This window comes from Entelurus aequoreus, linkage group LG02 (genome assembly GCF_033978785.1).
Source record: "Entelurus aequoreus isolate RoL-2023_Sb linkage group LG02, RoL_Eaeq_v1.1, whole genome shotgun sequence".
Taxonomy (NCBI): domain Eukaryota; kingdom Metazoa; phylum Chordata; class Actinopteri; order Syngnathiformes; family Syngnathidae; genus Entelurus; species Entelurus aequoreus.
The window spans coordinates 13,839,756-13,906,598 of record NC_084732.1 but is presented as its reverse complement, the minus strand read 5'-3'; the positions used below and the strand labels follow the sequence as shown (position 1 = coordinate 13,906,598).

The following is a 66,843-nucleotide window of genomic DNA, read 5'->3' as shown; positions in this document are numbered from 1 at the left end:
ACTGGCTGACTCGCAGCACCTCGGAATACCCTGCAGCACCAAGCCACCACAGTAGACGCAGGAACCAGACCCAGCAGGCCCCAACCAAGACGGCCACCCGGAAGGGATGGACGGCGGGACCCAGGAGCTCCAGACACGCAGTCCGGATGCAGTAGCCTGAGGCGCCGACCCCCACCCGACAGGCAGGCCCAGAACGTACCCCCAGAAATATACATACATATATATATACATACACATAAACATACACATGTACACATACACACACACACACATGCATACACATACACATATATATACATACATACATACATACATACATACACACACACACATACACATACATATACACAGTTTGTCAGCCCCGACAACCACCACGCGCGCGCGCTGCCACCAGTCACAACATCAGCCACCCCCCTGCACCAGACCCAGCAGCCACGGGCGCCCACACCACAAACAAACGGCAGCAGAAACAGCAGCCACAACACCCACAGACAGCCAGCACCACCCAATCAAATCAAAGCGATCAAAAAATAAACCGCGACCGGCAACCACACGCCAACAGGATCACAGATACCAGCCAGCGCCAGCCCGCCAGCAAGCCCAAACGCCAACACGCAAACAAGAGACACCAACACCCCCCCCCCCGCCAAAAGACCCCACCACCCCAACCCAAACCCGCACAAACACACCACCGCCCAAACAACCGAGACACAGTATCCAGACCAGACACATATACACATATGTATATATATACATAAATATACATATATATACATACATACATATACATACGTATATATATGTATATACACATATGTATATATATACATATACAGTATATATACGTATATATATATATATATATATATGTATATATATATATATATATATATATATATATATATATACGTATATATATATATATATATATATATATATATATATATATATATATATATATATATATATATATATATATATATATATATATATATATATATATATATATATATATATGTTAGGGGTGTGGGAAAAAATCGATTCGAATTTGAATCGCGATTCTCACGTTGTGCGATTCAGAATCGATTCTCATTTTAAAAAAATCGATTTTATTTTAATTTTATTTATTTAAAAAAAAAAATTAATTAATCAATCCAACAAAACAATACACTGCAATACCATAACAATGCAATCCAATTCCAAAACCAAACCCGACCCAGCAACACTCAGAACTGCAATAAACAGAGCAATTGAGAGGAGACACAAACACGACACAGAACAAACTAAAAGTAGTGAAACCAAAATGATTATCAACAACAGTATCAATATTAGTTACAATTTCAACATAGCAGTGATTAAAAATCCCTCATTGACATTATCATTAGACATTTATAAAAAATAAATAAAAAAAAGAACAATAGTGTCACAGTGGCTTACACTTGCATCGCATCTCATAAGCTTGACAACACACTGAGTCCAATATTTTCACAAAGATAAAATAAGTCATATTTTTGGTTCATTTAATAGTTAAAACAAATTGACATTATTGCAATCAGTTGATAAAACATTGTCCTTTACATTTATAAAAGCTTTTTACAAAAATCTACTACTCTGCTTGCATGTCAGCAGACTGGGGTAGATCCTGATGAAATCCTATATATTGAATGAATAGAGAATCCTTTTGAATCAGGAAAAAATCGTTTTAGAATTGAGAATCGTGTTGAATTGAAAAAAAAATAAATCGATTTTGAATCGAATCGTGACCCCCAAGAATCGATATTGAATCGAATCGTGGGACACCTTCCCCCCAAAAAACAGAACTACTGTTTTCCCATTTACCATAAAATGTTAAAAACGCAATATTTTACGGTAAAATTTTGTGAATGTAAAGTTTTAACTGTAAAATCGACAGTCTACGCAAAACAATTTCTATCATTAATAATGAAATTCAGAGGAAAATTCATACATTATTCGCTGTTACCAGCGGCCCTCTGATGGCAGCCATGTGGCCCTCAATGAAAACCAGTTTGACATCTGCTTTAGAGGGTGGGGACCTACAATAGTTTTCATAACACAAGTAGTCCACAATGTCTCAAAACATTTAGAAAATGTGCGATTCATGAGATTTGTTAATGGGAGTGGTTATCAAAGTTTTTGCTGTATGGGTTTTCAGGTACAGTGGAACCTCGAAATAGGAGCTCCTCTATTTGTGAATTTTTCGGCTTATGGACTTTAAGATGGCGGCAACTATGCCTCTGTGTACAATCGCTTGATTCAGTTATTCATTTTGTGCTTTGCTCGAACTCAAGAGATTGACAAACCTGGCTTCATACCACAGCGAGTTTTTGATTGTGATGAAAACAGACTTTTCTGGAAAAATATGCCAAAGCGGACTTATTTGACAGAGACTACCTCTCGTTCAGCGCTGCCTCTCCCTTTAGCACCCTTCCTTCTTCCCCTCTGTCTGCTCCTTTCTGTTCTCTTGTAGAAAATGGATGGATTTTTATTTTTCTACATGTTTATTTTTGTAGCAATATTGTTTATAGTTTGTGATTTCTGATAATTTGTGTGAGCACCAAAGGGACTTCTGTGTGTTCGCGAGTGTCGGCAAAGCAGCGCATACGGCACAGTTCAGCTTGTCGTGGTTGTTCCGACTTGTTAATAAAAAGATAGTTGATTCATCACCTCCTTGTTATGTTTGTTTGATATACAGTACTCTATGTCAGTGTTTTTCAACCTTTTTTGAGCCAAGGCACATTTTTTTAATTAAAAAAAATATGGAGACACACCACCAGCAGAAAAGGATAAAAAATGAAACTCCACCAGGTTGTCGTGCCCTATTTTGAGTTTGTTGTTGTTTTCCAGTGTGTAGTGCTTTAGTTCCTATCTTCCGCTGTTATTTTGGTTACCCTTCCTGTTTTGTTGGTGTTTCCCTGTTGCAGCTTCATGCCTTCCTTTGAGTGCTATTCCCCGCACCTGCTTTGTGTTCGCAATTAAGACTGTTTCAGTTGTGCGGACACTATCCTTCTTTTTGGGGACATTGTTGTTTGTCATGTCATGTACGGATGTACTTTGTGGACGCCGTCTCTATTCCGCACGCTGTAAGTCTTTGCTGTCGTCCAGCATTCTGTTTTTGTTCACTTTGCAGCTAGTTCAGTGTTACTTTCGTTTTGCATAGCCATCCCTATGCTTCAGTGCCTTTTCCTAGCGGGACATGCCTTTTGTTCATTTTTGGTTTAAGCGTTACACACCTTTTACCTGCACACTGTTTCCCGCTGTGCTCTGCATATTGGGATCACGACAAACCATCCTCGTCTCACCCGACGCGTTCCGACTTCTACAAAGCAATTAACTACCTGCTGCCACCTACTGATATGGAGTGTTACATGGTTACCCTGCCAAGCTCTACACAGCACAGACACTCGACAACGGCACATTATTTGCAGATTATAATTATTGATTTGCAAAAAATACTTTTTGGACCAGTTAGGTGAATTTGCATAATTTCCCACAGCACACCAGACAATATCTCGCCGCACTAAGCACTGTGGTTGAAAAACACTGCTCTATATCACTTCATATTGGGCTCAAAGTGTACAAACTTTTACTAAAATATGGACTTTTGTCGAGGCTGGAACCCATTATTTATATTTACATTGTTTCTTATGGAGAACTTTTCCACTTACGAACATTGTTCAAGAACAAATGATGTGCTGTTTTTTTCCCCATTTACAGTAAAATGCTGTAAAACCATGGTAAATTTCACAATTTTACAGTAAAATATATTTTCATTTTTGCAGCGTACAATTACATGGATAACTTGCTTGGAAATCATAAGTCAAGCAGATAAAATATTTTTATTTCTATTTTAACAAAAACAGTTTGAAAGTATGAGCAATATTTGTTGTATTATTAGATATTTAAGTTTAAAAGTATGCGATTGAGCATGAGTATTTTTTTCCCGGTCAAAATGATAAGAACGAATACATAAAGTTTTTTTATGAACACATTTTTTTCCAGGCAAATTAAATGAGGCCTTGAGTTTGACACCTGTGGCCAAAAAGAACAAGTCATCAAGTACAAACCCCATTTCCATATTAATTGGGAAATTGTGTTAGATGTAAATATAAACGGAATACAATGATTTGCAAATCCTTTTCAACCCATATTCAATTGAATATGCTACAAAGACAACATATTTGATGTTCAAACTGATAAACATTTAATTTTTTGCAAATAATCATTAACTTTAGAATTTGATGCCAGCAACACGTGACAAAGAAGTTGGGAAAGGTGGCAATAAATACTGATAAAGTTGAGGAATGCTCATCAAACACTTATTTGGAACATCCCACAGGTGAACAGGCAAATTGGGAACAGGTGGGTGCCATGATTGGGTATAAAAGAAGTTTCCATGAAATGCTCAGTCATTCACAAACAAGGATGGGGCGAGGGTCACCACTTTGTCAACAAATGCGTGAGCAAATTGTTGAACAGTTTAAGAAAAACCTTTCTCAACCAGCTATTGCAAGGAAATTAGGGATTTCACCATCTACGCTCCGTAATATCATCAAAGGGTTCAGAGAATCTGGAGAAATGACTGCACGTAAGCAGCTGAGGCCGTGACCTTCGATCCTTCAGGCGGTACTGCATCAACAAGCGACATCAGTGTGTAAAGGATATCACCACATGGGCTCAGGAACACTTCAGAAACCCACTGTCAGTAACTACAGTTGGTCGCTACATCTGTAAGTGCAAGTTAAAACTCTCCTATGCAAGGCGAAAACCGTTTATCAACAACACCCAGAAACGCCGTCGGCTTCGCTGGGCCTGAGCTCATCTAAGATGGACTGATACAAAGTGGAAAAGTGTTCTGTGGTCTGACGATTCCACATTTCAAATTGTTTTTGGAAACTGTGGACGTCGTGTCCTCCGGACAAAAGAGGAAAAGAACCATCCGGATTGTTCTAGGCGCAAAGTTGAAAAGCCAGCATCTGTGATGGCATGGGGGTGTATTAGTGCCCAAGACATGGGTAACTTACACATCTGTGAAGGCGCCATTAATACTGAAAGGTACATACAGCTTTTCGAGCAACATATGTTGCCATCCAAGCAACGTTACCATGGACGCCCCTGCTTATTTCAGCAAGACAATGCCAAGCCACGTGTTACATCAACGTGGCTTCATAGTAAAAGAGTGCGGGTACTAGACTGGCCTGCCTGTAGTCCAGACCGGTCTCCCATTGAAAATGTGTGGCGCATTATGAAGCCTAAAATACCACAACGGAGACCCCCGGACTGTTGAACAACTTAAGCTGTACATCAAGCAAGAATGGGAAAGAATTCCACCTGAGAAGCTTCAAAAATGTGTCTCCTCAGTTCCCAAACGTTTACTGAGTGTTGTTTAAAGGAAAGGCCATGTAACACAGTGGTGACCATGCCCTTTCCCAACTACTTTGGCACGTGTTTCAGCCATGAAATTCTAAGTTAATTATTTGCAAAAAAAAAACTAAAGTTTATGAGTTTGAACATCAAATATCTTGTCTTTGTAGTGCATTCAATTGAATATGGGTTGAAAAGGATTTGCAAATCATTGTATTCCGTTTATATTTACATCTAACACAATTCCCAACTCATATGGAAACGGTGTTTGTATATTAAAGATTAAGATTAAAGTACCAATGATTGTCACACACACACTAGATGTGGTGAAATTTGTCCTCTGCATTTGACCCATCCCCTTGGGGAGCAGTGGGCAGCAGCGGCGCCGCGCCCGGGAATCATTTTGGTGACTTAACCCCCAACTCCAACCCTTTGTTGCTGAGTGCCAAGCAGGGAGGTTATGGGTCCCATTTTTATAGTCTTTGGTATGACTCGGCTGGGATGAAAGTATGAAATGAATATTGCAATGTTCTCTCTGATAAGATGCTGGCCCACAATCCTGCTCATTATGTGTGATCACATGACATGAGATTTCGTAACTCTAAAAGACCCCGACGCCATCAAGCACATAAACCAACAGAATGAACAGTCAGGTTCAATCAAGATGACAAAATGAGCCCCGCTTTGACCTGGGGACACGCCTTGCCCAAAGGCACTGCATCACACTTGTTTTCCCCCACAACACTGCTCACTCGTAATCCAAACAAATAACCCGCGAGCAGGGTGTGTACGCCATGATGGATGGAGCCCAGGTAGAAGTGCGACAACACTTCACACACTTCTATTGACTTGAGTGTTGTCCCAAAATCATGACAGAGTACTTTTTCCACAGTGGTGAAGAACAAAGACTCTTCAAAGACTAAGTGTGGGGCGGACGTCTGCCTCCACTTTATGGTTAGGGACGGACAGAACCTCGAGGTTTGAACAGAATGTGTGTCCGGAACGCAGGCAACGTCCAATTTGATGTGAAACACCATCTTGAACTCTAACTTATAATAAACAATTCACCCCTATACAATATCCTACCCTAATACCCTGCTGTGCAATATTACCCTTCGAGTGCAATACATCCGACACTGATTGTTATTTATTACTCCGGTACTCGTGTCTTGCTCTGTGTATTGTACAGTATTTTGTATATTGTACAGGTTTGCTTATTATTTTTATTGAATAGTAGTCTGTTTATTTCAATTCTTTTTTTCCTTCTTTATTACCTATTGTGTAATTTATTTTTATCCCATATTTGTTCCCTCTACCGCACCTTAAATTGGAGTCCTTAATCTCGTTATATGCAAATATGACAATAAAGTCCATTCTATTCTACATATCGGAAATAGGGTCAAAAGTCTGTTCCAGGGTCAAACTGTGGCCATTAAACCCCTGCATCTAAAGTGCAGGCAATATTTTAAGTCGGATTAATGTTAAAAAATAGAGTACTCACCAGTGATGATTATTGAAGAGGTAGACTTTCTAAGTGGGTCACCTCACACCAAGTAAAGAGAATGTTAAATACTATCACAACAGTAACAGATAGAAAGTAGCAAACATGTACTCACCATGGACTGATGGACATGCAGACTGTTACATGATCCTGGGAGGAGTTTCTTAACAATATTAATCAAAGATTACTTCAGCTTCTACTAGCCACTTTAGCCAGTACTGCAACATGTACTACTTCCCTACAACCACTTCAATTTCTTGCCCTTTTTTACCCTCACTATATATATACACACACACACACACACACACATACATATATAAAATATATATATATACACATACCGATGTATATTATATACACACATATAGATATAACATTCATATATATGCATACATATAACATATACAGACATATTACATTATATACATATGTACAACATACAAACATATGCATGTTTACAGGTATATGTATACATATAAACACACAACATACTGTATATATATATATATATATCCATCCATTTTGCTACCGCTTGTCCTTTATCGGGGTTGCGGGGGGCTGGAGCCTATCCCAGCTGCACTCGGGCAGAAGGCAGGGTACAGCATGGACAAGTCGCTATCATATACACGCGTAAATATATATATATATATATACACTGTATGTACATATACTGTATATACATACATATTATATATATACACACCGGTACTATACATATATATATATATATATATATATATATATATATATATATATATATATATATATATACACATACATACACTACCGTTCAAAAGTTTGGGGTCACACAAACAATTTTGTGGAATAGCCTTCATTTCTAAGAACAAGAATAGACTGTCGAGTTTCAGATGAAAGTTTTCTTTTTCTGGCCATTTTGAGCGTTTAATTGACCCCACAAATGTGATGCTCCAGAAACTCAATCTTCTCAAAGGAAGGTCAGTTTTGTAGCTTCTGTAACAAGCTAAACTGTTTTCAGATGTGTGAACATGATCGCACAAGGGTTTTCTAATCATCAATTAGCCTTCTGAGCCAATGAGCATACACATTGTACCATTAGAACACTGGAGTGATAGTTGCTGGAAATGGGCCTCTATACACCTATGTAGATATTGCACCAAAAACCAGACATTTGCAGCTAGAATAGTCATTTACCACATTAGCAATGTATAGAGTGTACTTCTTTAAAGTGAAGACTAGTTTAAAGTTATCTTCATTGAAAAGTACAGTGCTTTTCCTTCAAAAATAAGGACATTTCAATGTGACCCCAAACTTTTGAACGGTAGTGTATATATATATATATATACACTGTATGTACATATACAGTATATACATACATATTATATATATATACTGTATATATATATATAAAAACACACACGTGTATATATGTACTGTATATACACAGATATACGCATGCACTGCGGCAGAACACGTTTTTCTTTTAACACATTTGAATAATGCTGAATATGCGGAACTTATGTACAAGTCAGTGATGCTAACACGTAGCTACTTAGCACAGTGGGGTTGTTCTTAATTCTGAAGAGATGTCACACAGCAGCAGTACAAAGTAAGAAGAACTTTAATGTCATTTCACAAAATAAAAAGTCACATTTAACACAAATAAACATGAACAGAAAGACTTTTACGAGCCGTTAACATGGGGCTCTTCTTCCATGTCTTCCATCTCCACAGAGGCCCCGCCCACCTGAGCGTCCATCGGGGGTGCGTCACCTTCCGCCTCCTCTTCCTCCTCCTCCATGCCAGCAGCACCTGCGCCCAGGTAAAAGTGCCCATCGAGTTCACGCTCAGAATTACTCAAGCAGATCTAATCTATTATGCCTATTTGGCATGTCGTTGTGGACAAGGACTAACCTGGTCGGAGGTCCCGACCTGGGATCTGACCCGCCTGCAGCATTCCTTTCAAGCGCTCCACCTCGGCCAGCGAGGACGCGTTAGCAATGGCGTTCTGAAGAGGACAAACAAAAGACGGGTCAAGAGGGCTGACCAGTTTGGGACTGTGTGTGCGTTCCAATAGACAAGTGGGTTAGAGCTAACCTACCTAGTGGACAAGTGGCCACATTACACTTCAGCAAACGGTCATGCAGTAGACCAAAATTGATACCAAGTAGTAGCAATAAAAGAAAGAAAAGTCTGTATGCTGCATTCCTGATTGCCGGGAGGTCAGAAATAAATATTCTCATTTAAAATAGCTGACGTAGCAAAACAGTCCATCGCCATATCGCGTTTCAAATATTGTGGCTCCAACACAAAACATTTATTTCAAGCATATTTTACTATTTTTTTGGTCCTTATTGGATCTTTGGGCACTGCACGATTCGATTCTTGGGGGTAACAATTCAATTCAGAATTGTTTCTTGTTTAAAAATCCATACTTTTTGATAACATTGGGTGCCAGTTCTATAATTAACTATATTCATCCATAAAATATATAAACAGCTGTGATAAATGTAAAAATGTCTATATTTCTTAAAAGAAAACTGGGTTTGTTTAATAAATCTCTACCTAACGATTTAATAAAGACAAATACACATAAGACAATATAATTTGTCTAAGTGGCTGGACAGGACAGATTAAAAATAAATATGTTTTTTTTGGTTTTTTTAAATCGATTTTTTTATTGATAATCGTTACAATTAATCACGATGCATTCGAAAATGTTTTTTTTGACACCCCTAATTTATAAGCATTAAAAAAATAGTACAGCCGTATTGGTCACTAGAGGTGACCAAACCAATCCGAGCGCACTGTTCAGCATCAGGGCCACTGATTGGCTCAGGCTCAGACAGCATTACTATATTGAATTAAAAGCGTGTAAAGGTGACTAAAGAGTAGGGCTGGCTGCTTATGGCAAAAATAATCATATCACAATTATTACCATTATTCATTCATTCGAAAAAACGAGTCACTATTGTACCAGCAAAACTTTTCTTTCTTTCTTTCTTTAGTTTATTTCGAACATGAACACACCTACATCTTGATACGTCACACAATTTCATATCATTTCATTTTACATAATGCCCGAAAAGGAGTAGGAAGAAGCAAAGCTTATTTAATCCTACCCCTTTCCCACTTCAAAGCGTTTACAATTATATAAAATCATTTACTGACCTTTTTATATAATAAAATAATATCTATGAATTAGTATACACAGTTTTATAATATGTAATTAATTAATTCAGCCATTATTAACATACTGAGATGAAGAATATCTTATTTTTAATAAGGTTAGAAGTATTTCTCATAATTCTTCTTCTTTGTACTTTGTAAGCACTATTATTTTGAACAACCTCTTAAACTGGATCATATCAGTACAATTTTTAACTTCTTTACTTAATCCATTCCATAATTTGATTCCACATACTGATATGCTAAAAGTTTTAAGTGTTGTACGTGCATATAAATGTTTTAAATTATTTTTTCCTCTAAGGTTATATTTCTCCTCTTTAGTTAAGAAGAAATGTTGTACATTCTTTGGTAGCAGGTTATATATTGCTTTGTACATCATTTTAGCTGTTTGCAATTTTACCAAATCACCAAACTTTAATATTTTTGACTTAATAAATAAAGGGTTTGTATGTTCTCTATATCCAACATTATGTATTTTTCTAACTGATCTTTTTTGTAACACGGTTAGCGAATGTAGCGCACATTTGTAGTTATTTCCCTATATTTCTGCACAATAACTCAGATATGGTAACACTAGCGAGCAGTAGAGAATATGAAGTGATTTTTGGCCCAGGACGTGTTTTGTTTTATTCATTATTGAAATGTTTTTTGCCACCTTATGTTGTATGTTTTGTATATGAGATTTCCAGTTCATTTGATCATCTATTAACACTCCCAAAAATCTGGTTTCTTTTACCCTTTCGATGTCTACTCCGTCTATTTGTATTCGTGTACGATGCTTTCTACTATTACCAAATAGCATTATTTTAGTTTTACTGAGATTCAAAGATAGTCTGTTTTTGTCAAACCATCTTTTTAATTTGTTCATTTCTTCTGTTATTATTTGTATTATCTTCTGTGTGTTCTCTCCTGAACAAAACGCAATTGTATCGTCTGCAAATAAAACTAACTTTAAGTCCTTTGTAACTTTACAAATGTCGTTTATATAAAGATTAAACAATCTTGGTCCCAATATTGATCCCTGCGGTACACCACAGGATATATCTAGCCGTGTTGACATATTTTCACCCATCTTCACATATTGCTTCCTTTTGGTTAGATAGCTTCTTACCCAGTTCAAGACCAAACCTCTGATGCCATATCGTTCTAATTTTTGTATTAAAATATCATGATTAATTGTGTCAAATGCTTTTGTTAAGTCCATGAATACTGCGACCGCACATTGTTTACCATCTATTGCATTGGTAATTTCCTCTGTTATTTTGATTAATGCTATTGATGTTGAGATATTTGCTCGAAATCCATATTGGTTCTCCACGAGCGTCCCACTTTTGTTAATAAATAAATCTAATAGACTATTGAATAATTTTTCCATGATTTTGGAGAATTGTGGAAGTAATGAAATTGGTCTGTAGTTAGTAAACTGGTGTACGTCTCCATTCTTATAAATTGGTAAGACTTTTGCTATTTTCATTTTGTAAGGGAATTTGCCGGTTAGAAATGATACGTTGCTGATATACGTCAGAGGTTCTGAAATGTCTTCTATAACCTTTTTTATCGTTACCATATCTATTCCATGACAGTCGGTTGAGGTCTTAGATTTACAATTTTTTACAATTTTGATTATTTCTTCTTTTGTTACGCTTTTAAGAAACATGGAATTGGGATTTCTGTCTATGAGCTCACTCAAGTCCTCAACTGACCCATCATCTGCATTTGGAATTCTTTGGTCCAGATTTTTTCCGATATTAACAAAATAATCATTGAAACGTTCAGCTATTTGGTTTATATTGTCATTTTTTGTATTTCCATCTAGAAAGTACTGGGGGTAATCTTTCTTGGCACCATTTTTAATGATGCTATTTAGGATGCCCCATGTTGCTCTCATGTTGTTTTTGTTCTTGTTTAATAATTGACTGTAGTATTCCTTCTTACATGTTCGTAGTATACCAATTAGCTTGTTTTTATATTTCTTATACTTATTTTAACATTTCAAAGTATATTTCTTATACTTATTTTAACATTTAAAACTCAGCTTTAAATGTAATTTAAAAGAACCGGATATAAATTAGTACGGAATAAACAAGTTAAGAAAAAACAAGAGTAAAAATAAATTGAAATGACAATAACATGAAAAAAATAAAATTAGTTTTTCCATCTTCACTTATTTTACCAACATAGATTGTATGCTTTTTGTGTCATGAATACAATTTTATAAAAAGTTTGTCAATTAAATACAAAAATCCTCAGTCATTGGTGCAATGCATCTTTTGACAATTTTAACCAGTATTTTAAGTTGAAACATAATCATTTTGTAAGCCTTTTAAGTACATGATGCATGTGTAAGGAACTTTCTTGAAACCTTTATTTTGTTAGCGCTCCTCTTCTCAATGACAGCATTTCATTCACATTTATGGCAATTTATGTGATATATACTATGGATTCTGCGACTCAGTCTGCTGTTAACTTAACAATTAAATCATGTTTTTTTTTGTCGAGTTGAGCGATTACTGATTAGGGACACTAGCGCTGTGTCAAAAAGTAGCAACCACAAAGAGCCAAAACTTCTGGTATACGTGGTCTCTTTTCACTCATAAGCTCACTCAGCCGTTAAAACCGTGACAAGGTCAGAAAATGTGCATGCACGTCGCGCAGACCATTAATTGTTTTTCCCGATTAAAATATTTTTATGATTGTGAGGCAAAAATCGAAATAGAAAATGTGATTAAATGTCCAGCCCTACTAAAGGCTGTTATTTAATGTCTGAAGGGATCCCGTAATGTTGAAAGATTTATTTAACAAGGTCATTAACGTGTTTTAGCTATTATAATGATTTCCTCTTCACGGATAATCATTAGTCGTGGTCACGTCCAGACCTAATTAACAGCGAAAATTAGACAACTGTAATAGCGGACGTACCGATACTATGTATATCGAGTACAAAAACTATAAATGACTGTCCAACCTTTTTGCACTGCATACTGATAAGATACAGGATGCAGGGTGTCACTTTGATATCTACACACTAAATCCTAGTGTATCGCTGTTAATTGTTTGAGTCTGTCTGTGGGAAATAAAGGACTAGGCTATAACATAATATGTATCGCTATACATTGTAATCTATGTCAAATTATATTTTCGATAACTTTTTTTTGTCGAAAGAAAGCGGAAGTTGCTAAGCAAGGGTGGTTGCATGATCAAAGGCACTCCAGCCGAGCTACGCAGGAAGTGATCAGCGAGAGTGGAAACACCGACAGCCAATTGAGTGACAGTATAAATCAGAGGTGCTCATTACGTCGATCGCGAGCTACCGGTCGATCACGGAGGGTGTGTCAATCGATCGCCAGCCAGGCATTAAAAAAATTGTCCTAAAAATGAGCGATCATAAATCTTCACTATGACGTCACTTTCGTCACTTGATTGACATTCACGGCACCTGAGAGTCCTCTGAGATGACGCTGGCTGCTGCAGGCTCACTATTAAGAAAAAATTACCGACAGGATGAAGGCGAGAAACACTTTTTATTTCAACAGACTCTGGCGCCGTACCTGTCGTCAAAACTCCAAAGACAGACTGCACAGTTCCTGCCTTCACAATAAAAGCTCTGCTTCATCCTGCCTGTGCTAAGAGTCTCAGAAAGCTGGCGTGCACAAGCTAGCAAGCTACGGAGTTTGCCGCAAATGTATTTCTTGTAAAGTGTGCACTGTATACAAAGGAGTACGGAAGCTGGGCAAATAAGATGCCAAAAACCAACCACTTTCATGTGGTATTGGACAGAAAGGAGGACTTTTTTTCTCCTCCATTTGAAAATGCGGATGTTATCAGCACCACTGTCTGATTCCTATCAAAGCAAGTCGTCAGAATCAGGTAATACACCAACTTATATTCTTGTCTTCATGAAAGAAAGGAATCTATATGTGTTAAACATGCTTGCATTATCTTTAAACATCTTTAACTTGTTAACAATATTAACTATGTGTGTTAAACATGCTTGTATTATCTTTAAACACCTTTGACTTGTTAACAATATTAACTATGTGTTAAACATGCTTGCATTATCTTTAATCACCTTTAACTTGTTAACAATATTAACTATATGTGTTAAACATGCTTGTATTATCTTTAAACACCTTTAACTTGTTAACAATATTAACTATATGTGTTAAACATGCTTGCAGTATCTTTAATCACCTTTAACTTGTTAACAATATTAACTATATGTGTTAAACATTCTTGTATTATCATTAAACACCTTTAATTTATTAAAAATATTAACTATATGTCTTAAACATGCTTGCATTATCATTAAACACCATTAACTTGTTAACAAAAACATATATTTCATAAATAAGTAAATATAAATTATATATATGAATGAGGTAGATCCCCGCGACTTGATCAATTGAAAAGTAGCTCGCCTGCAGAAAAAGTGTGAGCACCCCTGGTATAAATGATCAAGTTTGGTCGTGCCATCTTGTTGTCTCGCGGTTGATTCTTTGCATGGAGTTAGAACTGCAGAGAGCCAAGAAATTGTGGATAAAACAGAACAAGTCACCTCTACTGTATGGCAGTTTAAAAAAAATGTTTTTATTTTTTTAAACAGACCATAGTCCTACCTCAACAACAGAACCTTCTCTGTGAACATAGCCAACCATTCCTCCCCCTGTGCCAACCTCACCTGTGGGATCCCTCAGGGCTCAATACTGGGTCCCATCCTGTTCTCCATCTACATGCTCCCCTTCAGCTAAGTCATTCATCGCCATAAAATTTCCTTTCACTGCTACGCTGACGATACTCAAATCTATCTTCCAATCAAGACAGACGATCCCTCTGGGCTGGACCTTTTGAAAGACTGCTTGCGGGACATAGAGTGGATGCCACAAAGCTTCCTGCAGCTCAGTGACACCAAGAGTGAAATTCTTCTGTTCGGCAACTCCACCTCGGTCAGTCAGATCAGAAAGATTTTGGGAAGTTTGGCCACTCTTGGAAAAACCCCATGTCAAAAACCTTGGGGTCATATTCGACCCAAACCTCAAGTTTGACAAGCAAGTGAAATCTGTGGTGAAATCCTGTTTTTTCCAACTGCGCACAATAGCCAAGATCAAGTCTTTCCTCTCCCCCAGTAACCTACGGAGGGTCGTGTTGATGCTCATCTTCTCCAGACTGGACTATTGCAATGCCCTCTATGCTGGGGTCACCGACAAGACCATCCATAGCATGCAGCTAGTACAAAATGCAGCTGCCAGGCTGGTGATAGGCACAAAAATGAGGGAACACATTTCTCCCATCCTCTCCTCCCTTCACTGGCTCCCAGTGAAGCGCGGAGTGAAATTTAAGATCATCACATATGTATTCAAAGCGCTCAATGGTCTCGCCCCAGCTTACATCAAAGATCTCCTGGACCTACCTACCAGCTCCAGGCTTGGTCGTTGCCTTAGATCTGACAACCAGATGACCCTGAAGGTCCCACGGTCAAACCTAGTGACAAAAGGAGACCGTGCTTTCTCAGTGATGGCACCTAGGCTATGGAATAAGCTCCCTCTGAATATCAAGTCCGCCACCACTCTGGACTCTTTTAGAGCACAGCTTAAAACGCACCTCTTTACCGCAGATGACTTTTGATTTATGTGTTCATTGTGAGTCTTAAATGTTTATTTTAGATTCCTTTGTGTGTTTCAGTCTGTATTTTTTTTTTGTTTGTTTCTCTACTCGGGCTGCGCCCCGGGCTGATGTAACAGTTGGTTGGGGGGCGCATAATAAATGAAAATAACATAACATAACAGTCAGTTTAATGTGGTTTGTAAATGATGCAAGGTGCTCGTCCCCACCAAGACTGGTAGTACCACAGCACCTTAGCCCCACTCACCCTTTAGAGCACAGCAGTCACTTGCTGGCACTAAACCTGCAGAAAATAGTTCTTCTCAGGTTTCTCTCTATGTTTACATTTTCACTATTCGCACTATTTTGTTACACTTTATTACGCATTACTTACATATTCTTTATTTTTGCACCTTCATTTAAATAGGTTATTGTTAAGTGTTCAACGTGATTTTAGAATTGAGGTAATATGAGTGTTTTCCATGCTTGTGTTGACATTTCCTTTCCGCCTCGATGACTGAGGGGATTATAATCAGAGAAAGGTTATATATTAAACAAAAATGTTTACATTTAAAATATTTATCTCCCGGTCCTAAAAAATATAAATAATTATCGATACGGACCGATATAAACACTTATATCGTGATACAGTTTGCTTTTAGTATAATATTCTGTGAAGTCCGTTCAAACCTTGATGGCTTCCACGTCAGCTTGCGACGGCCCCGCCCTCTTCATCTCCAGCTGTGACGCCATGCCCGGCGTGAACCTGCGGGGGAAACGAGCAAGGTTAGACCACGTGCACAAGCGTTAGCTTCTCTGACCTTTGAACCCGTGTAGTATCTTTTCTTGAGTTAAAATACACTGATACGGCTCAGACGGCAGTCCCGATCAACACCGGCGCCACGCGGCCGCCGGTGATCCTGAGGGGTCTGCCGCCCATCGCCAACATTCGTCTTACGTTTTGGTTTGCTTGGCAATATCCTTTGCCAGCTGAGCACCGCGTTTGCCTTTGAACATTTTCTCCGCCTCCTGGCGTTCCTGCGACCACAAGCACACGGTTAAAGACAAAGTCGCCATCGTTCCAAAAGCCTGGGGACACGAGGGACCATCTGGTCCTTCTTGACAGAGAACAAGGCCGCCCATAATGGCGACACGGACAAAACGATCGCCCCCCCCTTGCACTCACTTTAAGTTTGACCTTCTGAAAGTCGAGCACTCGGATCTGTGGCATTTTGTTGATGACGTAGAGCCTGTAGTGCTTCTTGTTTGTCACTGGGTTCCTCAACAAGCTGCAACAACAACAAAAAGGAGTGTGAGCAGCGTAGACAGGAGCTTCAAGAGGTCCACTAAGGAGGTCCTAACCTGAGGAGAGACAATGTCTTCACTGTGGTCAGCGGCTCCAAGTCCCCCTGCACCACAACAACAATCAACACATTCATTCATCTTTTGCTTTTTATTAGAGATGTCCGATAATATCGGCCGATAAATGCTTTAAAATGTAATATCGAGAATTATCGGTATCGGTTTTAAAAAAAGTAAAATGTATGACTTTTTAAAACGCCGCTGTGTACACGGACGTAAGGAGAAGTACAGAGCGCCAATAAACCTTAAAGGCACTGCCTTTGCGTGCCGGCCCAATCACATAATATCTACGGCTTTTCACACACACAAGTGAATGCAATGCATATTTGGTCAACAGCCATAAAGGTCACACTGAGGGTTGCCGTATAAACAACTTTAACACTTGTTACAAATATGCGCCACACTGTGAACCCACACCAAACAAGAATGACAAACACATTTCGGGAGAACATCCGCACCGTAACACAACAAACACAACAGAACAAATACCCAGAACCCCTTGCAGCACTAACTCTTCCGGGACGCTACAATATACACCCCCCGCTACCCCTTACCCCCCACCTCAACCCCCTCATGCTCTCTCAGGGAGAGCATGTCCCAAATTCCAAGCTGCTGTTTTGAGGCATGTTAAAAACAATTATGCACTTTGTGACTTCAATAATAAATATGGCAGTGCCATGGTGGCATTTTTTTCCATAACTTGAGTTGATTTATTTTGGAAAACCTTGTTACATTGTTTAATGCATCCAGCGGGGGATCACAACAAAATTAGGCATAATAATGTGTTAATTCCACGACTGTATATATCGGTATCGGTTGATATAGGTAATTAAGAGTTGTACAATATCAGAATATCAGCAAAAAAGCCATTATCGGACATCTCTACTTTTTATTCTTGTTGAGACTCACCAGCTCCTGGATGCTGTTGTTGGTCAGGATGAGCTCTCGGAGATTGGGAAGACACTGCTCCAAGTTCTCTCCTATACGACTGCACACACCACAACAATAACTAACTACACACCATCACACACAATATTGGCCTTTATCTAAACCAGCGGTGTCAAACGTACGGCCCAAGGGCCGGTTCAGGCCCGCGAACAGGTTTTACCCGGCCCGCGGGATGAGTTTGTTAAGTATAAAAATTTACCAGAAATTTTAAAAATGATAGAAACTGCTGTTCTAAATGTGTCCACTGGATGTCGCAATAGCAATTATTTGTATCTTTGTAGATGATGCTACGAGTTAGTGGGTGGCCGAGAGTGGAGTCGTTATGGTTGCTCTCTTGGTTGCTTTGTTGGGTCTGCTCCTGTCTCTGGCCATGCTCCCTCCACCCCAGCAGACGATGGCGTGGAACACCGCAGAGGCCACCATAGTGTATTTGTATTCTTTACTATTTATTCATAGCTGTATGTAGAAGTTGGTGGTTGCACCAGCTCTGCTCTTTTAATGTCCTTTATGTTCTTTGATGTTTCCCTCTTACACACATGTAAGAGGGATGTGTGCTATGGCTATGAGTTGTTTTTTTCCCTTGGCCTCAGTCTGGACCCCCTCTCCAGGGACCCAGGCTTAGACCGATTTTTTTTCTCTCACCCCCCCTATTGTTTACCTGTATCTCACCTTTTTTGTTAAGGGGCGTCGGAAGTTGGCAGACCCGTCAGTGATCCTGTTCTGTCTCCCTGTAATGTTTGTCTGATCTTGAATGGGATTGTGCTGAAAATTTTAAATTTCACCTCGGGGATTAATAAAGTACTTCTGATTCTCATTCTGATATGTAGCATCATCTGGCCTTGATTTTGACACCACTGACTTATGGTCTCATTTAACTGTTAGGATTGGATTTTTATCGTTTCCTACGAGAAAAATCTGTTTCGTTTTTTCACTGATCCATTGAAATGGTTTAATAACGAAATACGTGTTTGTAATTGAATGTTTTTGTACAAGTAGCAATATATCAATGATCACATGATCCCAGTATGGCGACGTTGTTTGTAGGGCTGCAACAACTAATCGATTAAATCGATTAAAATCGATCATAAAAATAGTTGGCGATTAATTTAGTCATCGATTCGTTGGATCTATACTATGCGCATGCGTAGAAGCTACTTTTTTTAAATTTATAAACCTTCATTTATAAACTGCAACATTTACAAACAGCTGAGAAACAACAATCAAAATAAGTATGGTGCCAGTATGCAGTTTTTTTTCAATAAAATACTGGAAAGGATAGAAATGTAGTTGGTCTCTTCAGTGTTTCCCATAAACTGCCAAGATACCTGTGGCGGTGGGGGCGTGGCTATGGGCGTGGTCACCATGACATCATCGAGTAATTTGCATAATGTATTACAATGATATGATTTTCTCTATAAAGGCTCAAAAAATGTATACTTACTAATTAATAACAGTTTTGTTTTAAACGTCCATCCATCCATTTTACAATATAATTACAACACTTTATGTACATATTTATATACAGATTTGAACAATAAGTTATTCACTGAAATATATTTATTAATTGTGGTTCTTACAAAAAATATATCTTATAAAATATAAAAGCTAAAATGTCTCTTAAAGCTCTGCCCCTTTAATTAGTGCATACTAAAAAAATTTAACTTTAGCCTACTACTACAACCATATTATTTACCAGCAACATAAAGTGAAACAGAGGCAGAGGTGTCCTGCCACAGTCAGTAACAAATAAACAGAAAACAGTAGTGGTCAAATACAAATAAGGCAACAAGAGAAGTATCCTACACTTCTCTTTTGTAAAGTAAATCTGAACAGCCGATATGGGCATCTACATCAACTATATGATTTGCCTGAGAAGCTGGACAGGACAAAAAAAAAAAAAAAAAATACATTTTTTATTTTTTTATTTGTGGCGGACGTAATTATTTCGTGGCGGGCCGCCACAAATAAATGAATGTGTGGGAAAAACTGCTCTTTTATCCGACTATTAATCGATTAATCAAAGTAATAATCGACATATTAATCGATTATCAAATTAGTTGTTCGTTGCAGCCCTAGTTGTTTGTAACGTGTCTCAACAAGGTGGCATCACGTTACTCAGTGACTCTTTCACCGTAAGTGTGAATAAACTCACCAGATCCTGTTGTTGTTCATTAGCAGCGTTTTTAGTCTTTTGAGAAGAGGGAAGCCGTCCAATTTCCGCACCTCATTGTCTGAGAAGTCCACCGTGTCAAACTGGTCCAGAGTGGCGCCCAGATTTTCCAGAACTGGGATTTTATAACCTACAGCACACCAAACACGCATGTAAGCAAAATTAAAGACAAGTTTTTTAGAAAACAAAAACAAAAAACAAGACAATTTTCTGTTCACATACACTTTCATAAATGAGAACACATTCCATCACAGTTGTGAATGAATTAGTAGTAACACAACAATGAAAATACTGGGTTGTAAAACAAACCAGGGTAAAAACAACAGAAAAATATGTTGTGGAGCTTCAGCCCATAAGGCAGTGGTACCCAACCACCGGTACTGGTCCGTGACGCATTTGCTACTGGGCCGCACAGAGACATTAAATAATTGATAAACAACCGCATTTTACCTCATTTAACTTTTGTCAGTGCCGCAAGACACACCAATTAGCTTGTTCATAGATTATAAAACTCCTGATAGGAAGTCGCCATCTGCTATATTTGTTACATCTTTCTTACATGGGACAATGCAAATTAATAATCATAAAAACGTAACGGTGCCAAATTGTAGTCAAAAGCTAGGTTCAATCTGCAGTCCGCAAGATCAGGAACAAAGTGACCATTGTAGTTAAAGATGGAGAAGTGCTAAATTGTTGCATATAATAATTGTGCTGAAGGAAGAAAATACACTTTTTTTTGGCCTAGTAAGTTAAAGTGCTGGTATTATTGCACACACTCCTATTACACAAGTAGTTAGCAATAACAGATGTACTTTATATTGCCAAAAGTATTTGTCCACCCATCCAAATGATGAGAATCAGGTGTCCTAATCACGAGGCCCGGTATATAAAATCAAGCATTTAGGCATGGAGATTGTTTCTACAAACATTTGTGAAAGAATGGGCCGCTCTCAGTGATTTCCAGCGTGGAACTGTCACAGGATGCCACCTGTGCAACAAATCCAGTCGTGAAATTTCCTCGCTCCTAAATATTCCAAAGTCAACTTTATTATGATAAAAGTGAAGAGTTTGGGAACAACAGCAACTCAGCCACCAAAGTGGTAGACCACGTAAACTGACAGAGAGGGGTCAGCGGATGCTGAAGCGCATAGTGCAAAGACTTTCTGCACGGTCAGTTGCTACAGTGATCCAAACTTCATGTGACCTTCCAATTAGCCCACGTGCAGTATGCAGAGAGCTTCATGGAATGGGTTTCCATGGCCGCGCAGCAGTGTCTAAGCCATACATCACCAAGTCCAATGCAAAGCGTCGGATACAGTGGTGTAAAGCACGTCGCCACTGGACTCTAGAGCAGTGGAGACGCATTCTCTGGACTGGACCTACTCAGTTCTCTGGACCTACTCAGTGGCCTAGTGGTTAGAGTGTCCGCCCTGAGATCGGTAGGTTGTGAGTTCAAACCCCGGCCGAGTCATAACAAAGACTATAAAAATGGGACCCTACTTGGCACTCAGCATCAAGGGTTAGAATTGGGGGTTAAATCACCAAAAATGATTCCCGGGCGCGGCACCGCTGCTGCCCACTGCTCCCCTCACCTCCCAGGGGGTGAACAAGGGGATGGGTCAAATGCAGAGGACAAATTTCACCACACCTATTGGTACTTTAACTTTAACTGATGAATCAAGCTTTTCCATCTGGCATTGTGATGGACCAGTCTGGGTTTGGAGGTTGCCAGGAGAACGCTACATTTTGGACTGCATTGTGCAGAGTGTGAAATTTGGTGGAGGAGGAATTATGGTGTGGGGTTGTTTTTCAGGATTTGGGCTTGGCCCGTTAGTTCCAGTGAAAGGAACTTTGAATGCTCCAGGATACAAAAACATTTTGGACAATTCCATGGGATAGCACTTCAAGTTCATATGTGAGTAAAGGTATTTGACCAAATACTGTTGGCAATATAGTGTATTTATGCATGGAAAATTGGAGCAAAAAAAGCTAACATTAGTGTATCTACTGTAGATAATGCATATGTTTAAGAGCTATTTCTTTATTCATAATCATGTTTGAATCAGCTCATTTCTTTCCTTAATTTTACTCTGTATACTAGTTTCTCTTTGTCTTCAGATTGCCTGGTTAGATAGGGTCGTAAACCATCAGGAATGTGAACACAACCCCCAAGTCTCTCTTCTTATCAGTGTTGGGGGGAGGGGAAAGGCGGGCTTTCTTTGTGTGAAAAGAGTTGCTTTTGGCCTGTGGAATGCCAGATCAACTTGGGCTACGCATTTGGGTGTGTTGTTCGAGGCTGGTCTCTATTCTCAAATATTTGACAATAAAATTAGAAAATACCTATTCTGTGATTGGTGTATATTCGAGATCAGTTTATGTGTCATCTAAGTAACTTGGGACTGACCAGCGTTTTACATCCCACTTGGAGGAACATCTGGTCAAACGCAACAATTTGGGGGCTTCGTCCGGGATGACACGCTGACAATTGGACCTTCTCTTGCAATCTTCTGGACAGACTCACATGGCCAAAACATAATTCAAGGTAAGCAGAACCTTTCTTTTTAGATAAAATCTGCATTAGGAGTCTGCCCAGAAGTCTGTAAGTTAAACACTGCTTTGTACCGCAGACACAGAATGGTGATTTTGATAGATTGATTGCATTTTTGCCGAGCCTGCCATTGCATTAAAATTGTAAATAGGTGGTCAACTCACGCCATTGTGTCTCGATTACCGTGACGGGCAGTTTCATTGACGAGTGAACTAATAGTTGGGTGTGGCTCACCCTGGGTAGTTGGTCGCCGCCTAAAAGAGTAACGGGTTAAAGGCCCTCGTATGATATGGAGGTTAGAGGCCTGCATATTGCACGATAAATTGCACGGGTTAGAGTTAGAGGCTCTAGCTGCGTATTGTACGAAAAATTACGGGGTTAAAGGCCGCCGTATGGTTTGTGGGTTAAAGGCCTTCAGGGGTTCGAGGCCCTTCTGAAAAAAATAGACACAATGGCCACTGAGTGTGACAGACAGGAATGTGATGGCGGTCGGGGAGGAATGTGATGAATCATTACTGTGTAATGATCAATTGAATGGACGGTTGTCGACAATAAAATTAGTAAGTAGAGTTTAAAAAGAAAAAAAGAGAAAGTTCCTTGAAAGGGTTAAGAGGGAGTTTACAATACTCGAAAAGTTGTGAACTCAAACGTCAGGTAAAATAAAAAATAAAATAAAAAAGTAACTGGAAGTTTTATGGTAAAGTGAAACGCAGAGAGAGTGCTTACGTGTGTGTGTGTGTGTGTGTGCGTAGGGCTGTAGGCACTTGCTTGTGTGTGCGTGAGTGCTTACACGTGCTTGTGTGTGTGTGTGCGCTGGTGAAAATGGCCAAGGAGTGTGACAGACAAGAATGTGATGACGGCTGGGGAAAATGTGATGAATGGTTATCGTTCAATGATCAATTGAATGTGCTTTTGGTAACAATGGAGTCCGCGGGGAGAGACAAAAAGGAACGAAGTAAAGTAGTTAAGGAGATGACTCGAGCACAGGGCGAGGAACCTAACGGGTTAAAAGAAGGCTTACAGAACTTATGTGCTCGAGAATATAAGCGTTTGACGAATGAGAAAAGGAAGCTAGAGGGAATTCGAGTAAGCGGGAGTTACATGGAAAAAAGAAAAGCTGCTAAAGAAATGAAAACAATTGAGATAAACATGAAAAAATGGATTGACTGGTCTTTCGCCTGTCGCGCATGCGCAAGACAATTCAAACGACCCGCCCAGACTTTGACTAAGCCACCGCCCTATGACGTAAAGCCGGAGGCGTCTTTATACCCACTTTTGACAGTCACAGGAGGAGCCCTGGTGGTCGAAACAGAAACAAAGCTCTCTGGTCCACCCCCTACTCCTGTGACAAATGAGGGCGGTGCTCACACAGCCTCTCTAAGATTGAACCCTCCTCCAAAACTAATGCTGTCTCCTGAGTGTAAATCACCTCTGGTGCCTAAGCCCCAAAATAACAGCCACCCAGCGGAAAACCTCCCGAATATGCCTAATCTTACTAGACAGCAGATAATGCATGAGTCAATGCAGAACTCCTCACTTTACACGCCAGACCATTTTGTTGCCATAAACAAATGCCCTCCCCCAGTAGATGACAGTCTCTCACGTGCACATCAGACATTCTCGAACAACACACAACAGAGCCAGACTTTGTGGTCTCCTGTAACTGTTAATGGCTCAATGGAAGGCTACATTGACCAACACCCACATGAACCACATGCATACAACACACAACAGAGCCAGACTTTGTGGTCTCCTGTAACTGTTAATGGCTCAATGGAAGGCTACATTGACCAACACCCACATGAACCACATGCATACAACACACGCTTAAAAAAAAAGCTGGAGGGAAACGCATATCCACTTTTTCCTGATAATAGCGGCAGATTCCAATATAAGCCTTTTGCTGTTGCAGACATACAGGCCATCGTTGACAAACTCCCACCTGTGTCTGAAGGTGGGAGTCTTTGGCTTAATACGTTAGACAAACTAACAGCAGGATACACACTCTCAGTAGGAGACTTTAGGGGCATTTTGTATCGTTGTGTTTCCACGCAAGATGGCCAAAACATGGAACAACAAGCAGGATTAATGGCTGAACCTCAGACCCTGCCAATAACACCATACATTCACGACATAGCTACTGCTATGCGCAGTCTCTTTCCTCTTCCGTGTCAAAATGCCACACCCACTTATCAGTGGAAAGATGGTGAGTCACCTTATGTATTCATAAGTCAAGCTAAAGAGCAATGGTCACGTGCTACAGGTGTGCACCCCAGTAAAGAAGGGGAACACCGACAGTTTTTTAGACGAGCCGTACTTGACGCAATGCCAACTGTGGTGAAAAAAAGGATGGATGCTAATCCTGATATACCAGGAGCTGACGGTGCTACCTGGGAGAGGCACCTTATCCACCACATGCAGAATTGGACTAAGCAAGGTGAAAATGATAAGGCTGAGGACAGAGCAGTAAGGAAACAACTCCTTAATTTACAAATTGATGTAGCAAAAATGTCTAAAGACCCTAAAGGTCACAAATCTGCTAAAGTGTATTCGGCAACGGGTGAACTTGCTTTTGAACTACAAAAGATGGAGGAAAGAATCCTCAATAAACTTGAAACCAGACCCTCAGGCTCAGGTGGTGGACGCGGCGTTTCAAAGTCAATCCGGGGAAGAAACTGTTTCAACTGTGACCAGCCTGGTCACTGGAGCCGAGACTGTCCGAGTATTTCCGAACAGGAATGGTTCCGTCGTGCCGGCAGACGAACACGAGGTCGTGGCAGAGGGCACCCACAGCAGAGCTCCTCCCAACAGCAGCCACAACAACAGCAACAATACCACGCCCCCAGGTCCGCCTTAGCGCCTGGCGCCTCCGCCTACTTCCTGGGTGACGACGTGGACCAAGGGGGGGTCTTCTGAAGCTGCCCACAGCAGGAGCCACAGCAGGAAATACAGACAGGCCCCCTGCTGGACATAGTTGTCAATGGACAATGTTATCAGTTCATGATTGACACTGGCGCTACACATTCACTTTTGAATGCAGTAGTTCCAAAGAAACTGTGTGCTTCCTTTTTAAAGGTTGAAGGCTTTGCTGGGGTCACAAGGATGTTACCTGTCACCAAACCACTTCCGGTTCAGATTGCTGGACACTCGCTAAAGCATCCCTTCGTGGTTGATCATCACACACCTTGCCTGCTCGGTAATGATCTGCTTTACAAACTGTACCCTGACATCCAATATCGCACAGAAGGAACCTTCCTGGTGTTACCTGACGGCACTATCACCAAGCTGCGACACCACTATAAAGGCTCCTCCATGTTTGTGCTCATGCCTCAACCTGAGGTACCACAAATGGCGGACATCTACTGGACACGCCTCCTCCCGGAAACAAGTGAAGGACAAGGGCTGCTCCTGCTCTTCTATCAGTGGAAGCCCTGGCTGACCGAGCTGCGTCCGTATGTACCACCACCTGATCCGCCACATGTCACCTTATATTATGATCGCCAATCTGATGAAAGTTACCAAGAAGGTTTTGACACCATAGCAGGGAAAGAGTGGCCTTTGGCCTACACTCACATCTATGCTGGAGCTCAGGGTGTGTCCGCCCATGTCGATTTCACTCCTCAACAGAAAAAATGGTATAAAATGGACGCTACGGCAGTCCCACATTGTTCTCTTGCTCTTTGTCCCGCCTACCAAGCCAAGGACTTGGGTCCAATGACAAAACAGGGAGTATCTGCCACTGATTGGGTAGACACCCAAATACCACACTTACAACATTCTGACTCAGTTGATATGTTTCGTATCTCCTGCTCTCAGACTGCTGACCTCGGGGTTCTACAACATCTTCAGGTCGCTCGAGAGCATGGGCAAGAACGAACAGACCATCCTGAAGCTGCTGACATGTTAAACACCCTCCCACTGACCGTTTGGTCTCAAGGTCCCACAGATGTTGGTCTTGCTGTCAATGCGTCCCCTGTCTCTGTCAAAATTGACACCAGTAGTGTGGTACATGTCAGACAATACCCACAAAAACAACAAGCCATAGATGGCATTACAGATACCATCTCAGGCCTTAAACAATCTGGAGTATTGGAACCCTCCAACTCTAAATGGAACACACCTATTTTGCCTGTTCCAAAAACTGGCACCTCTGTGTACCGGATGGTACACGATCTTAGGGCCGTTAATGACGTCACAGTGACCCCTCCCATACCTGTTCCTAACCCTTACACAGCACTCACCCATCTGACCACTGCACACTGTTATTTCTCTGTCATTGACCTAGCGAATGCTTTCTTTTGCATCCCTATCGCTGAATGCATCAAACATGTCTTTGCTTTCACCTTTCAAGGTCAAAAGCTGCAGTACTCCCGCCTCCCACAAGGTTGGAAACTGTCGCCTGGCCTTTTCAACCAGCAATTACGAGACGATCTGGCCTCAGTGGAGCTTTTTGACGACACATTTGTTGTCCAGTATGTAGATGACATACTCATCGCTGCTTCTTCTCCTACCTCATGCCTGGCGGCCACCCTAGCTGTTCTTCAGCGTCTGGCCTCAACAGGATACAAGGTCTCTCGTAAGAAATTGCAGGTTGCCCGTTCCCTTGTTCATTTCATGGGGCGGGAGATCTCCTCAACGGGGGTCTCCCTGTCCCCTGACCATCGCCAGTCTATCCTATGTCATCCTAAACCTTCTTCTGTCAAACAATTACAGTCCTTCCTTGGATTGGCTGGTTTCAGCCGCTCCTACATTCCTTGTTTTTCCTTGAAAACAGCTCCTCTTCGTGCCCTCCTCCGCACTGCTGGAGTCCGCAACTCAAATGCTGCCCTCCAGTGGACGGTTGAGGCCGAACAAGCTTTCATTGACCTCAAGCAACATTTGTCTTCTGCTTCTGCCCTTGCAGTACCAGACTACAAACTACCCTTCTACTTAGATGTTTCTGAGAGTGAAGGTACTGCTAACGCTGTCCTTTTTCAGAAACCTGAAGGGGGAGGTATAGGGGGAACGCGTTGCGTTTTAACCTACACCAGCATTCTGCTTGACCTATCTGAACTTCGACATCACACATGCTCGCAACATGCTTCCACTTTGGCAAAACTGATTGACAAAACGGCACACATTGTCATGGGACACCCACTTACAGTACTGACAAACCACACTGTCATTGCATATGTATCATCACATTTGTTTACCATGACGCCACTCAAACAACGCAGACTCATGAAAATTTTGCAACAACCTCACATAACTTTTACACACGAAGGAATCAACATGGCTGATAACATAAATAGTGGAGAACTACATCACTGTGAGGAGAGAGTTGCTTTGACTGAAAAGATAAGACCAGACCTGTTGACCACACCCATCCCAGGCTCCCACTGGCTGTTCACGGACGGCTGTTGTTTCAGACATCCTCTAAAGGGATTGCAGGCAGCTTGGTCAGTGGTACAGCAGTCCAGCTCAGGAGAATGGGAGACCTTGGCCACCCAGACACTTGACGAACAGCTGTCGGCACAAAGAGCTGAACTTGTGGCTTTGACAGAAGCCCTAAAGCAAGGAAAAGACTACGAAGTGACTATCTTTACAGACTCGGCTTATGCCTTCATGTCAGCTGTCATTGACCTTCCTAAATGGAAGAGAAATGGCTTCCTGACTGCTGAAGGACATCCGATTAAATACAAGACAGAAATGGAAGCACTGGAAACAGCGCTGCTCCTACCTAAAAGGATAGCTATTGTCAAGTGCAAGGGACACAGTAAGGAAAAAGGGACAGTAACTGATGGTAACAACTTTGCTGACTCCGTAGCTAAGCAAACTGCTGGCTATGACAAGACTGGAATTATCATGACTGCCACTGCCTGCCAGACAGAACTCCTACCTGCCCTGTCTGATAATGAAATCAGAAAACATCAGGAGCAGGCCTCACCACAAGAGAAAACTTTGTGGCTGAGAAGAGGCGCTAGACAAGACCCGACAGGTCTTTGGCGAGGGCCAAATGGTCACCTGGCCTGGCCCCCAGGAATTAGACAAAAAATGCTCCGATGGGCCCACGGTCCCGGACATGTGGGGGCAAAGCAAACAAAAGCGAACTTGTCACTATGGTGGCACCCCTATTTGGAGAACATTGTGGACAACCACGTCAGATACTGCGATATCTGCCAGGACTTTAACCCCAGACCAACACTGAAACCAGAAATGGGGACTTTCCCCATTCCGGCACAAAATGGTGAAGAATGGACGATCGATTACACTGACATGATCAATCCGGTACAAGGGAAAAGGTACTTGCTAACTTGCGTTGACAATTACAGTGGATGGCCGGAAGCAACTCCAACCTCAAAAGAGGATGCAAAATCAGTAATTAAATGGCTTGTTAATGACCTAATTCCCCGACATGGTTTCCCCAAAAAGATTAGGTCAGACAACGGCACCCATTTCAAAAATACTCACCTAGCCTTGGTCGAAAAGGCTCTCGGACTAGAACACAGGTTTGGTTCGGTGTACCATCCTCAGTCCCAAGGTAAGGTCGAGAGAATGAACCAAAACATCAAGACAAAATTGGCAAAAATCTGTGCACAGACCAAATTGAAGTGGGTTGACGCGTTACCATTGGCTTTAATGACCATCCGAATGTCCATGAACAAAACTGGTTTTTCACCCTATGAACTGCATTCAGGTCAGCCCTTCCCAGGACCAGCTGCCTCCCTGGAAGGAAGAATCAGCGTAAAACCAAAATGGTACTTTGAACAAATTCAGAATTTGTGTAATAATTTCTCTGCACAGATTCGTGGACAACAATCCACTCCTCCAGGGACCCTCCCTCCCGTAGAGTGGGTCAAGCTCAAAGTCATCAAACGCAAGTGGACGGAGCCCAGGTGGACTGGTCCCTTCAAGGTCGTGGAACGGACGTCTCACGCCCTTCGACTAGCTGGTAAAGGGGACACCTGGTACCACCTCTCCCTCTGCACTCCTGCTGAAGAACCTGATAGATCACCAGCGGATGTCATTGCTGACATAGCCACATCATCTGCCCCACTCGACCCCCTAGCAGCGCCTTTTGAGCCTGAGGCAGCTGAAGAAGAACGGGAGCAGAAAACGACTCATTTTTAGTGGGTGTGTTAACGAAGTAACACACATAAGGGGTGATCGTGCTAGTAACCTCTCCCCCTCTAGGTCATAGAAGAGCGAGGCTTTAATTACACACACATAATCCTACAGCCCAGAAGACGACGCTGAGAGAGAGATTTTCTACCTATATTACTCTTTTTAACTTCTATATTGTATATCCTTATTTGAGACCAGCCTTTATACTCGAAGTTATCCAATTTCTCTTGCTTGTTTTCAGCATAACTATCTGTGTCGTTATATTAAGTGAAAAGTTTGATGTTTATCCCCGTTTCGTTACCTGAATTACTCTGATTTTGATAGTCGAAAAACAAGGATGTTACGCCCAGAAGTATTTCCTGACGGATTGGTGTTTAGGCTTGTTCTACTGTTCTTGTGCCTCAGTCCTTCCTTCCCGACGACAGTGACTGACAAGTGTCTTAGAACATACGGCGGACTTGAAATAGACTGGGTTAGGGGGGACAGCAAGACTTATTTTTTTGACCTGTGCAGTGTGATTAAATGCGGGGGGAAAAATAGTTTGTACCGTAGTAGTAACCTCTATCTTTGTGACGACATAAAACTGAATCATTGGTGTCGGAAGCAGACAACATACTCTAGTGGGTGGTGCCCCTCATGGACGAGTGTAACCCACTACACAGGGCCCTCTTTTTACCATTACCGCCTACCTCTACTATTACAAGTTATTCAGAGAGGGATGACCTTTCAGAGGAATTTTGATCGTTCCCAGAATCCCCTTGCACTTACAATTATCGGAATGGGTGTTGTGCCAAGTCCCTTTTATGTTGTTTTGGGGGTTGAACAGGCTGGTACGGACCCTAAAGGGATTATTAAAATTAATATCCTTGAGAGGGCATTAACTACCTTTGCCCCCTCTGTAGCACCTAAAGTGCCACTCCACCTCGGTGACGTTACAAAAGCTCTCACATCTGTGTATACTAATGACATCACCACTGAAGACCTGGTAGCTTTGACCTTAGGAGCAGGTGCAGGCAACCTATGGCTCAGGTGGATGACTAGCATGGCTAAGAGCCAAAACCTGGGTGACTGTGTTGCTTGTTCCGCTGGACGTCCTTTTCCCCACACTTACCCCGCCCCTTTTAAGTTGACTGACATAAATGGCTCAAACTGTCTTATTTCCTTGTTCTCTGAACCCACGCCACCAGGGTGCGATTTGTTGGCTAGTGTGTACCCTCCTGTTGACAATTCCACCCGACTTCTTCCATTTGTGGCCCAAAAGCTGAATTACACGTGTTTTCAATTCAAAGGACCCTCTTCGTCCCCCAACAAATTGGGTGATATTAACCCTTCCTGGTGCACCACACTGATAGATGGCTCAAGGATAGGCCCTTGGGCACGAGCTGACTTATTCTGGTATTGTGGGGAGCACAGATTGTACATTAGAATCCCAAAGTCATCCGTAGGGCTTTGTGCTATGGTTAGACTGGTGACCCCACTCACCCTAGTGGGTACCAAATTAACTCCCCTTGTAACTCCTGTCTCAGCGGCCTCTCTAACTTCTCGCCGACGCCGCCATGTTTTATCTCGAAGGAGTGTAAAGGGCTCCTTTGATCTGATGAGAAACCCTGATGGTGTTTACTTTGATGCAATTGGACAACCAAGAGGGGTCCCCTCACAACACAAATTGTGGTGTGAATCCTGTGCAGGTTTCGAGAACCTTCCTATCATTGGTGCTATTTTCCCTGTGACTGCTACTAAAAATGTTGAACGCATTAACTATGTTTTTTATAATCTGTTGAGACTGACCAACCTGACTCGTGACGCCGTTGAGGGACTTGCTGAACAACTTGCCCCGACCTCTCTCATGGCCATCCAGAACCGCATAGCCCTTGACCGCATCCTAGCCAAGGAAGAAGGCGTGTGTGCAATGTTTGGTGACCAATGCTGTACCTTCATTCCTAACAACACTGCACCAGATGGCTCAGTTCAGAGGGCCTTAGAGGGCCTCCAGGCCCTGTCTAAGGAACTTACTGAAGTTTCAGGGGTCTCTGACCCCTTTAAAGATTGGCTCCAAAGCACATTTGGCAGGTGGACTGACCTAATTAAGTCTGTCCTGGTCTCCATTGGAGTTTTCTTGGCCATTATAGCCTCTTGCGGTTGCTTTATCGCCCCTTGTGCTAAGTCTCTATGCACCCGCATCATTGTTAGAGCTGTAGAAGGTCAACCCCACCCTGTTTCTGGGCTCGTTATGTCTTTGAAGGGGGTCAAGCAAAATGGAGACTTTCGAGAATTGTTGATTTCCTTCCCTGACCATGACAACATTGACGTGGACTCCCTCCATCTGTCATCCATGTAAATATGCTGTTGTTTTATTGCTAGCTTGCTCAAAGAAAAAAAAAAAACTACAGCACCTACTTTAATGTGGGGCGTGCTTTAGAGGTGTTGCTCTCGTAGGAGAGATCTTTTGGATAAGATCTGAAGGGGGATTGTAGATAATGCATATGTTTAAGAGCTATTTCTTTATTCATAATCATGTTTGAATCAGCTCATTTCTTTCCTTAATTTTACTCTGTATACTAGTTTCTCTTTGTCTTCAGATTGCCTGGTTAGATAGGGTCGTAAACCATCAGGAATGTGAACACAACCCCCAAGTCTCTCTTCTTATCAGTGTTGGGGGGAGGGGAAAGGCGGGCTTTCTTTGTGTGAAAAGAGTTGCTTTTGGCCTGTGGAATGCCAGATCAACTTGGGCTACGCATTTGGGTGTGTTGTTCGAGGCTGGTCTCTATTCTCAAATATTTGACAATAAAATTAGAAAATACCTATTCTGTGATTGGTGTATATTCGAGATCAGTTTATGTGTCATCTAAGTAACTTGGGACTGACCAGCGTTTTACATCCCACTTGGAGGAACATCTGGTCAAACGCAACACTACATATGACATATTGCACAAAATATGAATACATAACTTTTAGCATGGAAATAGAAATCCACATAAATCTATTGGAGCTAATGGCAAGTATTTCTAGCTTTATCATATATCCATGCTCTTGTCCTCGTATGTGATGTATCCATACTTGCCAACCCTCCCGATTTTCCCGGGAGACTCCCGAATTTCAGTGCCCCTCCCGAAAATCTCCCGGGGCAACCATTCTCACGAATTTCTCCCGATTTCCACTCGGACAACAATATTGGGGGCGTGCCTTAAAGGCACTGCCTTTAGCGTCCTCTCTCACTTGAAAAGGAGACGATTATATATGTCTCCGTTATCCATAGGTTTATCTATAACCCATAAAGTAGGCAGGCACGGAGCTATTTCTCAGCGTGTGTTTATTCCAGCCGGCACGTTAATACACTGACACACAACATCCGGATTCCCATCTTGCATTGCTTCAAAACTACGGCAGGTAGTAATGTCCAAAAACATAACAGAGACAAAGCAGAAGAACGAAGAAGAGACATGGCGACGACGAGTAAGAAGAAGAAGTACGCTTGCAAGTTCCAAAATGATTTGAAAAAATAATTTCAGTTCATCCAGGACAGCTCGAAGGGGAAGGGGTATGCTGCCTGCACATTTTGTAGATCAGACTTCTCCATTGAACACGGTGGCCGAACGGATATACTCATTCATGAACGGATTATTTATATATATATATAAGAAATACTTGAAAATATATACACCCCCCTGCCCCCATCTCCCGAATTCGGAGGTCTCAAGGTTGGCAAGTATGGATGCATCACCTATAACCCATCATTTTGATTGATTGAAACTTTTATTAGTAGATTGCACAGTACAGTACATATTCCGTACAATTGACAACTAAATGGTAACACCCGAATACATTTTTCAACTTGTTTAAGTCGGGGTCCACGTTAAACAATATTTTCAGTCTAAACCTGGGCCCCTGCAGACTGAGGCAAAGGGGAAAAAAACTCATAGCCATAGCACACCAACATGTGTGTAAGCCAGTCTTTGTAACTGATCTACTGTGGATCAATAAAGTTTGTCTAAGTTTAAGTCTAAGTCTATTATTGATTTATTTAATTTTTCAATTTAATTATTCATTTCATGATGTAATTAATTCATTAGAAATGTTAAGTATTTAAGGCCCTTGTCTATGAAGGGCCCAATGAAAGGCCAAATTAGATATTTCTAAATAACGACATAAACGTGTCCTTAATTTATTTAATGTAAAATGTGATTAAAATATTTAATCGATTTTGGATTTCATTATTTTAATCAATTATTTCATAATTTAAGTGATTTATATTATTTCTACCGATTTATTTCAAGATTTTATCAACTATTGATTTAATTAAGTCATATTAATTAGGGATGTCCGATAATGGCTTTTTGCCGATATCTGATATTTTGATATTGTTCAAACTCTTAATTGCCGATACCGATATGAACCGATACCGAGATATACAGGCGTGGAATTAACACATTATTGTGCCTAATTTGGTCCTTTTTTAAAAAAATTATAAAATTATAAAATATAATAAGACATTCTCTTGAATAAAAAATAAAGTAAAACAATATAAACAGTTACATAGAAACTAGTAATTGATAAAAATGAGTAAAATTAACTGTTAAAGGTTAGTACTATTAGTGGACCAGCAGCACGCACAATCATGTGTGCTTACGGACTGTATCCCTTGCAGACTGTATTGATATATATTGATATAATAATAATAGAAAAGTGCGATATAAAATCTAATCCATTATTATATATAATGTAGGAACTAGAATATTAATAACAAAGAAACAACCCTTTTGTGTGAATGAGTGTAGTAAATGGGGGAGGGAGGTTTTGTGGGTTAGTGTACTAATTGTAAGTGTATCTTGTGTTTTTTATGTTGATTTAATTGAATTTGTTTTATTTTTAATTTCAGTAAAAAACCGATACCGATAATGTTCGATATTATCGGACAGCTCTAGTATTAATTAATGACACATTTAAGTAATTTTAAAGACACTAAAGCAAAAAAAAGCTTACTACTATCAAAAATGAGTACAAAACAAAAGTCTAAGGAGAGCTTAATTGCAAAGGCAAAAGGCCAAGGGGCTGCCACTAATTCAACGTTATGGTGAGTTTTTTCATGTATTCATTTTTCATGCCCTTATTTTTCTATACATGTATTTATTTACCCGCCACACGTGGAAGGCCGGTCCCTGGAAATAATGCCTACATTAAAGCAGTCCCTAGTGGGACAAGCGGTAGTAAATATATGGATGAAATAAGTGAATATCCAAAATCAGCAAGCTATGCTAACTTACAAGCTAGCTAGATTCGGCAAAACGGCGGCTAATTATTTTAAGACTTTTTAAGAAATTCACACTGCATATTTGATTGAGCAACCATACAAACACATTGTGTGAGCGTAAAACAAGTGAAGTTGACATATAAGAGCGGCGGCGTGTAAGAAGTGAAGTTTACGAGTCCTTGTTAGCAGAAGAAGCTCACGCACGTCGTGCTTACGTTACCTCGTAGATCCAGCTCTCTGTCTCTCACCGGGTTGGTGTACTGAGCAGCCTGCTCGATTAACTCCGCGGATAACTTCACCATTTCACCTCGGACGTTAAGAAAAACACTTTACTCTTTGAAAAATACTCTTTTGTCTTTGAACTTTTTACCAAAATCGACTGGCGCCTTCACGTTGTAACCCGGAAATAGTTGTACCACTTTTTTGATACTTCCGGTTCACTGGTTGACAACATTAATATTACTGCGTTTTTATGCCATAGCGCCACCTGTTGTACACTATTAGACATTTACAATAAGTTGATTAATATTTTTTAAAATAGTTTTGTACTTTAGTATACTATTATAAAGGGCCTAATGGGACAAATCAAATAAATAGATTAAATACATCTTTAAATAATTACTTAAATGTGTCATTAATTCATTATAATCGTATTTTAAATACATGAATACATACATGTGTTATAAAATATGTCATTAATTAAAATTTTACTGAATTATTCAATAATGTAATTAATTATTTCACCTCGGACGATAAGAAAAACGCTTTACTCTTTGAAAAAATCGACTGGCACCTAAACCGGAAATAGTGTTAGCACTTTATTGATACTTTCGGTTCACTGGTCGACAACATTATTATTACAGCGCTTTTATGCCATAGCGCCACCTGTTGTACACTATTAGACATTTACAATAAGTTTATTTAGGGTTTTTTAATAGTGTTATACTTTAGTATAGTATAGTATTGTATAGTATAGTATACTATTATAAAGGGCCTAATGGGACAAATAAATAAATAATTATTTAAATAATTACTTAAATTTGTCATGAATTCCTTATAATTGTATTTTAAATACATGAATACATACATGTGTTATAAAATGTGTCATTAATAATTTTTTTACTGAATTATTCAATAATGTCATTAATGATTTCACACTTTAATAATTTTTATTCATCGTTATACGATGTAATAATTACTGATTTCATTTTTTAATAATATATTTCATAATGGATTTATTTAATAATTCATTTCATGATTTAATTATTTAATGACACATTTAAGTATTTAAGGTCCTTGTCTATGAAGGGCCCAATGAAAAGCCAAATTAAATATTTATAAATAATGACATGGATGTGTCATTAATTTATTTAATGCAAAATGTAATTAAAATATTTAATTCCTTTTTAATGTCAGTATGTTATAATTTAATAAATTATTTCATAATTTAAGTGATTTACTTTATTTCTAGTGATTTATTTTAAGATTTAATAAACTATTGATTTAATAAAGTCATGATGTATCTAATCATTTTCTTAATTAATGACACATTTAAGTAATCATTTAAATATTTATGTTTTATTTCAATTTTCGCCATTTGGTCCTTCACAGACAAATGCCAAATGGAACAACATTCAATAATCTTTAAATAATTACTTAAATATCAATCAATGTGTCATTAATTAACTATAATTGGAAATGAATGCAAAAATGTGTTATTGATTAAAATTAAATTGAATTATTTAATCGTCTAACTAACTATTGATTTCATTATTTCACAAGCAGTAGCAAAAGAATGTATGGATTGGATTGATGTATTTAGAGTACAATGTTATTAAATCATTTAATTTTTTTACGATATAATGTTTGCATGATTTATTTAATGATTCAATTAAATAATTACATTTGAGTACATTTTGGGAAATATTTATTTATATATTTTACTTTGCCATCTTATAAAAAGATCAATTAGAATAATACACAATATTGGATATAAAGAACATATAAACCCTTCATTTATTGAATCAAAAATATTGAAATTCAACGACTTAGTGCATTTGCAAACAGCTAAAAATTATGTACAAACTAAACCTGCCACACAAGAATGCACAACAATTCTTCTCAACAAAAGAGGAAAAATATAACCTTAGAGAAAAATCTCATTTAAAAAATGTGTATGCTCGTACAACACTTAATACCTTTTAGCATATCAGTATGTGGAATTAAATTATGCAACGGATTAACCAAATATATCAAACAAAGCACTAATATGATTCAATTTAAGAGACGGTTCAAACAAGTGTTCACAAAGTACAAATAAGAATAATTATGATGAAAGCTGAGAAAGAAAATCTAATGGAATGAATTGATTAACGTGGACACCGATTTAAACAAGTTGAAAAACTTATTCGGGTGTTACCATTTAGTGGTCAATTGTACGGAATATGTACTGTACTGTGCAATCTACTAATACAAGTTTCAATCATCCATCCATCCATCCATCCTCCTCCGCTTATCCGAGGTCGGGTCGCGGGGGCAGCAGCCTAAGCAGGGAAACCCAGACTTCCCTCTCAATCAATCAATTGATTGATTGATTTCAATCAATCAATCAAAAATGTAAAACATCTACAAGTGTTGACAAACAATTATCATACATTTCTTGAACCTTTAGGAAAAAAAAGAGACAATGATTATTTATATATGTAATATTTGTTTTCTTACTTATGGCATTGGTATATTTATTTATTTATTCACTGTTCTGTTACAGAGAACAAAAACATGGGATACAACTGCTATGGTATGAAAGAGGGTATAGGATTAAATAAGCTCTGCTTTTTTTTTTTTTGATTGATTGAGACTTTTATTAGTAGATTGCACAGTACAGTACATATTCCGTACAATTGACCGCTAAATGGTAACACCCGAATATACGTTTTTCAACTTGTTTAAGTCGGGGTCCACTTAAATCAATTCATGGTACAAATATATACTATCATCATAATACAGTCATCACACAAGTTAATCATCAGATCGAGTATATACATTGAATTATTTACATTATTTACAATCCGTAAATCAATTCATGGCTTCTTCCTACTCCTTTTCGGACGTGCTGTGATGAAACAACTGGAAATATGTGATGCATTACATTGTAATTGTATTGTATGCATGTTCGAAATAAACTGAACTGAACTGAACAATGCCCGATATACAGCGATATAACCGATGGGGTGTAGTAGCAAACCTTGCCGCTAGGAGACAGCTATACAACCTTGCTTACGTGAACGTGAGCTGCTTCAGGAAATTGACAGAAGAAGAAGAAGAACGCGGAAGAAGAAGACGAGGCGACGCAAACAAACAATTCGAGCCTCAAGTTGCTGCGTCATCACAGAAATATATAAAAAAAAGTAATTTTACTTACAGTCTTTACTCACAGCGACTGTTTGTCTTCTGAAATGGAAGACGACGTGGAGATTACAGATGTTTATGATGAGGATGACATAGTGGTGCAGAAAACATCCCTGAAGAACCAGGATCTGACTTCTGTTGGCGTTATCGGTAACCATTTCTTTCTTACACAAACTAACCAATTAACAATTTCATTAACTCAAATCATTCATTCAACTGTTGGTCAATTGTTTCTTTTGTTGCTGTGTCACGGACGTCGTGTAACACGCTAGCTCCGTCAGCAGTTAGCTTTTATTTACCTTCAATATCCACGTAGCTTATATGTGATCAAAAAGCAAAGAGTGTAGTTGTAAATATAGTACTAAACATACCAAGTAAGTAGTTAAACGTATTTATTAATAACCTCTTAAGGCCCAAGCTGTTTGTTTACATGCTTTTTTTATTTGCCTTTGCTATTTGGGCTTATTGGACCCTAATTAGAATAACAACTAAGAATTATCTTTTGATATGATGCACTTAGTCCATAAGTACACAAACGTGTACTTCATGTTTAGTGGCATGCTAATTCTTATTTTTACACTTTTTTTTTTCCAAATTCCATTGTATGTTATACTCTTCTGACACCACCAGATGGCAGTATAAGTGTCCACAAAAGCGGCAATAAGACCCCAATTCAGTAGTGTACACAATTTTGGAAATAAGAGCTAAAAGGTGCGGTCCACACATGTGGCCACTAAGCCTTTAGAGCAGTGGTTCCTAACCTTGTTGGAGGTACCGAACCCCACTAACGAGCGAGATTTCTCTACAGAATCTCCTCTCTGGTCAACAAAAGCACCTTGAGGATTCTGGCGGGAACTCTCGTTCAACCCTTTTTCTATTACGCATGCACCTCCTGGTACCCTAGCACCTCCAAAACCCTCAAATCTAAACTCCAAACATCTCAGAACAAGCTAGTCAGGTTACTTCTAGACCTCCACCCCATATCCCACCTCACTCCTACCCACTTCTCTAAAGTGGGCTGGCTCAAGGTGGAGGACAGAGTTAAACAACTTGCACTGAGCCTAGTCTATAAAATCCACTACACCTCCCTGATACCGAAGTACATGTCAAACTACTTCCTTAACGTAAATGACCGCCATAACCACAACACCAGGGGGAGCTCCACTAACCACGTTAAACTCAGATTCCGAACTAACAAAGGTCTTAACTCATTCTCTTTCTATGCCACATCAATGTGGAATGCGCTCCCAACAGGTATAAAAGAAAGGGCATCTCTATCCTCCTTCAAAACCGCAATAAAAGTTCACCTCCAGGCAGCTACAACCCTAAACTAACACCCTCCCCGGATTGCTAATAATCAAATGTTATCAATCAAATGCAGATACTTTTTCTTATGCCTTCTGATCTCTCTCTCTCTCTCTCTCTCTCTCTCTCTATGTCCACTACTTGCTGTCCATATCCTACCCCCCCCCCCCTCCACACCCCTGATTGTAAATAATGTAAATAATTCAATGTGATTATCTTGTGTGATGACTGTATTATGATGATAGTATATATCTGATAGTATATATCTGTATCATGAATCAATTTAAGTGGACCTCGGCCGACTTAAACAAGTTGAAAAACTTATTCGGGTGTTACCATTTAGTGGTCAATTGTACGGAATATGTACTTCACTGTGCAACCTACTAATAAAAGTCTCAATAAAAAAAAAAACAGTTTCATATGCGCATTCGCCAAACCCTTCTTTAGTGAAAAATAAAATGTTTTTTTCTTAATTTAATCTTAATTTATAAATAATAATCATGAAATTATGTTATTATATTAAATAAATACTAATAAAGATATATTTTACCAACAGAAAGTTACAGGAATGTACACATGATGCCATGTTTACATCTCATTATGCAACATGTGAATGTTTTAGTGGGAACTAAATGCGATATCTGCAAGGGGTACAAATTATTTCCAAAGCAGAAACCCCACCAGACATACAATACTAGTACACAGCTCATGAAAAACAATATTTTTTGTTATTGTCATTGTAAGTGGGCCAAAAGACTTATATTAGAAAATAATCTCATGGAAATGACTGCTGTCATTTGATTATAATAATAAAACATTTAACTTGTTATTTAGTCAGGTTTGGGACAGGTGTGCTGCTGGTGTGGCCACAGTGCATGTGCACATCTGACGTCGCTCACAAATGCTCCACTGAATGCTCAAGGAGTTTTTACGTTTGCTCACGCATATGGAAAATTAGAGGGAACATTGTTTGGGGGTATCCATAATACGTAGATAGGGAGAAGTTTTTATTTACACGATGAGTCAGGTGTGTCTTGACCTCCGCGGCGGAAGCTCCGCCGAACCCCTGAGGCCGACTCACAGAACCCCTAGTGTTCGATCGAACCCAGGTTAAGAACCACTGCTTTAGTAACCTTGTTGGAGGTACCGAACCCCAACAGTTTCATATGCGCATTCACCGAACCCTTCTTTAGTCCCATCCATCCATCCATTTTCTACCGCTTATTCCCTTCGGGGTCGCGGGGGGCGCTGGAGCCTATCTCAGCTACAATCGGGCGGAAGGCGGGGTACACCCTGGACAAGTCGCCACCTCATCGCAGGGCCAACACAGATAGACAGACAACATTCACACTCACATCCACACTCTAGGGCCAATTTAGTGTTGCCAATCAACTTATTAGTGAAAAATAAAATGTTGTTTTTTTCAAATTCAAGACAAAGTTATATGTTTTTGGTAACACTTTAGTATGGGGAACATATTCTAAGTAACAAAGACTTAATTTAGAGTTATTTGGTTAGAGGGTTTGGGCCAGGGTTAGAGGGTTAGGGTTATAATAAGGCCATGCCAAATAAGGCATTAATAAGTACTTAATAATGACGAGTTAAGAGCCAATATGTTACTAATTTGCATGTTAATAAGCAACTAATTAATGGTGAAAATGTTCCCCATACTAAAATGTTACCATGTTTTTTTACTGGTGCATGAAATGAACCGTGCATGAACATCACCTTGTTCAAACAACAAAACCAACACAGTGCATAAACTCACAACAAATTACACACCTGCAAACCAGTCAGCTGTTGCCGTATCCGTAGGGAGAAGTTTTTATTTACATGATGAGTCGGGTGTGTTTTGACCTCCGCCGAACCCCTGAGCCCGACTCATCGAACCCCTAGGGTTTGATCGAACCCAGGTTAAGAACCACTGCTTTAGAGGTTTTAATGTAGTTTCAGTTTCAGTTTATCTGGAACATGCATACGGTACAATGCAATGCATCACACAATTCCAGTTGTTTCATTACGCCACGTCCGAAAAGGAGTAAGAAGAAGCAGAGCTTATTTAATCCTACCCCTTTTCATACAATAGCAATTTTGTCCAATTTCCTTGTTCTCTGTATACTGATATTGAATACATAAATAATCTTTGTCTCAATATAAAAGGGTTCAAGATCCATTCATTTTCTACTGCTTGTCCTGTTTGGGGTCGCGGGGGGTGCTGGAGCCTATCTCGGCTGCATTCGGGCGGAAGGCGGGGTACACCCTGGACAAGACGCCACCTCATCGCAGGGCCAACACAGAGAGACAGACAACATTCACACTCACATTCACACATTCAAGATGTTCATCCATACTTCTTGTTCTGTGTACTTTGTGAACACTTGTAGTTTGAACCGTCTCTTAAACTCAATCATATTGGTGCTTTGTTTGATATATTTGGTTAATCCGTTCCATAATTTAATTCCACATACTGATATGCTAAAGGTTTTAAGTGTTGTACGATCATACAAATGTTTTAAAGTAGATTTCCCTTTAAGGTTATATTTCTCTTTTGTTGAGAAGAATTGTTGTACATTTTTGGGTAGCCGGTTACAGTTTGCTTTGTACATCATTTTAGCTGTTTGCAAATGCGCCAAATTGTTGAATTTCAATAATTGTGATTTAATAAATAAAGGGTTTGTATATTCTCTATATCCAACATTAGAATTAGAATAATACAGTATTATTCTAATTTATCTTTTTTGTAACACGGTTAGTGAATGAAGCGCATATTTGTAGTTGTTCCCCCATATTTCTACACAATAACTCAGATATGGTAACACTAGTGAGCAGTAGAGAATATGAAGTGATTTTTGCTCGAGAACATGTTTTTTTTATTCATTATTGACGTGTTTTTTGTTACTTTATGTTGTATATTTTTTTAACATGAGATTTCCAATTAATTTTATCATCTATTATTACAGTGTTTTTCAACCACTATGCTCACTAGTGTGCCGTGGGAGATTATGTAATTTCATCTATTTGGGGTAAAAGTATTTTATATTTTTATTTTTGCAAACAAGTAATTATAGTCTGCAAATAATGTGCCGTTGAGTGTTGGTGCTGTCTAGAGCTCGGTAGAGTAACAATGTTATACTATATATACTAGGGACGGCGTGGCGAAGTGGGTAGAGTGGCTGTGCCAGCAATCGGAGTGTTGCTGGTTACTGGGGTTCAATCCCCACCTTCTACCTTCCTAGTCACGTCCGTTGTGTCCTTGGGCAAGACACTTCACCCTTTGCCTCTGATGGCTGCTGGTTAGCGCCTTGCATGGCAGCTCCCGCCATCAGTGTGTGAATGTGTGTGTGAATGGGTAAATGTGGAAATACTGTCAAAGCGCTTTGAGTACCTTGAAGGTAGAAAAGCGCTATACAAGTATAACCCATTTATCATTTATCATTTATTCCATATCAGTAGGTGGCAGCCGGTAGCTAATTGCTTTGTAGGTGTCGGAACATGGTTTGTCGTGATCCCAATATGCAGATGACAGTGGGAGGCAGCGTGCAGTTAAAAAAGGTGTCTAATGCTAAAACCAAAAATAAACAAAAGGTGAGTGCCCCTAAGAAAAGGCATTGAAGCTTAGGGAACAAAATTAAACCTGAACTGGCTGCAAAGTAAACAAAAACAGAATGCTGGACGACAGCAAAGACTTACAGCGTGTTGAGCAAAGATGGCGTCCACAAAGTACATCTGAACATGACATGACAATCAACAATGTCCACACAAAGAAGGATAAAAACAACTGAAATAGTCTTGATTGCTAAAACAAAGTAGATGCGGGGAATAGCGCTCAACGAAGACATGAAACTGCTACAGGAAAGTACCAACAAAACAGGAAAAGTCACCAAAATAGGAGCGCAAGACAAGAACTAAAACACTACACACAGGAAAACACCCAAAAATTCAAAAAGAGTCACGGCGTGATGTGACAGGTGGTGACAGCACTTTGAGTCAAAGAATGTAATAGGAGTTGCTCAATTCCACCTATTAAACGCTCTAAGAACATATTTTGATGCATGCTTTGTTATGGTTTAGTCATATCCAACAATTGCGCCAACAAATTTTTACTGTCAACTGAGTTTAGTTTTTTAATGATTTCTGCTTGTGGTGTGCCTCTGGATTTTTTCAATGAAAAAAATGTGCCTTGGCTCAAAAAAGGTTGAAAAACACAATTATTTTTCTTTTACCCTTTCAATATTTACTCCGTCTATCTGTATTTGTGTTTGACTTTCTCTTCTACTGTTACCAAATAGCATTATTTTAGTCTTACTGAGATTCAAAGATAGTCTGTTTTGGTCAAACCATCTTTTTAATTTAATGTATGTACGTGTAACTTGGCTACATTTTGTATTTTTCATGTCAATAACTGTTTTTTCTTGTTTCTTTTTAGCTGGAGAGCTGCTGTCAGAGTATGGCTGGCACCTGCTGGTCGTACTGCTGGTGGTCTACCTGCTGGTCCACTACCTGAGCAAGAGGAGGTCCAGCCAGAGCCCCCAAAGCGTCGCGTCTTCGTCACCGCAAGGTCACTTCCTCACCCGCGTGTGTGTGTGTGTGTGGCAATGGTCATCCTGCACAGTCCATCCTTGGGCTCGTACCAGGGACCACACGTTCCAACTAATTGAGCAGTGCTCGCCAATTATCTAAAAGCCATGGGCTGTCAGCTCATTGTCTAGCTCAGATATTAAAGGGGAACTGCACATTTTGTATTTATTTTGCTTATCATTCACAATCCTTACGTAAGACCAATGCATTCTAACTCGTAAATAAACACTAGCAAAAGTCAGCTAACAAAGAATGTAATGGGAGTTGCTCAATTCCACCTATTAAGCGCTCTAAGAACATCTAAAAGCCTCCAATGTTTTATATACATGCTGTAAGTACCGTATTTTTCCGAATATAAGTCGCAGTTTTTTTTCATAGTTTGGATGGGGGTGCGACTTATACTCAGGAGCGACTCAGAAGTGTTGGCTCTTACAATAATAATGTTGCTACAGTTTGGTTATTATACAAGATCAGTGTTTCCCACACATTCATTTATTTGTGGTGGCCCGCCACGAAAGAATTACGTCCGCCACAAATAAAATAAAATACATTTTAAAAAAAAAATTGTTTTTGTTTTTTTGTCCTGTCCAGCTTCTCAGGCAAATCATATAGTTGATGTAGATGCCCATATAGGCTGTTCAGATTTACTTTACAAAAGAGAAGTGTAGGATACTTCTCTTGTTGCCTGATTTGTATTTGACCACTACTGTTTTCTGTTTATTTGTTACTGACTGTGGCAGGACACCTCTGCCTCTGTTTCACTTTATGTTGCTGGTAAATAATATGGTTGTAGTAATAGGCTAAAGTTAAATTATTTAGTATGCACTAATTAAAGGGGCAGAGCTTTAAGAGACATTTTAGCTTTTATATTTTATAAGATATATTTTTTGTAAGAACCACAATTAATACATATATTTCAGTGAATAACTTATTGTTCAAATCTGTATATAAATATGTACATAAAGTGTTGTAATTATGTTGTAAAATGGATGGATGGATGGACGTTTAAAACAAAACTGTTATTATTAATTAGTAAGTATAAATTTTTTGAGCCTTTTTAGAGAAAATCATATCATTGTAGTAAATTATGCAAATTACTCGATGATGTCATGGTGACCACGCCCATGGACACGCCCATAGCCACGCCCCCACCGCCACAGGTATCTTGGCAGTTTATGGGAAACACTGAAGATGTATAATATAGTACATGAAGTATTGTTGCTGGTTTTTTAATTCATTTTTAAAACTGATTTTCAAGTAGAATTGATTGCTGTAATTAGCTGCATTGCTCGCCATGTAGATTGAGACAATTTTTAAATGTTAGAATGCATAAAAACAAAACTTTTGTATTTTTTGTCTCATAATGATTGTGAACGATAGGCAAAATCAAAGTAAAAGTGCAGTTCCCCTTTAAGGCGTTGGGAAGTGAGGTTCACACAATGTACCGTCGTACTCGATGGCGTGCGCGACATTTGCGCGTCAACTTACGAGCGCCTGTTGTCTCGTCACAGACTCTGAGGAGGTGGTGAGACGCCAGGAGGCCATGGAGATTTCTCGCAGGAAGATGCAGGAGGAGCAGGACGCCAAAGCGGCACTCTTCAGAGAGAAGCAAAAGCAGGTGAAGCACGCCCGAATGCGCACGTGTTATTGTTGCTTCTCAGACACGACCTTTGACCTGCTGCGTGTGGTGTGTCTGCAGCAAGAGGAAGAGAAGAGGAAGCAGAAGATCGAAAACTGGGAGAGCATGAAGCTGGGCAGGAGCAGCAAAGGAGCGAGCAAACAGGTCGACTTAATATTCTCTTTTACCGCGACCCGTTCGACAAAAGCAGAATGTTTTCATGTGACACATGTTAAACATCTGCTTTATTACATATAAGCGTGTTTGTTCATCACAGCATGATCCAAAAAAAAGCTTCATGCAATTAAGTCCCCCACTTGGCGACCCTCCCTGTAGTTGAACAACTTTTACAACTGAGGGCCGCTCACTGAAAAATCAAAGCATGATACTTTTAATTTTCAAAACCAATACAACAGTAGATTTTTTTTTAAATTATTCTTTAGGGTTTCCTTTTAAGTTTGGTCCCGGAGACCTGGAGGGTCTCAGTCATGAAAATGTTCAAAAATAAGTTATTTGAATGGCTTTTGCAACGCTTAAATCTCTAGCTCAACTTCAAATCTATCTGCCCATATAAAGTGTTAGTATTTTTATGTTAAGTTAAAAAGTTAAAGTACCAATGATTGTCACACACACACTAGGTGGGGCAAAATTATTCTCTGCATTTGACCCATTACCCTTGATTGCCTCCTGGGAGGTGAGGGGAGCAGTGAGCAGCAGCAGTGGCCGTGCCCGGGAATCATTTTTGGTGATTTAACCCCCAATTCCAACCCTTGATGCTGAGTGACAAACAGGGAGGTAATGGGTCCCATTTTTTATAGTCTTTGACTCGGCCGGGGTTTGAACTCGCAACCTACCGATCTCAGAGCGGACACTCTAACCACTAGGCCACTGAGTAGGCTTTATGCTCTTTTATGCCCAAAACCACAAAATATGCAACATTTCCCCCCCAAACATATTTCAAAGTGCAATATTTGTTGTGATAATAATTCATAACATTGATTTGAATTCATAATTTTTTGAGCAATGAGTTAAAACACAAGGGCCCCACTCATAAGTATTAAAAATAGGTCACATATATACAGTATATTTTTTACATTATTCTTTTTTTTCAATGTTTTTTGTTTGTTTTATGCCCTTTTTGTCCAAAAAAAACTTTTTTTAATGGCAATCACACAAAATATGCAATATTTTCCCCAAAAAATATTTCAAAGTGGAATATTTGATGTGAAATAATTGGAGCCTTGACTAGGTCAATAATTCATAACATTTTAAAGGCCTACTGAAATGAATTTTTTTTATTTAAACGGGGATAGCAGATCTATTCTATGTGTCATACTTGATCATTTCGCGATATTGCCATATTTTTGCTGAAAGGATTTAGTAGAGAACAACGACGATAAAGATCGCAACTTTTGGTATCTGACAAAAAAAAGCCTCGCTCCTACCGGAAGTAGCGTGACGTAGTCAGTTGAACATTTCCGCAAAGTTCCCTATTGTTTACAGTGATGGCGGCCAGAAGTGAGAGCGATTCGGACCGAGAAAGCGACGATTTCCCCATTAATTTGAGCGAGGATGAAAGATTTGTGGATGAGGAAAGTGCAAGTGAAGGACTAGTGGGGAGTGGAAGCTATTCAGATAGGGAAGATGCTGTGAGAGGCGGGTGGGACCTGATATTCAGCTGGGAATGACTACAACAGTAAATATACACAAGACATGTATATACTCTATTAGCCACAACACAACCAGGCTTATATTTAATATGCCACAAATTAATCCCGCATAACAAACACCTAGGTGTTTATTATGCTAGCTCCTAGCTCCCGTCCATATAACCCGCTAATACAATTCAAACACCTACACAACACACACAATCACTCAGCCCAAAGGACCGTTCACCTAACCCAAGGTTCATAAAGCTTTTATATTTACCCAAAGTTATGTACGTGACACGCACGTACGGGCAAGCGATCAAATGTTTGGAAGCGCAGCTGCATACTCACGGTAGCACGTCTGCGTCTGTGTATCGAAGCCAAAGTCCTCCTGGTAAGAGTCTCTGTTGTCCGAGTTCTTCGATCTTGACTGCATCTTTCGGGAATGTAAACAATGAAACACCGGCTGTGTTGTGTTGCTGACTTCCCTCGCAAAATACTCCGCTTCGCACCGACAACTTTCTTCTTTGCTTGCTCAGCTTCTTCCTCCATAATGCAATGAACAAATTGCAACAGATTCACCAACACAGATGTCCAGAATACTGTGGAATTATGAGATGAAAACAGAGCTATTTTGTATTGGCTTCAATGGGCTACCGATACTCCTGTTTCACTGGCTACGTCACGCGCATACGTCATCATCCAAAGGCGTTTCCAACCGGAAGTTTAGCGGGAAATTTAAAATTGCACTTTATAAGTTAACACGGCCGTATTGGCATGTGTTGCAATGTTAAGATTTCATCATTGATATATAAACTATCAGACTGCGTGGTCGGTAGTAGTGGCTTTCAGTAGGCCTTTAAATCATTTTTTGAGCCATGAGTTTAAAAGAAAAAAAAAAAATCAAATTTAAATACTCAGGGATCCAAAAGGGCCCACTCATAAAAGTCGTAAAAATAAGTCATACATTATTTTATATATATATTATTATGTTTTACGCTCTACTATGGCCAAAACCAAAAAAATATGTAACTTCTCTCCCCAAACATATTTTGGGCTTCCTATTTTTGTTTTATGCTCTTCTATGCCCAAAACCACATAATATGCAACATTTCCCCCCAAACATATTTCAAATTTTTTGAGCAAAAAAACATCGAGAGAAGCCAGATGAGGTGGTTCGGGCATCTGGTCAGGATGCCACCCGAACGCCTCCCTAGGGAGGTGTTTAGGGCTCGTCCGACCGGTAGGAGGCCACGGGGAAGACCCAGGACACGTTGGGAAGACTATGTCTCCCGGCTGGCCTGGGAACGCCTCGGGATCCCCCGGGAGGAGCTGGACGAAGTGGCTGGGGAGAGGGAAGTCTGGGCTTCCCTGCTTAGGCTGCTGCCCCCGCGACCCGACCTCGGATAAGCGGAAGAAGATGGATGGATGGAGTTTAAAAAAAAAAATCCCACAAAAAATTTCCGGGATCCAAAAGGGCCCCACTCATAAAAGTGTTAAAAATAGGTCACATATTTTTCTTAATTTCAACGCTTATTTTTTTCTCATGTTTTTTGTTTGTTTTATGCCCTTTTTGTAAAAAAAAAAAAAAAAAAAAAAAGGTAAATAATTCATAACATTTTGATTCAATATTTTTTGAACGATGAGTTTAAAAAAAAAAAAAATCTAATTTAAATACTCAGGGATCCAAAAGGGCTCACTCATAAAAGTTGTAAAAATAAGTCCTACATTATTTTACATATATATTATTATGTTTTATGCTCTATTATGCCCAAAACCAAAACAAATATGCAATTTCTCTCCCCGAACATATTTTGGGCTTCCTTTAAGTTTGGTCCCGGGGACCTGGAAGGGTCTGTCATTAAAATGTTAAAAATAGGTCATACTATTTGTTTTTGCAACGCTTAAATCTCTAGATCAACTTCAAATCTATCTGCCCGTATAAAGTTGTATTATTTTAGTTTTATGCTCTTTTATGCCGAAAACCACATAATATGCAACATTTCCCCCCCAAACATATTTCAAAGTGCAATATTTGTTGTGAAGTAACTGTAGCCTTGAAAAGGTTATTTTTTAACAATGACAGTTTTAAAGAAAAACAACTATTTTGTGTTATTAGAGTCAACATGGCAACTTTTTCTCATTACATTTCATCCCTTTGCTCTTTTATTCCATCCATCCATCCATTTTCTACCGCTTGTCCCCTTTTAAAAACATTTTGTTTATATATTTTTAGAATCTGCGGTCCTCTCCAAGGTTTCTCATAGTCATGCACATCGACGTCCCACTGGGGTTGTGAGTTTTTCCTTGCCCTTACGTGGGTTCTGAACCGAGGATGTCGTTGTGGCTTGTGCAGCCCTTTGAGACACTTGTGATTTAGGGCTATATAAATAAACATTGATTGATGATTGATTGATAAATAGCATTTAGCATGCAGTGACCAAATGTGCCTGATTAGCACTCCACACAAGTCAATAACATCAACAAAGCTCACCTTTGTGCATTCACGCACAGTATAAAACGTTTGATGGACAAAATAAGACAAAGAAGGAGCGTCATAAAACATGTCTTTCTGTGGCAGCATTAAGGAAAGCTGTACATGTAAACAAACTACGGTGCGTTCAAGGACTTCCGAAATTCCGAAAATACCTACTCAGTGGCTTAGTGGTTAGAGTGTCCGCCCTGAGATCGGTAGGTTGTGAGTTCAAACCCCGGCCGAGTCATACCAAAGACTATAAAAATGGGAGCCATTACCTCCCTGCTTGGCACTCAGCATCAAGGGTAGGAATTGGGGGTTAAATCACCAAAAATGATTCCTGGGCGCGGCCACCGCTGCTGCCCACTGCTCCCCTCACCTCCCAGGGGGTGATGAAGGGTGATGGGTCAAATGCAGAGAATAATTTCGTCACACCTAGTGTGTGTGTGTGTGTGACAATCATTGGTACTTTAACTTTAATTAGTAGGACAAAATTGTGCGCGCCAAATACTCTCATCAGTGAAGCATGTTTAATGTAAACAGTGTGATTTCTAACAATTAGGGAGGTTTGCGTCATGTTTGTCCTCTTAAAGAAACCATATTGAAATAAAAATAAAAAATTTTTCCATACATTTTTGAAAAAGCTCCAGGGAGCCACTAGGGCGGCGCTAAAGAGCCGCACGTTGCTGACCCCCGGCCTATGTATTTATCAAAAACTAGGCAGATGTAATATTTATATAATATATATTTAATATTTATGGCCACTGGGACATTTCATAGTTTGAACAGTACCACTGTGTTTGAATATCGTAAAGTAAAACACCGTACTTGGCGGTACCAGTACCCCAGTTTGAGAACCGCCGCACTAAAAGGATGACGGAGTGTTTTATTCTTTTCAAAGCTGAGCCGTCTCTGACTCTCTGGTGTCTCCAACAGAGCAGCGACGACGGCGCCTCGTCCAGCACGTCGGTCCAACCAAAGAAAGACAAGAAGCCACTCCGCGGCTCTGGTAAGAAGACCGTTCAAGTAAAGACCTTGAAGAGAAACACACTTGGCTTGTTCAAACCCCAAAACCGGTGAAGTTGGCACGTTGTTTAAATGGTAAATAAAAACAGAATACAATGATTTGCAAATCCTTTTCAACTTATATTCAATTGAATAGACTGCAAAGACAAGATATTTCACGTTCGAACTGCTAAACTTTATTTTTTTGCAAATATTAGCTCATTTGGAATTTTGATGCCTGCAACAGGTTTCAAAAAAGCTGGCACAAGTGGCGAAAAAGACTGATAAAGTTGGGGAATGCTCATCAAACACTTGTTTGGAACATCCCACAGGTGAACAGGCTAATTGGGAACAGGTGGGTGCCATGATTGGGTATAAAAGCAGCTTCCATGAAATGCTCAGTCATTCACAAACAAGGACGGGGCGAGGGTCACCGCTTTGTCAACAAATGCGTGAGCAAATTGTCCAACATTTTAAGAACATTTCTCAATGCGCTATTGCAAGGAATTTAGGGATTTCACCATCTACGGTCCGTAATATCATCAAATGGTTCAGGGAATCTGGAGAAATCACTGCACGTAAGCGATGATATTACGGACCTTCGATCCCTGCAATAAAAAGCGACATCAGTGTGTAAAGGATATCACCACATGGGCTCAGGAACACTTCAGAAAACCACTGTCAGTAACTACAGTTTGTCGCTGCATCTGTAAGTGCAGGTTAAAACTCTACTATGCAAAGCGAAAGCCATTTATCAACAACACCCAGAAAAGTTCGAACATGAAATATCTTGTCTTTGCAGTCTATTCAGTTGAATATAAGTTGAAAAGGATTTGCAAATCATTGTATTCTGTTTTTATTAACCATTTACACAACGTGCCAACTTCTCTGGTTTTGGGGTTTGTATATTCTGCTAAAGAGAACTTTATTGTGTGAATGCACCAAAATTCATAGGCTAACTTTTTAAGCCAATTATACACTTTTTAAGCTAATTTCGTACACCTTTAGTCATAAAACTTGGTATGTAATGTTAGCATGCTACTTTTTCCTAATTTTGCAACCGTTAACCCCAGAGTCATATATAACTTGGCACTTGACATATGTTGACTGTTAGCACATGCTAGCATGCTAACTTTTCTAGCCACTTTTGCTGCCGTACACGTCAGTCACAACTTGGTATGTAACATATGCTAACTTTTTTTAACCAATCTTTCCGACGTACACCTCAGTCATGTAACTTTGTACATGACATGCTAATTAACATTAGGAGGCTAACTTTTTTAGTAGGGATATTCCGATATTGTCCAACTGTTAATTACCGATATCAACCGATACCGATATATATACAGTCGTGGAATTAACACATTATTATGCCTAATTTGGACAACCAGGTATGGTGAAGATAAGGTCCTTTTTAAAAAAAATAATAAAACAAGATAAATAAATTAAAAAACATTTTCTTGAATAAAAAAGAAAGTAAAACAATATAAAAACAGTTACATAGAAACTAGTAATTAATGAAAATGAGTAAAATTATCTGTTAAAGGTTAGTACTATTAGTGGACCAGCAGCACCCACAATCATGTGTGCTTACGGACTGTATCCCTTGCAGACTGTATTGATATATATTGATATATAATGTAGGAACCAGAATATTAATAACAGAAAGAAACAACCCTTTTGTGTGAATGAGTGTAAATGGGAGAGGGAGGTTTCTTGGCTTGGTGTAGTAATTGTAAGTGTATCTTGTGTTTTTTATGTTGATTTAATAAAAAAAAACAAAAAAAAACTAAAATAAAAAAAACAAAAAAAAACGATACCGATAATAAAAAAAAACGATACCGATATTTTCCGATATTACATTTTAAAGCATCTCTATTTTTTAGCCAATTTTGCTCTGTACACCTCAGTCAAATAACTTGGTACTTGATACATGTCAACTGTTAGCATGCTAACTTTTTAAAGCCAATTTTTCAGCCGCACACCTCAGTCTAATATTACTTGGTACGTGACACTTTTTACCTGTTAGCATGCGTACACATCAGCCATAACTTTGTACCATCCATCCATTTTCTACCGCTTGTCCCTTTTGGGGTGACATGTTAACTCTTAGCATGTTACATTTTAACATGCTAACTTTTATGTATTTTTTTAAAATTTTTCCGGCGTATGTTAACTCTTATGTTAAAATGTAACATGCTAACTTTTTTTTTGTCAATTTTACTCAGTTCTCGGTACTTGATACATGTTTACTGTTAGCATGCTAACCTTTCAAGACAATTTTGTAAGCCATACGCCTCAGTCCAATATTACTTGGTGCGTAACGCTGTTAGCATGCTAGCTTTAATAGCTAATTTTTAGAGATGTCCGATATTATCGGCCGATGAATGCTTTAAAATGTAATATCGGAAATTATCGTTATCGTTTTTTTAATATCGGTATTTGTTTTTTTTGTTGTTTTGTTTTTAAAATTAAATCAACATAAAAAACACAAGAGACACTTACAATTAGTACACCAACCCAAAAAACCTCCCTCCCCCATTCACACTCATTCACACAAAAGGGTTGTTTCTTTCTGTTATTAATATTCTGGTTCCTACATTATATATTAATATATATCAATACAGTCTGCAAGGGATACAGTCCGTAAGCACACATGATTGTGGGTGCTGCTGGTCCACTAATAGTACTAACCTTTAACAGTTAATTCTTCTCATTTTCATTAATTACTAGTTTCTATGTAACTGTTTTTATATTGTTTTACTTTCTTTTTTATTCAAGAAAATGTTTTTCATTTATTTATCTTATTTTATTGAATTACTTTTTTTTAAAAAGGACCTTATCTTCACCATACCATGTCCAAGTTAGGCATAATAATGTGTTAATTCCACGACTGATATCGGTGTCGGTAATTAAGAGTTGGACAATATCGGAATATCGGCAAAAAAGCCATTATCGGACATCCCTACTAATTTTACATGTCAGTCATATAAGTTGCTACATTCTTGTCAGCATTTAAAATGTCTTTTCTTTTAGACTACAACCCCCTAAGTGGCGAGGGAGGCAGCTCCTGCTCCTGGAGACCCGGCAGGCGGGGGCCGTCTTCCGGCGGATGAGGTTAAAGGAGGTCAGAGGTCGGTCTGACCTTTGACCTCTGACATCCTACCACAAACACACACTGGCTGACGGGGGCGAGTATCCTCCCGCACTCAATTTTTAGGGTCAGTTCCAACACGCCCCATCTGGTCCGGGTCCAGGCGGACACGGACGCTGGTAATGACGCCGCTCTTGTAAAAGGTTTCTAACCAGCAAGCGCGGCCGATGAACGTCAGCGTCTGGTTTTTTTTTTTTACAAAAATAATCTGTTTATATTGAACTTTGAAACAAGCAATAAATCATGACTTTTGACAGTAAAATTAATGTTTTTTTTAGTGTGGTTAATTGTGCACAGACATGGTTATATAATTAAAAGTTATAGTTAGTCCACATTAGTGATTCTCAAACTGTACATGGGCTCCATCTAGTGGTACGCCAAAGAATCACAATGTTTTTTTTCCTATATTCAAACCGTGCAATGTCACAGTGGCCATAAATAATAATAATAATAGATTTTATTTGTAAAAAGCACTTTACATTGAGTAAACAACCTCAAAGTGCTACAGTGTATTAAAAAATAAAAATAATAATAATACAAATAAAAACTAGAACAGCCAAATAGCTAAAACTAGTATGCATATATATTAAAAAAAGGCTTTTTTTTTTTTTTTAAAGAAGGGTTTTTAAGCCTTTTTTAAAAGCATCCACAGTCTGTGGTGCCCTCAGGTGGTCAGGGAGAGCGTTCCACAGACTGGGAACGGCGGAGCAGAAAGCCAGGTCTCCCACTGTCAGGCATGTGATTTGACCACAATGAAAAAGACTGAAAAAATTTCCAGGTCCCGAAGCTCCTGGTTTTTCACCAATTTAACATGCTAAAATTAACAAAGACAGCACCATTTGAAGAAAATATTTTAGTGTTTAAAGACATGAAAACATCATTAATAGAACATACATAACCCAATTATAATAATGAATCACTGTATATGGTTCAGTCCCAACGGTATTTAGTCACTAATATTTACATCTTGTGTTCATTTCACATCCACAGGTGTCACATTGATCAGTGATATTATCTACAGTTTATTTACAGTATTACCACATGACTTCAGTTCACTTCACACATTAGCTTTCTCGGAGAGTCCTAACATGAGCCTTCCTTGCACATTTCTGAGCAGCCTGCATTTTCCTTTTGCTCTCTGCTTTTGTAGCTTCTTTTTTGGATAAATATAACAAAATACCAAATGTAAACATTTCATTCTTTTCGCCAAAATAGGATATCAATTTATGAAAATAATTAAACATGTTTAGTATTGTTTACTCATATTTGAAAACAGGAGATAATAATAATGTGAGGACATATTGCATGAAACAAGTGTGAAAATATTTACCTTCAAGATTGTTACACCACTGACAATAGTTTCAAGAGACTACATAAGAACTTAATATTACAAAATAGTATTATATGCAAATTTATTTCAAATAAATGAACTGGAATCAATAATGCGACTCTTTGAATTTCTGTAATTTCATAATATATTTTCACGTGGCTTTTTATTTTTTAGAAAAACCCATTTATATTTCGCAAAGCAATAATTGGTTCATATTTCAAACAAACATGCGTATTTCGCAAGCAAATATTTTTTTTTAGCTTACCTCATTATTAACAACCCTGTCTGCAACTGAAGTGGGTTGTGGGTGGATCTTTCCTCTCCATGTCACTTTCGGTTGATGTCCAAAAGTAGCAGCTAGTGAAAAGTTTGTTTTCCTTGCTTCAAGTTGTTTCATGTTTTTGGTGTTTCGCATGTACTTCCAAAGCCTTGAAACCTGGTGATCCATAGTCAATATTATCATGACACCACGTGCACAAAACCTTTCCGGGACGATCGATTTTCCGAAAAAAATCACCGAACAAAGTCGTAACTTCCTTCTTCCCAACAGTATCAGTGATTTCCCTTTCCATCCAGTCCCATCGAAACTTATTTTTGACATGTTTATCAATTTCTTTTACTCGTAAAGCGTCCTTTCTCTCGAGAACCGACATCGTTTACATATGGAAAATGGGGCTAATAACCATTATGAATGACGACGTTATTAACGTCATCATTCATAACAGATGTCCTGATTGGTCACAAGGAACATATCGACCAATCAACTACGGCGTAATATAAACTACGTCTCGAATCTTGATTTAGGGTCGGAAAAAAACCCAGAAAAACGGGAGATCATTTTTTTTCCCTCAGAGATTAAAAAAGACGGAATTCCGACTTTAGACGGAAAAATCACATGCCTGCACTGTTTGTTATTAATTATTAAATATACTTGTTGCATAAAACCTCTGCCTTCTCTTTAATGACTTCTCAGGCCTACTAATTATGGGCCTGCTGCAATGCAAACAGACCATATTGTTATTGCTCATACTTCAACTTTTATTATCGTTCCACACGTTTCTCTTACAATTAATACGAGATGAACCAGGCTCCATCTAGTGGTATGCCAAAGAATCACAATGTTTTTTTTCCTATATTCAAACTGTAATGTCACTGTGGCCATAAATATTAAATATACTTGTTACATAAAACCTCTGCCTTCTCTTTAATGACTACTCAGGCCTACTAATTATGGGCCTGCTGCAATGCAAACAGCCCATATTATTATTATTGCTCATACTTCAACTTTTATTATCGTTCCACACGTTTCTTTTACGATTAATACGAGATGAAGCGGCCAACGAACCCCCACATATGTCATACCGTCGGAAAGGTCTCGTTCGTGCGGACGAGGGTACTTTGAGGTGGGAATATTTCGTGTTGCCATATTCTGAAAACTACACAGAGTCATTTGGGTTTCTGACTCAAAATTTGAATAAGGCTGATTTACAGGGGTTATATTATGTGTTAGAATAATTTGATCTAAGTTATCACAAAAACTTTGTGTTTCAATGAGTTCCCAGCGAGAAGCAAAAAAGACGTCTTTGAACCTACCAAGAAGAAGGCTTGTAAAACTCCACTGTGTAGGGGGGGAAGCAACATGAAGGTGTTCGGTTTTCTTTCATGTATTGTAATCCACAGAAATATATTGTTTTAACCCAAGGACTACAAAGCGGAGAGAAGGCAGGATCTGCCCAAGTTCCAGACACCGCTTTTTTTTAAAACTCTTTTACGAACCTTTCTTTGAACTGTTTTACGACCTTTTGAACTGTTTTGTAACCAAAGGCAATGCTGTTTACGACCCACGTCCCTTTGGAAGCAGCTGTTGCCATGTGGTCAGGGAAAGTCCAAATAAAGGAGGCTTACAATCTTTCGCCAGAGCGTGCTGGAGACTGGAGACTACAAAAGTACAGACCAGACGTTTCTCCTCAAATTGAGCCAAATTTAATTCTGTCTTGATTTGATTCTTTGCTTCTTGTCCTGTTTAATAGATGTCGTCAGTGTTTGAACCTGACATTATGTTTTTCTACATTGGCAACACTTATTTGGGGAGGCACGACATAGTGGGTAGAGCGGCCGTGCCGGAAACCTGAGGGTTGCGGGTTCGCTCCCCGCCTCTTGATAGCCAAATTGCTGCCGTTGTGCCCTTGGGCAGGACACTTCACCCTTGCCCCCGGTGCCGCTCACACTGGTGAATGAATGATGAATGACAGGTGGCGCGCAAATTGGCAGCCACGCTTCCGTCAGTCTACCCCAGGGCAGCTGTGGCTACAAATGTAGCTTACCACCACCAGGTGTGAATGAATGATGGGTTCTCACTTCTCTGTGCGACCCCCAGCCAGAAGTCCAGGGCACAGACAGCAGGCCCATCAAAATTTCCGCGAGAAATGTAGTTCTATTTTATTCTGGTGGTACTTTGGTGGAAAAGAGATTGAGAAGCACAGATCTACACGTTACACAACATCAACATGTCATCTGTCATGTTGTCCGTGGTGCAACATTACCAAACACAAACAGCAGGGGGCGATTCGAATTAAGGGGGGGTCTCAGTAGCCATGGTAACTTGGACCTTGTGACAGATTCCTGAATGTTGGTTAAAAAAGGGAAAACAATTTTAGGAAAACTTCCCCACCATTTTTATTCTTTAAATAGAAAAACTTTCATACTCGAAAGTTGAAAGACAAATTAAAAACAATAATAATAAAAATAAAAAGATTTAAAAAAACTAACGACAACCTCAGTCAGTCTTCATGTTGTCACAAAAGTTCCTGTTTTGGAAGACTGGACCAGCCGGGAATATCAGTACCTGCCAGGTAAGACGCTTGCTTGGCTCCACCCTCACGTGAAGCCACGCCCCCTGGCTATTAAACCAAATGCTAAAGAACATTCTTTACTGTTCACTCAATCTCTCACACACACACTCACATGCACGCACACACACACACACACAGAATTGAGTCTTTGGTGACAGGAAGTTACAATCTTTGCATTTAACAAAAACAATAAATTAGACGTCAAATCCAGCAGTTGTTCACACAAAAACAATCTGTGTGTGAGGAAATGTAAACATTCACAAAGTGTCCGATGGCCCCGCCTCCTGGGGCTGGCCCCGCCTCCTGCTGTCAAAGTGTAAAAGTAAAAAGGGGGTTCTTGCATGGAAAATAAATTATTTGTGGGCGTGGCCAGCAGCACGTCCCCCTCAGGCTGTCCTAAGCGAGCCGTTGTTGGCGGCCAGCCTGCGCTGGGCGTGGTCGTTCTTGTCCAGCCAGAGCTCGGCCAGCTGCTGCGTGGACCCGTGCGAGGACGCCTTGGACCCCAGACACATCTTGTACTGCTTGGCCTCCAGGTTGGGGTCGCAGGCGACGGCGTGGTGCACGTGCACGATGCCCGTGTCCGTGCTGCGGAACAACGACACGCCCGACTGCACAAACTTGTTAAAGAGGTCCACGTCCTCCAGCCCCCAGCCCTGGATGGAGGTGTCAAAGCCCCCCGCCCGGACCAGGTCCCCCTTGTGGACGCACACGATGCCGTAGCCGAAGTTCCTCCACAGGCCCGTCTTGGAGGTGAAGACGTAGTGGTTGTTGCCGGGCACCTTCCCGGCGTACACCACCTTGGGGTCGTACTGGCTGAAGATGATGGGGAAGTAGGCGCTCTGGCCCAGGGCGGCGTTGGCCCGGCAGCGCTTGAGGAAGTCGGTGGTGAAGAGCAGGTCCACGTCGCAGTAGAAGAGCAGCGACTGGTTGGTGAAGAGCGACGAGCCCACCTCCAGCGCCAGCGCCCGGGAGAAGGCTCCGGCCACGGGCTTGATCTCCATGTCGGCGCGGGGGTACTTGACGTGGTACCCCCGCATCAGCTCCACCTGCTTGACGCGCTCCGTGTCGTTGTCGGTGCTGAAGAGCAGCACCAGCAGCTTGACGTTCTGCTTGGGAATCAGACAGAAGCGCTCAAAGTTGGCCATGAAGCGGGCGAAGATGTCGTAGCGCCCCGACAGAGGCACCAGGATGTTGACCTTCTTGTCCACCACCTCCTTCTGCTCCTGGCCGGACGTGGACAGCTTGAAGGGGACCAGCATCTTCAAGGAGTTGGACAGGAAGGACAGCGAGTCCGACTCCTGGTTGATGTGCGCCGCCAGCGTCTGGGCGTCCATCGGGTCTTCCTCCCGGAACTGGATTTGGCTGAAGGTCTGCTGGAGGTAGGCGTGTCTGCGCACGGGCACCGTCATGGTCTTTCCTTTGTGCTTCTTGTAGAGCAGCAGCAGGTCCAGGACGTACTCGGCGCCGTACAGCGGGTTCACCCGCCGGTAGCCGTACTGGATCTCCTTGAAGTCGATGACGCGCCCCCGCGTCTTGGCGTTGGCGTTGATCATCTCCATCACCTGCATGATGATGTCGTCCAGGGCTTGGCGCTGGGACGCGTCCATCCCGCGGCGCGGCGGCTGTCCGTCGAAGGCGGAGAACAGGTGCCTCCCGGTCAGGAACTCCCACTCCAGGACGTCGTCTCTCTGCTGCGGGTGGAAGCGCATGAAGGAGGGCGGCATCCCCAGCTGGAGGTCCTCCCGGCCCGGCTCGGCCGCGCCGTAGCGACTCATCTGGACGATCTCGCGGTGCAGCCGGATGGTTTTGTGGCGCAGGTCGGCGATCTTGCGGCTGAGCATGTAGCTGTGCAGGCGGTACTGGTAGGGCGGGTTCTTGTTGGGGTGCAGCGTGATGGCCCGGTGGATCTTGCTGTTGTGGAGATCTCGGATGTAGCCCTTCTTGTTGGGCTCGTAGTTCTCGTAGAACAGCTGCTGCATCTGCGGCGACAACGAGACAAAACGCTCCGTTAGCAACAGCTAAGGACACGTTTAGCTGCAGTACATACATAATAGTGCTGCTAGGATCCTGATGAGAGTGCGGAAGTATGACCGTATCACACCAACTCTCAAATCCCTTCACTGGCTTCCTGTTCCACTCAGGATTGAATTCAAAGTCTCCCTGCTAACCCACCAGTGCCTCCATGGAAATGCCCCCCTCTACCTCAAAGAACTGCTCACCCCCAAATCCTCTACACGACACCTCCTCCAACCTCCGAGGACAAAGCTACGAACAATAGGAGACCGGGCTTTTCGCTCCGCCGCTCCCAGTCTGTGGAACGCTCTCCCTGACCACCTGAGGGCACCACAGACTGTGGATGCTTTTAAAAAAGGCTTAAAAACCCTTCTTTTTTTTTCTTCAGACATATGCATACTAGTTTTAGCTATTTGGCTGTTGTAGTTTTTATTTTTCTTTATTTTTTATTATCTTTTTATTAATACACTGTAGCACTTTTGAGGTTGTTTACTCAATGTGTACAGCTCTGGTAATGGGTACAGTCGCACCCACCTGCACAAATGTACTTCAAAACGTAACAATCAAAATAAATATGACTTTTTTTGTTTACTAGGGCAGTGGTCCCACCGGGCCGCGGACCAATTGGTAGTACCGGGCCGCACAAGAAATAAAAAAAATCTTTTTTTTAATTTTTATTTTTTTTAAATTAAATCAACATAAAAAACACAATATATACATTATATATCAATATAGATCAATACAGTCTGCAGGGATACAGTCCGTAAGCACACATGATTGTATTTCTTTATGAAATTTTTTTTTTTTTTTGTCCCCCCGGTCCGTGGGACAAATTTTCAAGCGTTGACCGGTCCGCAGCTACAAAAAGGTTGGGGACCACTGTACTAGGGCATGCATATATACCGCAATTTCCGGACTATAAGCCGCACCTGACTATAAGCCGCACCAGCTAAATTTAGGGGAAAATACAGATTGCTCCATATATAAGCCGCACCCGACTATAAGCCGCAGGGTTTTGATGTGTAATTACCGTAGTATATAGGGCGGGGGTTCCTGCTACCACGGAGGGGATTGTCGGGACAGAGATGACTGTTTGGGAACGCAAAGCGTCCCATTTATTAACAATAAATCTGTGTGTCATCGTCTTCCTCCTGCGTACTAAAACCACCGAAATCCTCTTCGTTGGTGTCGGAGAAGAACAGGCCGTATGTAAGCCGCACCGTTGTATAAGCCGCAGGGACCAGAACGAGGGGAAAAAGTAGCGGCTTATAGTCCGGAAATTACGGTAATATGCATTAGTTTGACCATTTAAAATCAGCGATAATAAAAAGGAGATGCTTGGAAATAGCATAAAAATGCCCCAAAAACCTGGAAAATTGCGATTCATAGCGTTACTTTTTGGTCTAACCATCATGAGCGTTCTGTGCAGGTATATTTCTTTTATATTTTGATAAATCATCATAAATAGGTATTGATCAATCTTTAAGCGGTGTGTATTTGATTTCAGTTTGCTTTTGACATCTTATTTAGAATTGTAGTTGAAACTTTTACAACCTTGTGTTGCGCTCATGATGGCGTAACCAAACTAGATTATTTTGAATATTTATTCCCTTTTTTACATTTAGTATATTTAAATATACTGTGTTTTATGCTTTTTGGAACATGTACAATACATATAATACAATAAAGTCCCATATAAAATTATGTTTCTAGCAATACTTTAATTTTGCCTTTGAAAGTAACACTCCAATGTCCATTAGTGGAGCTGTACACCAATGTAAAGTGCTTTTTACAAATAAAATCTATTATTATTATTATTAGCAATCAGTGAAGGTTAGACATCACAGCTTGGTGTCCACAGGAAAGGATTCATTGATCCATTATGTGAGAAACTGTTAGATGATTAAATGGAGTCAAGTACAGGACAGTAAAGAAGTCCATAACCAAGTCAGCTACTACTGCCAGCATCGATCAGATCTATACAACACTGGCATGGAAATAGGAGTTTAGAACATCATAACTAAGGATGCTTTCTGAACTCACTATGTTCTCTGCTCGCTGTACATATCCTACGAAGTCAGAGCTACACTGTTTCAATGTCCATTTCTCCGCCCCACCCCCTCCACAGGCCACCCCCCGGATTGTAAACAATGTAAATAATTCAATGTATATACTCTGATGATTAACTTGTGTGATGACTGTATTAAGATGATAGTATATATTTGTACCATGAATTGATTAACGTGGACCCCGACTTAAACAAGTTGAAAAACTTATTCGGGTGTTACCATTTAGTGGTCAATTGTATGAAATATGTACTTCACTGTGCAATCTACTAATACAAGTTTCACTCAATCAATCAAAGGGTACCATTCACATTTGATTGACACCGCTACTCAATTTGTGGCATGTTTGTGTGTGTTAAAAAATGTTAATTGTTTGATAGTAGAATGTGTTTAAAAATAAGCTGACGGTTATATCTCAACATTTGAGTCTCATTTTCAATGCAGTTGCACTTCCAAGACATTAGATGGCAGTACTGTACAGGCTAAGAGAGTATGGCCAACTGGGTTTCAAAGTTGGTAGCGAACATGGCGCCCTGTAGTCACGTGGGGGGGAGGGCTTCCGGCCAATCAGAGTATGGCCAGGGGCTCTCCTTGAATGATTAAGCCTGGCGTATGCTCTTGCGCGTAGAAAAAAAATCCTACATTTGCGACGCAGAGCTGTGATTGGTCGGTTTTTTGCCAAGGAGGGTCCCTGAACACAGGCGAGCAGACTTCCTGCTTGAAACGCACAAATGATTGTATAAAAAAAAAAAACAGTGACTAAACATTTGCATGAAAATAGATATTGTGTACTTTAATATCTCGGTGCGCTGTAAAAAATAATTACAGAATGTGTGTTTTTCAGCGTGTTGAAGAAGTCACATTGATTGATTGATTGAAACTTTTATTAGTAGATTGCACAGTACAGTACATATTCCGTAGAATTGACCACTAAATGGTAACACCCGGATAAGTTTTTCAACTTGTTTAAGTCGGGGTCCACGTTAATCAATTCATGGTACGACACTCTTTTCAACTTTTATTGCCAATCGTGTGCTAACCTTGTCTCTGCCACATTTTTATCTGTGCTACATTATGGCTATCTTTTTTATATGAATGCTACTCGTTCCTGTCTTCAGATGGTGGACTGTGTATACTGTTGCGTCAGACCAGCCTTCCCTCCCAGGGAATTAAAGTCACTGGTCAATCCCAAGTTCTTTAGATGACATATATGCAGAGTAAGAAGGACCATCAAGACAGAATAGGAATATTATCAAGTTTTACTAAAGCTTTAGGAGACCAGTCCACACCAATGCGGTTTGATTGATTGATTGAGACTTTTATTAGTAGGTTGCACAGTGAAGTACATATTCCGTACAATTGACCACTAAATGGTAACACCCGAATAAGTTTTTCAACTTGTTTAAGTCGGGGTCCACTTAAATTGATTCATGATACAGATATATACTATCAGATATATACTATCATCATAATACAGTCATCACACAAGATAATCACATTGAATTATTTACATTATTTACAATCAGGGGTGTGGGGTGTGGGGTATGGACATCAAGTAGTGGACATAGAGAGAGAGAGAGAGTGAGAGAGAGAGAGAGATCAGAAGGCATAAGAAAAAGTATCTGCATTTGATTGTTTACATTTGATTATTAGCAATCCGGGGAGGGTGTTAGTTTAGGGTTGTAGCTGCCTGGAGGTGAACTTTTATTGCGGTTTTGAAGGAGGATAGAGATGCCCTTTCTTTTATACCTGTTGGGAGCGCATTCCACATTGATGTGGCATAGAAAGAGAATGAGTTAAGACCTTTGTTAGTTTGGAATCTGGGTTTAACGTGGTTAGTGGAGCTCCCCCTGGTGTTGTGGTTATGGCGGTCATTTACGTTAAGGAAGTAGTTTGACATGTACTTCGGTATCAGGGAGGTGTAGTGGATTTTATAGACTAGGGTCATACCGGCATCTCGAATTGGTCTAACATTCAAACGGAAAGAGACAACTTCTTGAATAGGAAAACAGCCCCCACCCTGTCCAGAAAGGAATACAGCCTCATTGTTCTAATACAGGTAAGATAAAAAAGGGAGTACTCCAACTACCATATTCCAAGCCTTCAAGGTAAGGCACACAGTTTACTTGCGGACATAAGATACAAACACAGAAAAAGTACAAATGGAAAAACACTAGCTGCTCTAAACATGATTATGAATAAAGAAATAACTCTTAAACATATATGCATTCTCCACAATACCGAGCTTCTTTGAGGTTCACCACGAACCGTAGAGCCATGACACACCACACTGTGACTTGTACTCCCTTCTCTGTCCACTAGGAGACCGTGTCGCTGGTACGTTTTTATTTACAAGGCTCTTCTGGGACTATTCCTCGAATACATTTGTACATTGATTTCACAGAGAAGTACGAAGTCTTATGCTCTGAGATCCAAGGATCAGCTGTTGCTCTCCGTCCCTTTTGCTGGCACTGAGCTGGGGGGAAAAAGCTTTTGTCTATGCAGCTCCTTGTGCTTGCAACATGCTACAAAAGAGCCTGGAAGCTGACTGAATTTTTATCCTAAATGCTTTTAAATCTAAACTGAGAGCTTTTGAAGGAGTCTCAGTTATCTGTAACTGTTTTACTTGATGTCCATCCTGTCATTTTAATGTGAATGTTATTTTATGTGTAACAAGACTCCCTTGAAAAAGAGGTTTTAGTGTAATTCCCACACATATTCTTTGTCGTGCACACATGTCTTTTTTCCCTCACACACACACACACACACACACCAGGGCTTGAATTTAACCACTGCAACTGCGGCAAAATTGACCAACATCCGCGGCAAGAACATGTCGTGACCGCCCTTGACTTTGTACTTGTTAATGGACGAGGGATTGACTGTTAACAGTATGATGATAATTTGCAATAAAATTCCCAACAGTTAGTAATACGTCTTAATTTTTCAATTACCGAAACCCCGTCATTTATTAATGCATTTTAGGCCACGCGAAGTCAGGCGTCATTTTGCTTGATAATCATGGGGAATTAACTACACAGACTTTGCTCCGGAGATTTCCCCTCAGAGTAAACGGAGCCAAGCGCTTGGTTTAACGTAATTTTCCCTCGCTTCCTGGCGTGTGTTTAAGAGAGCACTGCTGTGTTTGGATGGAGACAGGTGTGGACAATATTGGAGACACTTATCCCCACACTAAAAGTATACAGCGAAGGACACAATTATTTGATGTTGCTTTCAACACAGCGTCCTCAGTTGTGACAGAGTTAATGAGGTGAGGAAACATGTAACAGGTGATGTGTCGTGAACATTGGCACAACTTCTTTATAAAGTCTTTACTTTGTTTACTGGGATGTTCTCTCCTCTATGTAACTGCAAACTGTATCAGTGGTCAAATAACATCAATACGAGCTAAATGTTTTGTCATCTCATCAAATTGAACGCAGGCTGTGAAGATTGTGCATTCGATGTGCGAGGTGTCACTCTTTATTTTTGTTGGCCAAAGTGTTGTACTGAACCAAGAGAAGAACAAAGCTCGTTTATTAGACTTCATCTTCATTAGCCAAACTGCTTTGTGTTTTATTTTGATATAAAAAGTAAACAAGGTTTCTTTCACGTCACAAAGGTGTTCTTTCCAAAAACATTCATGGGACACAGCAATTTGTTAATGTTTTATTGTTTATAGTTCATTCCTATCCATTATTATTATTATTAACATATTTCTGCTCAAACTATTAATGGATCTGTCCCGATACATCATGTACAAAAAAGAGTTGAAATATAATCTTAGAGAGAAATGTAATTTAAAACATTTGTATGCACGTACAACACTTAAGACCTTCAATATATCAGTATGTGGAATTAAATGATGGAATGGATTAAGCAAAGCAATCAAACAATGTACTAATATGATCCACTTCAAGAAACTCTTCAAACTTAAAGTGTTTACAAAGTACCAAGAAGAAGAATACTGAATTTATTTAATTCATCCATGCTTATGGAGTATATTGTGAATAAATTGAGAACAGGAAGTGAACAAAAGTTTTAGCAACTGTTAAGTAAAAGAAAAGGGGTAGGATTAAATAAGCTCTGCTTCTTCCTACTCCTTTTCGAACATGTTGAAAAGAGAAACTGGAAATGGTGATGTATCATGTTGTATGCTTGCATGTTCCAAATAAACTCAAACTCATGTACGTATTAATGTACATAACTGAAATAATAATAAAAAAATCTCTCCCTCTATCAAAATGTAAAAATAGAGATAACAGGTACTTTTTAGAGGCGGTATAGTACCGAATATGATTCATTAGTATTGCGGTACTGTACTAGTACCGGTATACCGTACAACTCTAATGCAAAGTCT

At 40.0% G+C, this 66,843-nt stretch overlaps 3 protein-coding genes across 3 annotated transcripts in view; 1 reads left to right on the top strand and 2 right to left on the bottom strand.

The window, feature by feature from the left end:
* Positions 1-8,467: 8,467 nt before the first annotated feature.
* Positions 8,468-35,486, bottom strand: snrpa1 (small nuclear ribonucleoprotein polypeptide A'). The gene is made up of 9 exons (XM_062066651.1): positions 35,250-35,486; positions 20,112-20,259; positions 17,921-17,999; positions 17,012-17,058; positions 16,836-16,938; positions 16,608-16,687; positions 16,340-16,415; positions 8,777-8,870; positions 8,468-8,674 (listed from the first exon to the last, which is right to left on the bottom strand). Exons 1-9 carry the CDS (start codon positions 35,329-35,331, stop codon positions 8,547-8,549), a joined length of 837 nt encoding a protein of 278 aa, XP_061922635.1. The 5' UTR covers positions 35,332-35,486; the 3' UTR covers positions 8,468-8,546.
* A 2,827-nt stretch (positions 35,487-38,313) lies between these two features.
* Positions 38,314-54,487, top strand: selenos (selenoprotein S). Its single transcript, XM_062022413.1, has 6 exons — positions 38,314-38,587; positions 44,169-44,300; positions 45,832-45,938; positions 46,020-46,103; positions 51,000-51,072; positions 54,105-54,487. The coding sequence occupies exons 1-6, from the start codon at positions 38,485-38,487 to the stop codon at positions 54,182-54,184; spliced, it is 579 nt and encodes a 192-aa protein (XP_061878397.1). The 5' UTR covers positions 38,314-38,484; the 3' UTR covers positions 54,185-54,487.
* Positions 54,488-58,119: 3,632 nt separating this feature from the next.
* chsy1 (chondroitin sulfate synthase 1) overlaps positions 58,120-66,843 on the bottom strand; it is an 87,034-nt gene continuing 78,310 nt past the window's right edge. The window contains exon 3 of the mRNA XM_062022398.1: positions 58,120-60,383. Coding sequence (XP_061878382.1) covers positions 58,791-60,383 — 1,593 coding nt within the window. The 3' untranslated portion in view covers positions 58,120-58,790. The remainder of the gene's footprint in view (positions 60,384-66,843) is intronic.

Excerpts from the sequence above, each read along its gene's own strand:
- snrpa1 (XM_062066651.1), bottom strand. The coding sequence starts at position 35,331 with ATGGTGAAGTTATCCGCGGAGTTAATCGAGCAGGCTGCTCAGTACACC. Across the intron at positions 20,260-35,249 it reads CAGAGAGCTGGATCTACGAG|GTTATAAAATCCCAGTTCTG; the intron begins GTAACGTAAGCA and ends GGTGTGCTGTAG. Across the intron at positions 16,688-16,835 it reads TTCAGAAGGTCAAACTTAAA|GAACGCCAGGAGGCGGAGAA; the intron begins GTGAGTGCAAGG and ends TTGTGGTCGCAG.
- selenos (XM_062022413.1), top strand. The coding sequence starts at position 38,485 with ATGGAAGACGACGTGGAGATTACAGATGTTTATGATGAGGATGACATA. Across the intron at positions 38,588-44,168 it reads GACTTCTGTTGGCGTTATCG|CTGGAGAGCTGCTGTCAGAG; the intron begins GTAACCATTTCT and ends GTTTCTTTTTAG. Across the intron at positions 51,073-54,104 it reads GAAGCCACTCCGCGGCTCTG|ACTACAACCCCCTAAGTGGC; the intron begins GTAAGAAGACCG and ends CTTTTCTTTTAG.